At 33.4% G+C, this 72089-nt stretch overlaps 6 protein-coding genes across 7 annotated transcripts in view; 5 read left to right on the top strand and 1 right to left on the bottom strand.

Annotated features, from left to right (window-relative positions):
• Positions 1–12767: 12767 nt before the first annotated feature.
• On the top strand, positions 12768–21825 carry LOC128165604 (uncharacterized). The gene is made up of 15 exons (XM_052830312.1): positions 12768–12859; positions 13190–13420; positions 13722–13891; positions 14046–14151; positions 14555–14655; positions 14962–15123; positions 15826–15919; positions 16035–16098; positions 16444–16601; positions 17047–17300; positions 17737–17794; positions 18009–18223; positions 18421–18511; positions 20317–20434; positions 20770–21825. Exons 2-15 carry the CDS (start codon positions 13258–13260, stop codon positions 20969–20971), a joined length of 1956 nt encoding a protein of 651 aa, XP_052686272.1. The 5' UTR covers positions 12768–12859; positions 13190–13257; the 3' UTR covers positions 20972–21825.
• Positions 21826–30574: 8749 nt separating this feature from the next.
• LOC128155196 (uncharacterized) lies at positions 30575–44466 on the top strand. Of its 2 annotated transcripts, none has more exons than XM_052816806.1 (5): positions 30575–30766; positions 36366–36550; positions 36647–36800; positions 37238–37990; positions 43768–44466. In XM_052816806.1, exons 2-5 carry the CDS (start codon positions 36368–36370, stop codon positions 44241–44243), a joined length of 1566 nt encoding a protein of 521 aa, XP_052672766.1. In that variant the 5' UTR covers positions 30575–30766; positions 36366–36367; the 3' UTR covers positions 44244–44466. The 2 variants fall into 2 exon arrangements, with proteins under 2 accessions (XP_052672766.1, XP_052672757.1); XM_052816797.1 differs by lacking the exon at positions 43768–44466 and adding an exon at positions 38108–38864 and having other exon boundaries at positions 30581–30766.
• Positions 44467–44836: 370 nt separating this feature from the next.
• LOC128168279 (E3 ubiquitin ligase TRAF3IP2-like) lies at positions 44837–50119 on the top strand. Its single transcript, XM_052834483.1, has 4 exons — positions 44837–44933; positions 47172–47256; positions 47581–48117; positions 48233–50119. Exons 2-4 carry the CDS (start codon positions 47238–47240, stop codon positions 48718–48720), a joined length of 1044 nt encoding a protein of 347 aa, XP_052690443.1. The 5' UTR covers positions 44837–44933; positions 47172–47237; the 3' UTR covers positions 48721–50119.
• Positions 50120–51352: 1233 nt separating this feature from the next.
• LOC128188820 (uncharacterized) lies at positions 51353–52551 on the top strand. Its single transcript, XM_052860102.1, has 2 exons — positions 51353–51845; positions 51953–52551. Exons 1-2 carry the CDS (start codon positions 51473–51475, stop codon positions 52456–52458), a joined length of 879 nt encoding a protein of 292 aa, XP_052716062.1. The 5' UTR covers positions 51353–51472; the 3' UTR covers positions 52459–52551.
• Positions 52552–54512: 1961 nt separating this feature from the next.
• On the bottom strand, positions 54513–66835 carry LOC128188625 (uncharacterized). Its single transcript, XM_052859790.1, has 8 exons — positions 66749–66835; positions 64182–64386; positions 63680–64007; positions 63232–63368; positions 61236–61377; positions 60796–60974; positions 59430–59612; positions 54513–58769 (listed from the first exon to the last, which is right to left on the bottom strand). Exons 2-8 carry the CDS (start codon positions 64380–64382, stop codon positions 55026–55028), a joined length of 4914 nt encoding a protein of 1637 aa, XP_052715750.1. The 5' UTR covers positions 64383–64386; positions 66749–66835; the 3' UTR covers positions 54513–55025.
• A 4960-nt stretch (positions 66836–71795) lies between these two features.
• Positions 71796–72089, top strand: part of LOC128187709 (beta-1,3-glucan-binding protein-like) — a 5940-nt gene continuing 5646 nt past the window's right edge. The window contains exon 1 of the mRNA XM_052858198.1: positions 71796–71948. Within this exon, the coding sequence (XP_052714158.1) occupies positions 71837–71948 (112 nt within the window). The 5' untranslated portion in view covers positions 71796–71836. The remainder of the gene's footprint in view (positions 71949–72089) is intronic.

Raw genomic sequence — 72089 nt, 5'->3', positions numbered from 1 at the left:
AAACATGAGCAATAGCAAGTTATATTATATTCTGTGTAGAAAAAAAAGATTTGAAAAATAAACAATAATTTGTTGATGAAAGGATAACTGACTCCGAACTGCAGGATATGTTGCCTTTATTTGTCATGAAAGGATTTCAAATCACTTATACTTCCATAGAGCCCCCCAGATAATCCATTTATATCTGTAAGGGGCCCATTCGATGCTAATAAAATACTTCATAAATAAGGAACATCTGCTTACAATATCTTAATGCTTTAATCCATAAAGACCCTACAACATAATAAAATAGTGTTCAAATTGTTTACAAATATGACAGAAAACATCCAATTCTGATTTTTCTACTTACTTTGAAACGATCTCCCGCCTGGCAATATTTGGAGTCCGTTTCTATCATCTTTTTTGGCAGTAGGGTTCCAATCTTCAAATTTCTTTGAAAAGTTTAAGTATATCAAGTTTGAATTTATTTGAATGCTGAATCCGTATCATACGAAATCCAGGCTACCGGAAGATGTCAAAAGGGATTAAAATGAGAAACAAATGATGCGAACTAATGTTTGACGGAATGCTCTTTGATCACTCAGATCTATCATCTCCTGTAGAGTGAAAATTTAAGGGGGAAAAATCTAAAAGATGTTTAAGTCTATTAATTTTTTGTTGATCTCGTTTGACGAACAGTAAATTCGGTTTTTTAATAAACTCACAAGAATTGAAGGTAGGTAAGAAGAAAACAATCTCGGGGGGCTGCAAAGACCACCTCAAATTGTTTGTTGCTTGTTACTAGTTTACGTGAGAAAAGTGAGAGGACCATGGGGTTAATTGGAATGAACAGCATAGATATACACCTGGCAGGTGAAAAACACACACATAGATACTTCAAATACACATTAAAATGCCACCTTTTTCTGATATATATTTTCGGTAGGTTGTAAATAAACACCTTTCGCATGAAAACCTAAACCTTGCGACGCCTTTTTTATGGTCATTTGTATATTAATTAATCTTCAGGATAAAAAAGATACAAAGTTATGACAAAAGTAGCAGTAAATGGTCCCTGACTTTTAATGTATTTTTATAAGAATTTATATATACGAGTAATGCCTCAAACCAGGCGATGTTAATATCTGGTTTGCATACTATATGATATAAAAATGCAAGAAAAAGTAAATTGATGATCTTGCATAACGGCTATGTCATCATCACGCTTCTTTTTGAAATTTTATATTTCTCCGACATACGCTTAGCCTTTCGTTAACAAATTGTTGTTTTACTTTCTGTTGAAAGGTTCCTCCTAAGAACTGATTTAAGAGAACCGTAAACTATAATTCTTACTACGTTTGAAGACAAAAGTGATGACATAGTAGAATAATAATGCCCTGAAGCAGTTGTTTCCACAGATGGTCATCGAAGTCATGGAATTCATTTGTCTGCTTATGTTTTAAACCAATTTAGCACTGTCGTAATTAAAACAATAACAAATTTAAAATGGCAAAATACAAGATGTACATGTATCAGTCACGTGTTTATTTTTGTTGTTTACATCATAACGAAAGGTTTTTGCAATCTCGCTACAATTTTTTCATTGATTTTAAATACAGTTATACATTGTATATATATATAATATATATATATATATGTATATATTATTTTAAGTGGAAGACAATGCCAAAGAAAAAGATTTGTCAGCTATTTGTTGTTTGCTTATTAATTAATTCCACCTCTAGTTTACAGGTAAGGTTGTCGACGGTTTTCTTTCTAGGAAATTTCAAAAAAAGTAATGAGAAGAGGAAATAGTATATATTTGGTATTAAGTTTTCTCGAGACCTTCCAGCTACTGTTTATGCGAGTAATGCATATACAATACACGTTGAACCTAAAGAGAGCTGATAGTTTCTTTGCATACAGAGGGTAAAATTTCATTAACTTCCAGTGAAGTTTAGTTAGTTATTTTTAGATCATTAGACGAGATACTTTGCAGATCTAAGGTAAATCCAAATTCATTAAAAATATAGTTATAGTTGTTTATCTGAAAAGTTTATCAAAGAACTGACTCAAAGTCGTTCATAATTACATGTAAATTTACTACTACAGGGTTTGATTGAAAAATTTACATTTACTAAGTATTTTCTCCTCTACTTGTTAAAAAAAACAGTAATGTATAAACTAGTTGAATTACTTTTTAACCATTTTGATCAATGGTAATTCTAAGTGCAAATTTGAATATGCGTGACCACCAGACCCAACCACCAATAGATAAAATAACCTCCCAGTTTCGAGATAAACCTTTTCAACGATGTTTTCTTTTTTATTAGTTTTTTTGCTTCTTTAAATGTATGGAAAACATATTTATAAACTGCGGATCATGTAGTCTGTTCAATTTGCATTATTTCCCGCTCTTTTTCGTAATGCATTTGAATATTGTTGAAATGTTAAAGGGACTTGGTCACGATTTTAGAACAACATTTTTATTTTTATTGTTTATATATAAAATGGTTTACTTGCACATTTTGAATGATTGACCAAAATTTGAATGTTAGAATTTAAGTATAAGGGAGATACAGAGGTAAGAACTCATTGTTATGTAAACAAAGCTCGAGTCTTATATCTGTTTACAAATAATGTAAAGTATGGAATTACCATTTCTTTGACATAATAACTCTTGGGAAACAAGGTAAACCTATTCGATGTGTTTATAAGATATATTATCAATAGAAGAAGTAACATTTGAATGAAACTTATACCTATAAAACACATGTTTAAACAATAACAAGGCTCGAGCTTTGTTTACAAAACAAAGAATTCCAAACTCTGTATCTTGCTTATAACTCAATATCCAAGTCCCTTTAAGGTCAATATCTAGTAATTGAAAGGAGCCTACAAATTTCTGAAGTTTGAGATATGAATTTTTTCAATGATGTTTATTACCAATAGCTTTTTTTAATGGTGTACCGGGGCTTAATTTTAAAATAAACACGATGAAAAATCGTGTTTTAAAATGTCATTTTCAATGACATATGAAGAAAACTGGCTAAAAATCTCAGAGTTTTTTCCCCGTTTTTGACAAATGAAATATATCCAGAATACCTAGTCTCTTAAAGCTATACACGCTATAATTTGCGTCAATTTTGAATAAAGGGGAAAATGTATGTGTTTGATTACTAATAAAAGTTACCTTTATTCTGTTAATTATAATGCTCAATTCGATCACGTAACAAATATATCAAATATTAAACAATAAAAAATATTTATTTTCCTGCCAGGAAAGTAATGCCTCCTCGTGAATATCAATCTATCACGTGATATCGACAGCTAAATTTAGCCTATCATACCAAAACTGGTGAAGGGTCAACATCTTCATAATTGTGATAGTTTCACAAAGGAAAGGATATTTTCAGTAAAGCATAAATTTGTCAGATATACGAGTACAAACAAAAGAAAAAAATACAAGCCTGTGAGTAGATATGAATACTTCCTTTAAAAAAATGACGTAGACCTGTGTTTTTCCCCTATGTGCTATTTATAGATCCTATAAGTGTTAATGCAGAAGTAAGGGTATCGTAAATGGCAAGCGTATTTTACTCATTATACATGTATGTATTTCAAATTAACAACTGTTAAGCATATTAAAAATCAAGTTGGATATTTAATTAGGCAAACAATAACGACCACCTAGTTCTCCGCGGACATGCGCAATGAGGTCGGTTTGCTCTTCCTTCATCAATATTCATGAAAAAGGTATATTTTTCTGGCAGGAAAATAAACAATTAAAAATCTATATCTTTGTAACGAGATGGAATTCACCCTTGTAATTTACAGATTAAGGATAACTTTTATAAGTAGACAAACACATGCGTTTTCACTGTCATTCAAAATTGACGCAAATTATAGCGTGTATAGCTTTAAAAACGGCATATATTATATTTTTTTTAAATTTTCTTCATAGGTATCAGGATTACTTTTAATTGGATTTCAAATGGATAATCAAGACTAATATGGCTATTTTCTTCGTAATTCCCTCATAGTCATAAAGATATATTAAATCAATTATGGCGCCATAATGGTCATAATGGATCTATAGGCCAGCGCCAAAAAGACACTGTGAAATCATTTATTACATCTTTATTTCATGGAGGTAAATTATGTTAGAACACTTATAAATACAATATTCAGTGGTTAAAAAAAGAGGGAAAATTGATGATTGAATGGTTTCTGGCGGCTCGAGGTATAATCCCATTAGAGACTATTTCATCATGTCGTGACATAAGGTGGCAGGGGACAGTTTTTTGATAAAATTCATTGTAGCCAAGGGATGCATGTCTTCGGAACTCTGTAACTAGAATTTTCTCAGTTCCCATTCAGCACAAGTACCTTTAATTCACTCTTTATAAGGCCAATCACAAATTTTTGAAGAACATTATTAGTCAAAACCTGTAAAATTCTCTACATACTGGTTTTTATGAGATTTTGACCCTTTCATATTTTGCTAATTTTTCATGATTTTTCAGCTTTTTCGACCTCCCCCAGCTAATTCCCTGGAGAGGGTTGACCTTTCGTACCGCGTGCATGTTGCACTATCACATGTCAGAAACTTACCGGTGTATAGTTTACAAGGTCCCATTCACCTACTTTTCGTGTTATTCTACCTCCCGTCTGTAACTTGCAATTTCACTGTGTAAAGTCAGCACAACAGTCATAGCCGCTGGTTTCGCATTTTACTTCTGATTCTCATGTACCTAACATAAGGGGCCTACATATTGCATATCAATTTCAACAACAGACACCCTCTAACTAATGATAATCATTAAAAATCATTTCATGAATTTTAGCAACACTCATAAGCCTTCAAGTACCACAACTCTCAATTTTACAAAAATATTGACCGGATACTTTATTCGAAACTGTCCCTTGCCACCTAAGGTGCTGTAGAAGATCTTTGTCGTACCAACTCCAATTGTGATATCTAGAAAACGACCTCATTCGCAAGACCCACAACTTCATTTCTAAATCCAAGTTTTTTGTTTGTTTGTTTTTTTGTTTTTGTTTTTGTTACAGAAACAGTATTGCTATCCATTTGCTTTTCATTTCGGGTCAATCATGGTACAAAACTACATATAATTTTCAGATTTTGTTTTTCACTGAAATATTTTTGGTAGTACTGTAATATTCGAAGTTAAGATTTTATTTGTTAGTCAAAATAATTTTGCATATTTTATGTTGTTTTTATCTCACTTTTTCATTTAGATATTCGAATGGCACTCACTACAAAAAATTGAAAAATGCTTAAAAACGATAAAAGACACCATATCTCAAAATTTTGATCATTGACCTCATATAACTTTTATGCCTGCAGAGTAAGGTCAATATACCTAGTTTAATGCTATAAATGTTTTAGTATTATCATCATTCAGTTTTTTGTAAAAATGAATCAAAAAAGGGTAGGAATTTGAAAAGTGATAGAGGAAATTCGGACTGTAATATTTATAAAAATTGTGAATGAAAATTTAATGCTTTGTGTCTGTTTAGTGTCACTGCCATTCATAAACTGTATTTCGTTTTTAGAATAGCTTAGCGATTTGTATTATTTTCACAGTTAAGAAAATTTCAGTTGTAGTGTAAAATTTTTAGGGACTTTTCTTAAATTTTCAAAAAATATTCAATGGCCATTATCTCAAAAAGTAGGTCATTGACCATGATAGGTCTTTAACACACAATAGATGGTTTTTCATTATCATCAGTGGAATTCTTTTTTTATTCCGAGTAAACGTATGCCTTAAGCTTTCTTGAGCTTTGTCCGACTTCTTAAAAAACGTTATTTTATTCTTTCAAAGTGGCATTTACCTACTGTAAACTATACTAGTATACATTAATTCAGAAAAAAAGTTCAAGTGACCTACATTTAGGTAATAGGTCGAGGTGATGATCAGAAAATTAGAGGTTACGGGGCCATAATGGCCCCACATCAAGAAACGTCGATCTTCATCAAAACCTAAATAAGAGAGATTATGAAAATGTTGCTTAATGGCGTGGAAAGTGGATGTTTTACATATTAAAAACCAATGATCCTTGCGGGCAATCCGCAGGAAAACGAAACAAAATTAAATCAATTAGGGATTATATTTCCTTGTCCGGGGACTCCGGTCTCTAATCACGACCCCAGACGCAGAGAAAATCCCTTTCTAGTGGCGATGTCTGAGGCGTCATGTGCATGTAATACTCTCTAACTGATTAATAAAAATGTAAAGTTAATGCTTCCAAATGCAACATCAATACGCTCTGTAGCCAGCAGAAGTAGGGTCTGCCCGCTGGAAGCCCACGATCAAACGCAGATATAACTTCATACAGACGCAGTGGACCAGTGGATCAATCGTTGACATTTCAATTTAGCTTTTTGGGGATTTATGTTTGAAACACATTTTTCTCTTGGTTTGTGCCTTAAAAAGATGCAGAGTGATATTCTTGTACTGTTAAATCTGTAGAAAGACAACTTTAGGTTTTTTTAAGCATTTTGTATATATTGTGGTTTATTTAGAGCATTGTTATCCAAGCATGTGCAGCTTAACAGTATAAAGTTTACCAAATTTAAACAGTATAGAAAAATACCGCAGACATTGCCAAAATAAGTAATAAGTAAGGGCTTTTTTGTAGTTCCAGGAAAGTATTCGTACCGAACTTTTGTTGTATATAGTTCAGACTTGTAGGTTTTACGTTTACTTAGAAATATGTCGTTATTTCATGCTAATTTTGAATTTAGAATTAACACACTTGCTTATGATCTATGTAAACATTTATTTTTTCTTAGAGATCATGTCACCATTGCATTTTTTCTTAGAATTAGTGAAATTTACGTACCATTCCTCAGCTGAGAAAAGTGATCATTTGCGACCAACATATCCAAGCAGATTTTGGAACACATCAGATACGGGGCATTTTTTTTTTTGGCGGGGGGACATTTTTTAATATAAAACTGCATAAATGTGCAAATGCAAAGACGGTCGGAAATAGTCCAATTTGGATCATATCAATGAATTAATGTATATTTTACAGAAATACGTGTATACATATGTGTGACAAAATCCAGAGAACGATCGAACAGTTCATCAGCGTTAGTGTGAGTAGCTTTTAATCGTAAACGGAATTTGAGATGTTCTGTGTTGGAAATTCAAAATTGGCCAGTGATACATGTAGAAGATCTAGTTTAACCTGACATATTTCAGCGCGTAAACTTCAAACCGCCGCCGCAATCAACACTTACTTTTATTCGAGCCTTGCTCTGAAATTTTAAATTGGCGACAAGGATGCAGACATGTATATATTAAGGTCCCAGGCACGTAGCATCGTTTTTGAAAGTGGGGAGGGGGTAGCCTCATCCAAAAAAATCCTGACGAGCAAAAACAAAGAAAAATAAAAGTTTCTCTCTCAAAATCATGAAAATCTTACTGCTTGGAAGGGGGGGGGGGGGGGTATTTTCCCTTGTAACTTCAATTTCACTATTGAATTTATTCTTTTTACTTCCATTTATTACATTATTAACTCCATACTATTTCAATTTTAGTACATAAGTATTTATTTTAAAAAAGACTGGATTGTCGTGGGCATTTTTAGACAAAATTGATATTTTTGAGAAGAAGCGTTTCGTATGCAGATAAAGAAAATATACAAACTGTAAATCTCGCCATCTACATGTAGCTATAGCCTCTATAAGATGAAAAATATAGTTTTTTTTAATATAATTGATATGTGTTATCTTAATAAATTAAAGTACTATTAACAAAATGCACATACATGTATCGCTAATGACTATTAATTCATAAAAAGTTATTTGACAAAATATGATGATTTTGTTCTCTCTGCGGTACCCAATCATTCTTAAGTTGTAGAATTCAGCATTGACGCCTATCATGTACAGTACATACTAATATACAGTGTATAGCCGTAAGAAGATCTCAGTATTATGCAAGAATATATATCTGCGTTGTTAATTAATTGTAAATTTTCGAATTTACCAGGTTGCAGTAAATTCAAAATTTACAACATGACATATCTGCTAAAATCTGTATAGTTTCTTGCTACATGTATGTCAGAAGATCCCATTTGAAGACATGCACCGTGTATCGATTCTGCGATGAAAACCAGAGTTCATTTATAAGTGGGATACACTGTTGCCTTCATTGGAATTGTCAGCGGTTATATTCAGAAGCACAATATGCTCCTGTTGTATAAAAGATATAAACGCTTAAAAGGGGGGTGGAAAGTGGTATTCATTATGCGATTGATCCATGTTTTTTAGAAAAACAGATAAACTGAGTTATGAGAGGCAATAAGCCTAGTGGTATAGCAGTGATATAGAGTTAGTAAGCGTTATATCCTACAATCGGTATTGTATATAATACTAAAAAGGTTGGTAAGTCGAGCTTGGCTTTGACCTGTAAAGATTGGCCTTTGGTATTGGCGATGGTGCAGGTAGTTGCGAGAATCACGTGCATAGAAAGATTGATTTATCATTTAAGTAGACTTCTATATAACCATGTAGAACAATATTTAGCTCTTAACGTCGCATTAACAACAGAACGGGAAAAACATGGGTTTTTTTTTACTAGCATTATTATAGAAGTTTCAAAATGTTAATTATTAGAGTGGAGCAAGGAGTCTGTGTTTCATCCAAATCCGTTGATTGTGGGAAAAAGAATTTAGTATTTAAAATTAGACCTCAAATAGAAGATTTCTGCAGATATATCTGTACTGTATTGTACATAAATATATCGATATATTATGAGAATATGTGACTGCACGCATTACAGACTCGTAGCACGGTGTGGGGGAGGGGGGGGGGGCAGGAAAAATGAGTCTGGTGTCATGTAAATTTTTTGATTTACTGGGTGGGTGTTAATACAAAATTTACAACATAAGTTGCCATGTTGTAAATACAAATTTTATATCCTGAGTTGCCATGTTGTAAATTATGTATAAAAATTTACACCCACTCAGTAAATTCAAAATTTACGACATGACACTGACCCCCCCCCCCCCCTCTCCTTTTTTTTTCAAAAACGATGCTACGGGCCTGCATTGACAATATAACATCCATACAAAATATATTTACAGAATACAAGTAATGATCGATATGTGATTGTAAAAATCGCAAACGAAATGTGTTTGAGATACACGTACACATTCGTCAACAAAGTATTGCATATATAGGAAGGCTACATCTAACAATTCATGAATACGTTAAGTTTGGTTTATAGATATTGGAGTATAAAATTGCATATCATAATAGTTTATAATTATTTAATACAAAATTCACTTACATGAAAAGTGTACATCAAAACAATATAAGCACATACCAACTATATTGTGCAATATTTTGTGATCGTGAATAATTGGAGTTATGGAGACCTTTGATATTATTTCTTATATCGATTAAAATGTATTTAAATAAAATATTCTCCGCTAAAGAATTATTTCATATCAAGAAAATTTTGATCAAACAAGAATTATTACTAACGACCCGGTGATCCCGAATAAGAATTGCATGATTCATTAGCGTCCCTGCATAATCCGAACAGCGGATTCAGCCTTTGAACATTTGAAGCGAAAACCGAATATGAATTTTAACCATGTAGTGTTGTCATATCTGTTAAATGAATATCTGCAACAAGAAGGATGAAGATCTTGAGTTTTTTGTTCAATTGTACAGAGTTTGGTACTGAGAGCTCGGTGGGGCAAAGTTATGATGTCGGAACTATTCGTCAATTAGCATGTTCTTCCGGTCCGTTGGGTGGATTGCGGATCAAAGGAGACCGGAGCCGGTAAATCCCATGTAGTAGGAGGCAACAGGGACAGATGACCAGGAAAGATCCCCTTCGTCAATTGTGAAGAATTTATATAATTGTTTGTGTTAATTTTTTTCAGCAGATGGGCCTTCGATTTAAGTCCTGTGCGACTAGATCCCGCCAGCTTCTGCGCTGGTGAATTTCATACCGATATAATATATCTATTTCTAGACGAGTCTATTATTTACATAACGGTGGACAATTGAATTATTCTACTAATTTGGTTGACTACCTCTCTACATATGTTCTTGCCGCCTGAATAATTCACGCAGACGACAGCTGATAAAAAGACTTTAAAAAAGCGAGCAAGACCTGAAAATATTGAAGCACAAAATACAATCAAATACTTCATTTGGTTAGTAAATCACTCTAACATAAAGATGACATCAATTTCATTTGCTTAATAAAGCAATAGTTTTGTTTGATTAAGTGATTGACAGTTATTGCGTTGTCCATCAGTAGGTATATATCGCTGAGAGAGAGAGAGAGAGAGAGAGAGAGAGAGAGTTTTCAAGTGCAGTATTATTTAAATTAATTAGGTCACCCGAGAAAACTCAGGTGACCTATTGCTATCTGTTTTCGACCGTCGTCGTGCGTCGTGCGTTTACAATTTTTACTTTTTTAACTTCTTTTTAAAAACTACAAGGCTAATTGTTACCATTTTTGGTGTGAGGCATCTCTATGGTAGGAGGAATATAAATTGTGAAATTCGTGGCTCTACCCCCCCCCCCGGGGGCACCACAGGTGGGGCCAAATATGCCAAAAATAGTCAAATTTTCAAAAATCTTCTTCTCTACTCCCACACATGTGAGCAAATAAAATGGTTGCATGGTTATGATGTCCATGAACCCTCTACCAAAATTGTGAAATTCATGGCCCCTGGGTCAGTGGTTCTGCCTCTAGGGTGGGGCCAATATGGCAATATAGTAAAAATGTATTAAATCTTAGAACATCTTCTTCTCTACTCCCATATACATTTATTAAAAACTAAATGCATGGTTAGTATGTCCATGAAGCCCTCTACCAAAATTGTGAAATTCATGACCCCTGTCTCAGGGGTTTAGGCTCTATTGTTGGGCCAATATGGCCATATAGTAAAAATGTATTAAATCTTAGAACATCTTCTTCTCTACTGATCCCATATATATTTGTTAAAAACTAAATGCATGATTATGATGTCCATGAAGCCCATCTACCAAAATTGTGAAATTCATAACCCCTGTGTCAGGGGTTCGGGCTCTAGGGTTGGGCTAATATGACCATATAGTAAAAATGTAATAAATCTTAAAAAATCTTCTTTTTACTCCCAAACATGTGGGCAATAAACTGAATACATGGTTATGATGTCCACTTACTCCTCTACCAAAATTGTGAAATTCATGGCCCCTGGGTCAGGGGTTCAGGACATTGGAAGGGGGCAATATGGCAATATAGTGTTAATGTTTAATTATAATGTTTTAAAAATCTTCTCTATTCTCACACATCTGTATAAAAAAAACTGACTTCATAATTATGTTAACCAGGAAGTCTTCTACAAATAAAATTCTAAATATCATGTCCCCTGGAGTATTGGTTTTGACTCTAGGGCAGGGCCAAAATGGATGTATTGGTTTAATGTATATAATGTTTAAAAATTATCTTCTTTACTCCCACGCATCTGAAAGGAAAACTGAATTCATGTTTTGTAGACCAGATCTTTAATTTTTTCGCTAAAATTATAGGTTTCGTAGTTCTTTTTGAAAGATTTCAGGCAGGGAGGTGGTCGTCATTACAACTTTATAATTTTTCTAATCCAGAATGAAACCAAATTAAATGAATATATGAGACTCCTTGACAAGTTTGTGTATGGGTTATATGCTACTCAGGTGACCGTTAAGGCCTATTGGCCTCTTGTTTTAATATGAAAACAATAATCTGAAAAAATAATTTTGTTGTTGAATATTTCCAGATTTTGTCTTCCTTCTTATATCAATTGAAAACGGGAAGGTTCAGTACTTTGATTATGCAAAAGAGGAAAAAACTACTTGTATCTTTTAAACGATTTAATTTGATTCGGCATGATTCTGAATATTACTGATATATTGTTATACGTGTAATTATCTCTAGACTTAGATCTTGGCTTTGAATATTTTATGATAGATTCACTTACTGTATATACGCAATATTTTTGCATCGGTAAAGAATTTTTCGGATAACATTCGTGTACTTATGTGAGAAAATTCACCCCCCCCCCCCTAAAAAAGGGTCAAAACGTTGTAAACTAGCGTAACGCGCAGAACACGTCTCCCTTTGACAGGTACATAGTCGTACCTTGCTGCAAACGTGAAGGACATGTCACAAGTTACATGCTTTCACTTCAACAATTCCTTGTTCCAGATTTAAAGAAATCCCTGATTTGTGTTTACAAGAAGTTGTAATAATTGAGCTCTCTTGTAGATCATGTTGTACAATCACTTTTGTTTAAATTTAGTCGTAAAATCGTTGTTAGCAAACAGGTGTTGAACAGGTGGTGGAATGAAGGAAGTGAAATAGAAAGTATAAAATAATATTGTTTAATTTCTTTTTCACATTTGTGTTCCATGCATCTAACATGTCTTTTGATACAACATTTTTTATAAACATATTTAACATGATATGTTTTCATGAAATATCATCATGCAAAGTGCACATGTACAAATTAACATATTATCATTGGTATGTACATGTACACTGTATATGATGTATGTGTAATTTAGTGATACCAAATTAACAAATTATTTAGTGTCCAAATTTTGATCAACTTTTAATGAAACAAGGAATTATGACAAAAATAAAAATATCCTCTCTCTCTCTCTCTCTCTCTCTCTCTCTCTCTCTCTCTCTCTCTCTCTCTCTCTCTCTCTCTCTCTCTCTCTCTCTCTCGTTGAATTTCCACTGCGTCAAAAGAGAGATAACTCTTCCATGAATTGTGCTCGGGTTCGACATTTCGCACACAGCGAAAAAAATAGGACAGTCGTGCAGATTACCTGAAAATGTTGCAGGTGTAGGTAAGTGGTTATATGTAAATAATTAGAAGCAAAGAAGAGAATTCATCACAGTTACATTTAACATATGCAGCTTATTGATCTACATGCATCAAGGCATCGGTGTTATCAAAGTGTTTTATTCGGCCGCTTCTACATTTTAAACTACTTGATGAACTTATTGAATTGACCACAATGTTTATCAACTTTATGTTGTGAGCATGTCACTAACGTCACTATATGTAGGTGTAATTTGATCAGGTGAGTTTTTATTACATGTAGCTTATTAGGATGTGTTTATATAAACGCATGTACATTCATGTATATATCAAGCTAGACACTTTCCAATTTTAGCAAGATGGACCTGCATAGTAATAACAGAACAGGTCTACAGACTAACGCCCAGTAAACACCTGAGTAATATGGAGGGCAATGGTCAGGGAGAGGATATTGTAGCTGCAGCTTCTCCCAAATATGAACTGGTTTTTGAAGGCATCACTGTATCCATTGGGGAGAAGATCATACTCCAAAATGTCTCTGGGACGGCCCAGTCAGGAAAACTACTGGCAATCATGGGACAAAGCAGTAAATCAAATTAATAATTATATTAAAAAAAACACTGGCCCAAGATTAATTCTTGCCAAGAACCAGTGCTTGCCATTTCTTTGAAATGCACAATTTAACATAGAAAAATAATTGTAAATGTTGGCAAGAATACTAGGTATTTGGTGAGAGTTGGTCCTTTAGGTCACTTACAATTTAAATTTTTCTACATTTACATTCCACAGATTGTCATGTAAACTTCCTGTAATAAGATTGCATAACTCCATAGGTCTTCTTACAATGGCAGAATCAATGCTAGAAATTATTGCCTGTGAATTTGTAGGTGCTGGTAAATCAACATTACTGGACACTTTGGCTGGAAGAATGAGTCTTACTTCAGGGGCAATAACTCTGAACCAGCAGCCAGTTGGAAAGAAAGACAAACGACAAATATGTTATGTCCTTCAACAAGATATATTTTTCCCAAATCTGACTTTAAGAGAAACATTGAAGGTATATACATGTACATTATATGACCAATTTAATTTTTGTAAGTGAAGAAAATCTGAATAATTAAGTCACCTACTAATTAAACAGTAAATATTATATGCAAATTTTTTTGCAAAATTTTAGTTTCTTAATCATTAATTTCAATTGTTGCATCTAGTTTGCTGCCATGCTGCGAATATCAGACAAAGTTAGTTATGATGACAAAATGAAACAGCTGGATGAGGTCATTGATGCCTTGGGTCTGAAGAATTGTCTCGATACAAGTTGGTCACATTTTTTCTTCATTATGAACGCAATTTATTATCATAACTATCATTATCAAGTTCACTTTTACCTGAAAGGATACAATACATGACTAAATTTAAAACATGAGAAACATGGAAACATTGAAAGCTGCTTACCGGTATATCCTTTTTTGGCATTATTGTAGAAAAGTTATAAACTTTCCACAGAACCTGCACTTCAAAGATAGATATATTTGAAGTACTAGTGAATAAAGACAATATTTGTTACAGTACACTAAAATACAAAAAATAATTTATAATGAATTGTAGACATTTTTTCACAGAGGACAAAAATGAATACAAACATCAATGCAATATAAACCAAATTGAAAGAATTGACTGTTGTATATATTTATTGAGTTTTCTTGCTCTGATGTTGCAGTGATAGGTGGCGATATGATGCCCGGGCTGTCAGGGGGCGAGAGGAAGAGAGCTAACATTGCCTGTGAGATCCTCACTGACCCTGTCATCTTGTTACTTGATGTATGTACCGTATTAGAAAAAGAAAGTCTGAGAATGAAAACCAAGAGTGGAGAAGTTTTCATTTCTGATCTTGGTACATGTTCATTAAAGTTGATCTTAAAAGTTTTTTTTTTTAAATCTACGTCTTCTTTATCAATTCCCCCAACAAACATTTGTTTTTATGCACTTCTAAAATCATGTTGAAAAGAATTTTAAATTTCTTTTTTCTCCGAGTTTGCATTAGTTATAGTTGATATTTAAATTGACACAGGGTTATTTGTGATAAGCTAAACTCTGATGGAGAAATTTATGCTTTTTTATGTGCAGGAACCTCTGACAGGATTGGACGCCAGTACAGCGCAAACTTTTGTACAGCTTCTAAAATCTTACGCAGCTTCTCATGACAAGATTGTCATCCTGACAGTCCACCAACCCTCCTCTAAGCTGTTCTTCTCGTTTGACAGTCTTTTGTTGATGTGTGAAGGCCAGGTACATTCAATTCAAGTTCAACATCTAAGGATGGAACTAAATAATTCAGATCATACTCATAGGAATTTATTTACTTTAAGAAACTAAAAATGAACTGCATTAAAAAAAAATTCCATTGTTTTTGGTATGAACTGTATTTTGAAGCCATACAATTGATTCCAAATGCTGTAAATTCCTTATAATATGTGAGTACTTATTTCCGCGATCCTGTTGTTTTGTATCAAATAGCGAGAATATTTAAATTGCGAACTTGGAACATTTATCAACATTTCTTATTGTTCCCAACTCTCAGAAAATAATGGTGAGATATTAAAATGAGCGAGGGGTGCTTCTTGCGATTTTACGCGGATATAAAATCCTCGCATTTAGTAAGGAATTTATAGTACTGAAACATAGTACCGTACATCAGTTTTCAAAAAATAAAGTGATTTGTTCTCATAGGTGGAAACAAGTGTAAAACAGGCATAAATTTGAATGGAATTGATATGTTTTGAATGAAGTTGAATTGTGATATATAGCAAGGAAGCTCATGCATGTACTGATACTTTTGTCTGTCACTTAGTTACAAACAGAATTCAATTATACATGTTGTAAAATTTTCAATTGTAGTTACTGAAATTATTTGAAATTCAATATGCATATCAATTACATGTAGAGCAACCCATACTCATAATTTTTTAAAACTTTTTGTTTCATTTATAGAATGCTTACTATGGTGCTACCAACAATATGGTGGAATATTTTGATGCAATAGGAATCACAATAGCAGAAGGTTTCAATCCAGCTGATTTTATTTGTAAGTTATTCCTCTAGAAATTAAATATTCTAACATTTTGATGAGTTTTGACTGAAAAACCTTTGAATATATTTCTCAGTTCTCATTGCAATTTCTAAGTACACCTGTATTTCAGTGGAGAAGATGAAAAGCTGTACAGATACTCAACAGAAGATATTGGAAGCTGCGAGGGAAGTCAGGTCAGTGAAGGGCACTGGGAGTTGTAAGATTTAAGAAATTTTTAAAAACTAAATTTCATATTCAGGAGGATGAATACCGTGTGGTCCTACACCCAAAACTAGATTGACATGGAAATATTGTTTACAGAGTTATTTTTGCTTAATGTAATTTTTGCCCTTTTACACTTGCAAACAATTTTGCCACGTCTTGAATTCACCCAGACACAGTTGTGTTTATAAAAAGATGATTTGAGACAGTGGAATTCGCCCAGTCTTAAATTCGCCAACTGACAATAATGGCAAAAGGGGCGAAAATAAACAAGGATGAATATTTCCCAATATACAGTATACCTTGTTTTCCTGCAGATCAAGAGAAGACTGGCCACTCAAAGATCGCTCTAGCTCTGTGGTGTATGATGATCCAGCATCTCCAACGATGTTAAAAACAATACAGTTTAGGGATAAAAGTTCCTCATTCTTTGTCAAATTTTCCAAAAAGAAGAAGGCAAAGTCAGATGAAGAAGGTACTTGTAAAAGAAGCAATTGATAATTTTTTTTGGTCATTTTACATCAATGAGGTATTCAATGCGTAAATAGATATCACATCATTCAATGGCCTTGGTTTTAAGCAAAATCAATCAGATTATAAGTCTCTGATGCAAACACTACTGGCAATGTGTACATTACAGTTTACACTGTAAACCATCTTTTATTCGCGTGTGAGAATATTTCGTAGGATCATCATCGTCGCAATTATTTCTCACCGCAAACCATTTTTTGTCATATAGTTGTTATAGCAGGACTGGTCTTGAGAAGACTTGGTCGCGAACATTAGTCATCGCGAACCAGTTTAATTAAAATGTGAAATAAAGTCGTTGCGAACAAAAGTTGGTATCAGTGATGTATAATTTCTGATTTGTTGTATATACATGTAGTATGACTGTTTTATTTTGAGATTTTTTCCCTTAGAACCAGGAAGCATTCATGCCAGTTTAATGGATCTTGATGAGATATCACAACAACCAGATATCAGGACCAAAAAGTGGCCCACAGGGTTCTTTGTTCAGTATAAATACCTCACAATTCGTACATTCCAATTGGCCAAATCCCGACACTTGGACCCGACTAAGCTTGTGGAGAATGCTGTGGTGTGCTTGTTGTTCACACTGATCTGGTTCCAGCTTCCACGTGTGGAGGAAACTGTGAGGGATAGGATGGGTGCTGTAAGTATCCTATTATCATTTTGTCATAAGGAAGACATTAAATACTTTTAATGATATAAGGCTTCCACAAAATGGTAGTTCAGTACCATAAATTCCTTACTTTACGGGAGTACTTTATTCCGTGATTCCGCTGTTTTGTATCAGATCGCTAGAATACATAATAGTGAGCACCATTTTTTTTGTAATTTCCTATATTTCAAAACTGTCTGAAATACAAAAGCGAGATTTTAAAATCTGCAAGGATTGCTTCTCGCAATTTTACGTTGATATAATTTCCTCTAATTTAATTAGGAATTTACAGTAACCAAAAATACAAATCACTTGGTTTTGTTAAATATTGCCCCAAGAATTTTGGTTTATTTTTCATGTAAATTCATGTTTTTTTAAACTACTGATTTTTTTCTACTTTAAGTAATGTTTTTTCCATATTTTGCAGATATTTTTCATTGCTATTCACTGGGGATTCATCCCACTGTTTGATGCTGTTGCATCATGTAAGTTGATATTTTATTGTCTGTCTGAAACAAAATGCAAACAAACTTAGTTGAATTGCTGTCATGTCATTGATGAATATATACATGTACATGTAATACTGCAAATTCATTAGTGTGTAGAGTTTTACTTTTCTGATCATAGATGTTAAAAATTGTAGTTAGAAGATTTTCCTTGTCCACTTAGTAAACATTGCTTTGCTGTTGACATATGTAGTTCCAATGGAGAGAGTGGTTATCAACAAAGAGCGAGCGGCGGGCTGGTACCGACTCTCCGCCTACTACTGTGCCAAGATGACCAGTGAGCTCCCTCTGACCCTGCTTCAGCCATTGTTCTTTGTTGTGGTCACTTACTGGGCAATAGGACTCAATGGAATCACATCATTCTTTGCCACCATTGGGACAGTTTTCATCAACAGCATTGCGGGGCAGGTATAAGTGTGGCATTATTTAATTTATCTTACATGTTCGGTTCACTTACAGCTGGAATTTTGAGCAAGATTTTTTTATCATGTTTCGTCTAGAGTCTGTTGATTTTGAAACTACAAATACCTCATAAAGTTGGTTAATTCTATTCAGTGCACAAATGTTATAACATTATACTTGAACATGTATTTCTTACCTTTCAGAGTATAGGCCTTTTCCTGGGGATTGTGAATACTGAAATGAGACAGGCGATTACAGTGACTATCCTGATAGAGATGATCATCATGTTACTAGGTAATATCTCTAGTCCACTCCTGTCTTAGACAGTTCAGACATTGAAATTCGCTACAAATGACAAATCCTCAAAATTTTTCCAAACTGCAATCTATAAATACATGTGTATTACACCCCTGCGAATGTGTTCGAAATGTTTTCTTTATCGTTGCTAAGTTTGTAATAAATCCAGAGGTGCTCGAATGAAAGTTCACGGGACTTCACCGAGATTTGTTCAGTTCCTGTGAAATTTCGAGCGGAAGTTTAAGTGTTCGGATAATACTCTCAAAATACGTAAGTCCTGGTTGTTTTTCATATCATATCCTACTTGATATTATGTTACAACATGGAAATCTTTTAAGATGTATGTTTTGTTTCACCATTTAGCGGTTATTTATATTAAACGATAATATTCAGAACAGAGTTATCGTTCGTGTTCAACCACGTGTAGAGTGGTTGAAATTTAAACATTGGGTTGCTTAATAAAATCATAGCCATAATTGATGCTTGTGGTGTGTAATACCATGTTTTTAGAAAAATAATGGGTTTCTGATTTGCATAAAAACTTCGTATATCGAGCCATTTTCAAGGTACATTCTGCATAAAATAGTATAGTCGGTTTCACTATTGATGCTTTTACTAGGTCAGGCGCGGATCGAAAATTAATCTTTAGGGGGATCTCTACAAACATGTTAATTGTTGCAACAGCAGACAAAATTTTCTTTTTGTAGTGTCGCATTTATTTCTAGAACACATTTTATCCACCAATTAATGAATATGAAGTTTAAAATCAATAAACCTTTAGATTTTATATTTGACTACAAGTATCTACATGTAGATTCTTTGAAAAAGACTTTAAACACGAGGCATGATTTTTACTGCGAAACTGAAAGGGTCAAATAAAATCACGTGGTCTAAAATTTAAATGACAATAACATTCGCAGGGGTGTATTACTTTTGAGATATTTGCATAAATTTTTCTTTGAATTACTTTATTTTGGTGAAAGATGAAATACAATGTAAATTGTATCAAAAGATCCTAAATTTCCACGAAAATATTTTCTTTGATTGAACTGTAATTCTGTCAAAAATATGGTACTTAATTTTAAAGTAGTGGTTTTCATATACACATGTATGTATAAGCATGCAATGCCATGTAGTTTTATCATTGTACTATGTGTGTGTTTAGTATGAATTAATTCTGTAAATAAGTTCTTGTAAATAAGTTCTATGTGTAAAACTGACCAAAGTTACTTCTATGTTTAACTTTCAAAACTACAATCCTATGAGGGAGGGCGATAAAATTAAAACAAACAAAATTTTCAAACCAATGACTTATTCGATTACAATAACACAAAAAAAAAAATCAGTATTCAAGCTTCATTTAGTCTAGCTATTAAATAATCTTTCCTGTCTGTTATAAAGAAAATCCCATTGGGTATTCCATGTATAATGTGCCCATAACATTTTGTACTTCAACAGATTGCAGTATTATACTTTCAAAAATTAAAATCAAACTGGAAAAAAAATCAAATTGAAAAAATTGGAGTTTGTTTGTTTTTTAAAAACAATGTTTTCCCCTAAACCTATGTGCATGGGTGACATTAAATATAGAGTTAACGTTGGACAGCCAACAAAAAATTAGTAATTTTCTAATGTCTTTTTGAAATAATATTGTTGTTTACACATACACGTACTGTACTAGTACATGTATTTCTAATTGTTGAAAATTTGTTATTTATACACGCCCAGTGCACTTTGAAGGAGTTTACACCCTATATATCTTTACATGTATTTGAAAATATTTGATCTCTTTATTGTTTTAGGGGGATTATTTACAAGAAATCTGCCATTCTGGTTGGACTGGATGAAATATCTCTCCTTTCTATTTTATTCCTACAACTGTCTCGTGTATCTCGAGTTCAAAGATGGACCTCCTCTACTGTAAGAACAATATGTTGTTATTATTTAATGAATTTCAATTCCTCATGTTTACCTCAAATTGTGTCTGTTCATCTAATCTTTTGTGATAAAAAATGACTTGAATGCGAAATATTAACATATAACTGTATGACATGTTTGTAATATACATGGATGTGAACATTATATAAATTCATTGAATGAGCTGAACATAACTTATTAATCATGAGTCTTAAAAAGGCATGTAATATTTCACATTATTTGAAAATGTGTTTTTCATGATTTCAGCTGAAAATTGTCAAATTTAATTTTCCCCAAGATCCTGAATTTAAGTTTGAATGATTTTAATTTATACACAGGTGTAGGGGTCAAAATGGGAGTAGGTCGGCGTACCCTGTCTGCCATGTGGACAACAACACCATGATCCCCTCCCCCCAGGTCTTGGAGCACCACCAGATCTCCTGGGAGTTCTGGCAGTACATGCTACCATTGTTTGGCTACATCGTGGTGTTTCGCTGTCTGGGCTACATCTGGCTCCGATTTGTACAGAAACCTCACTAAGTCCTATACTGTAAAAGTGGTTATTTACGCTGGTGGTTAAGTCAAGTTTTAAATACAATTAAATACATGTTTGTGTTATTTTCCACTCAAAAATTGGATTATTTAAGTCATACGCACAGAGTTTTTTTAAGGCGGTTTTAAGCTTATTGTGTAACTAGTGTATACATGTATTTCCCCCATGCGAAAGTAAACATTTTTACAGTAGATCAATGTAATCATTCACAAAGTGGTGCAATTTCCATATTTTAGTAAAATTTATTCATGGTTTATGTTATACAGAGAACATACTTCAGATATTGTGATATATAGAGATTTTAAAGTTTGTTATGTTTTGGGGTTTTTTTAATTATTTTAATATTTTTTTTAGAATTTTTGTACAATTTCTGATTATTTTTTTTTGTCAATTCTTAACTGTTCAACCAAATGTACATGTATTAATCACTAGATTTAATATGTGAATACATGTATCAGCTTGATTATAAAAAAATATCATTTTTTGTGAATGATGTAAGTACATGATTTTTTTTATCAATAACTGTTAAAATTATTACATGTACATGTACTTGTAAGCTCTTACCATACACTGTTCTTTACTATCTGTTGATGAGTGCTCTTAAAGTTATGAATGTTTATGCATACATACTAGTATATATAAACCTATTGTTATTCTTACATATTATATTTTATATATAGGAATTGAGAGTTGTTAAGAAACTATATTTTGAATCTCATTGAATATGTAAAATGATATTTTCAGTTCATTTTATTCTTATACATTGTAATTCTATATGTTGTTTATATTGGACATTTAAGCATATTATTGTTATACTAGTAATAAAGATGTAAGAAACTGTTTTGTCTATATAATTTTTTATTAGTTCAACAGAGTTACCTAGTTCCAATTATCAATCATTAGACATCATCATGTGGTTAAAATGTGGAAAAATTATTCCTTTACCAAATGATTGCTTCTTGCCAAAAAAAGAATAAAATAAATAAACTTGTAAAAAGCTGACAGAGTGGTTACACTAGTTGTGTTGCAGAATCCCACTGCATTTTGCAATATGACCTCCGCTTTGACTCTTCCCTGCAAAAAAAAAATAGGGGTTAGAGTAAGGGGAAAATGGATACTGTATCACGGAAATAAATTAGTCATTTGCTCTGGTGACTTTAATGGCTCATAAGCCTCTTGTGTCTAAGCAGCCGCTAAAATCAACGGTCTTTTTCTTTTTGTGACGATTTTTTTACCTCGCCGAGACGGTTATAGTTAGTTACATTATGAAAGTACCAATTTGAAATTTCGGTGGACGATGTAGTCCGTGGGCCTTAAATGCATCCGAAAGTACAAAGAAGTTAAGTGATACTCAGTTTTAAGCGCAGCTAGATCAAAAAAGTGTGCTTCACAAAGACGGTTGGGAGCCAAATAATGATGAGAATTAATGTATATATTATACATGTACTCACTTGAAATGGTTGAATGACTACATGTAAGTGATAGATGTAAAAAATACCAGTAACAGTTACAACGATAAAAATCCTCAACCTCAGTATCTATTTATAGAATAAGGAATCATTTTTTGTAGTATTATGAGATGATCAAATACGGTCGGGGAGATCAAATTCAATAAAGACAGAAGATTTATGAGAGATTTTATCACGCATCATCAGATTGTATTTACAGTGTATATAGTTTTCAGCTTTTGTACGATTAAATATTAAATAATCATTGATGAACTGTATTGGACTTTACATTACAAAATCGATTCGTACATGTACATGTAGTACTAGTGTAATCAAAGACCAACACATCGGAAAATGTAAATATTTATAATTTATACATAAATTTCTTGAATAAAAACAAAATCCATCTTGGTCCACAGTTGGCTTACCCTCAACAGCATCCATTTGTTTTGGGGGTTTTTTAATGCAAATTTCAGAGACTTTGTCATGCATTTGTATTCTGGTAGATGTATTTTACATGATTGTGTATAATTTTTTGCTGCATGTGTCTCGGTTTTTGGTTTTTTTTATCCATTTTTTTTTTATTGCATTCGATCAAAAAAGGAGGCAAAGCTCTGGAAACTGTTTTGAAAAGAACACATATACAGGTATAGAGTAGGGTGTAAATTAAATATAATTGGGGGTCAATAAGATGATATGCAAAACTCATATCATCTTATTGACCTTCTCTGAAACTAAAACTGATTCATTCAATTAAATCCTTATTTTTTACATAATTTTAAACGTATTCAATGGCGTTGTACAAATAGAAGCAAAAAAAGAAAGAATATAAGGGTTGATCCAAAAGTAATGTCACACTATGCGCCGCGTTTCACACTGGTGCTGTATTGTATAAAATGATACATCAAAATTTTCCTTATCAAAATTCTAATTTGAAGTAAAATTTTGAAAAAAAATCGTTGAACACTTAACAAGAAACTGATGTTTATAGCATGATATACCGGTTTGCATTTATGTAAAATAACATAATTTTAAAATCTGAAAAAGACCCAAACAGCACAATATTTTGAAATAGATGTATCATAGACTTTTTCTAACTGTTTTAAAAAATTAAGGAACGTTACCGTCCATTTTGGATATCTACTCTCTAGACCAAGGAATAAAAAGATAGGAAATGCGAATAGTGATATGAGGTATATTTTGCTTCCGTGGATAGAAATCACCAGAAAATGTGCTGGAATTGATACATCAACCTAAAATTGAGAGCGAGTGAATAGGGTACCCTTAACGTGGTTCCAATATCTAATGAAAGCTTATGTTATGTTAATAAATAAACTAAATAGACAGAAAATATTTCTCTGAAGGAGAGTTAAAACTAGGTTCTTACGCCATGAGCTATATCATAAAAGCTACGCCCATGACTTCTTAAAAAGACCTCGACAAACTGATTGCACATTAAATAATATCAAATATACTACCCCATCAATTACAGAAAGACTAAATAGTTACTTTACGAAAAAAAAGTAAAATAGAGCACCGTGGCCAATTTTTTATAGAGTACTAAAATTACGATTTCTACCAGAACACCAAAGATCTAGAAATGACGTAGCTAGCGTGCGGCGACTATCCTTGCTTCACGCTCTACAAAATATTTTATCTTCAGAAATATATATTTATCCTAATGCATTAATATTTTCAGATCTGAATTGAAATAGATAGATATCTAAATGCACAATTTTTTGTCCTTTTAAGCGGATTTTTCACAATTTTTTCGCATTTCGGTCAACCGTCGTATTTACGTAATTATATTCAAATATGTACACGAAGGTTAGAATTAAGATAACGCGTAAAATTCTCTTAAGATGAATTTTTAATTTGCTTATAAAATTGTCAGTTGATATTGACTGCTTAATATGAGTAGGTAGTTCATTCCATATATTTGGTCCAATTGTACTAAAGCTTCTGGCATTAAAAGTCTTTTTTGTTTGTTTGTTTTTTTTAATAGAAGGACCAGTGCAATAGCTTTCAGAATTTAGGGAAGAACGTAATTTATGATTTGTTGTTTGTTTCGACAAAGTTCTCTTGTAATCGAAACTCCGGTGCTTGACCCACAGAACAGTTGTAAATGACGTGAGAAATAACTAAGGACAAGACTAAAATTTCCGTTGCTTCTTTCGTTAAATACTATCGAATACATTTGATCCTTTGATAGTTTAGCATAGCTGTACGGCATATTTGTTGATATTCTTTGAAATTTATGTTTTCATGCACCCAAGTATCGTATGCATTTCAGTTTTGATATCATTTTCGTAAGTGTTTATTGCCCTCGTTGTACATTTTTCTAAGTGCATTTTACTTCCAAGAAGAATGAATTCTGTTTTTGATGAATTCTTTAAAGCTTGGCGTTCATCCAGTTGTCGATAATTACTGCACAGACCTCAAAATCGCGAATAGCATTGGTTTCACCGTATTTCGACGATGGATTGAATGGTTTATTTGCGGTAAGGTCATCGTAAACCGATATGGACGTAGGGGTAACGTCGACTAAGGTGCCAGCATACGTTAAATATAGTCATGGTCCTAAGGAGCTACCCTGAGGAACGCTGCATTGCAGCTGATGAACAAAAGATGAAACGGCATTTACACACACTCTCGGGGTCGCAAGTATGATTCGAACGCGGCGCTAAGATCGATTGCAATGACAACTTTCTTCTTCATACACCTACTCCATATCGCAAAATAAAATAATGCGTGAAAACTGACAAAACTTCCTTGAAATTGATCGGCAGTAAATTCTAAAAAGGCCCAAAGTACAAAAATGCAGTTTGGTTGTACAGAGCGAAAATTAGTTAAACTGGTTCCAAGAGCAACCAACACTTAGGACGTATCGGTAGAGATGGAGTTATGACTTATGCTTTTTGTTAATCTTTTGCACTCATATCATCAAAAGTTATCAGTCTGTTGCATTACCGATATCAATCAAACAGCCTTGTTTAATCAACAATTAACTATTAGAATAAAATCTAAAGGCAATCATTTATTAAGTTCTATGATTTTATTGGGCCTCTAAAAAAAACCCTGATATTTTTTCATACAGACATAAAAGAGAAGGCCTTTTAGCTAGCCTGATCTTATGATAGCGTACATGTGCATTTGATACGGTATCTTGAAAGGTGGTATCCCAGATATCCGAGATATTGGGTCCTGGTATTTGTTTAACCTCTGTGAATACACTGTTCCAGACTAAGTATCAATCATATTTTCACTGTAATGAGATCATGTGTTCAATCCCTTTTTACTTTTACTGAAAAAATATCAGTAACAGTTACTAGTACAATGATAAAAATAATCAACCTCAGTATCTATTTAAGGAATAAGGAATCATTTTTTGAGTATTATAAGATGATCAAATACGGTCGGGGGAGATCAAATTCAATAAAGCCAGAATTTTATGAGAGATTTTATCACGCATCACCAGATTATATTTATATACGGTAGTTTTCAGCTTTTGTACGATTAAATATTAAATAATCATTGATGAACTGTATTGGACTTTACATTGCAAAATCGATTTGTTGTGTAATCAATGACAAAGACACTGGAAAACGTAAATATTTATAATTTACACAGAGATTTCTTGAATAACAAGAGGCCCAGGGGCCACATCGCTCACCTGAGCAACAATTGCCTTAATTCTGATAAAATTAGCATTACAGTATCAAAATATCTTGACAACTAAGTACAGTAGATCTTGCTAAAAAAATAGAAAATCTGCCAATTTTTATCCACCTCTTTTTTGGGGTAAATACCAAGCCCCTTTTGTTGTTGTACCTGTAAGAAGATTTTTCTCTATTCCAATTTACCCCCCCCCCCCCCCTCCTCCATTTCGTGGCCCCCCTTTTCTCTAGGGAATCATGGTTTCATCAAACTTAAATCTGCATAACCTGTGCTTTCACACTAAGTACTGAGTTTTGGACCGAAAACTTTCCCAGAATATTTTTAAAGATTTTTCTCTATATATTCCTATGTAAAAATTCAAACCGCCATCACGGCCCAGCCCTATCACTAGGGACTGTGATTTTGCAAACTTGAATTTACACTATCCGAGGATGCCTCTACACAAGTTTAGGCTTTTCTGGCCAAATAGTCTTTAAAAAGAAGATATTAAAGATTTTCTCAATATATTCCTATGTAAAAATTCATCCCCCATTGTGGCCTCACCATACCCCATGACTATTATTTAAACAAACTTGAATCTTTACGATCTTGGGATGCTTCCACTTAAATTTGGGCTTTCCTGGCCTTATAGTTTTGAGAAGAAGATTTTTAAAGATTTTCTCTATATATAAAAATTTATCCCCCATTGTGGCCCGCCCTACCCCCAGGGACCATGATTTGAACAAACTTGAATCTACATTATCTGAGGATGGTTACAATATGAGCTTTCTTGGCCATAAAGTTTTGAAAAGAAATTTTTTTAAAGATTTTCTCTATATATTCCTGTATAAAAATTTATCCCCTAATTGTGGCCCCACCCTACCCCTGGGGACCATGATTTGAACAAACTTGAATCTACACTATCTGAGGATGCTTCCACTCAAATTTAAGCTTTTCTGACCTTATAGTTTTTGAGAAGAAGATTTTTTAAAAAAATTTCGATATATTCCTATGTAAAACATGACCCCCCTCTTGTGGCCCCACCCTACCCCCGGGGACCATAATTTGAACAAACTTGAATTTACACTACCTGAGGATGCTTCCATTTTAATTTGAGCTTCTCTGGCCAGATAGTTTTTTAGAAGAAGATTTTTAAAGATTTTGTCTATATATTTCTATGTAAAACTTGATCCCCTAATTGTGGCCCCACCCTAGCCCCGGAGACCATGATTTGAACAAACTTGAATCTACACTACCTGAGGAAGCTTCCACTTTTATTTGAGCTTTTCTGGCCTAATAATTTTTTAGAAGAAGATTTTAAAAGATTTTCTCTATATATTCCTATGTAAAACTTGATCCCCCCATTGTGGCCCCACCCTACCCCCGGGGACCATGATTTGAACAAACTTGAATCTACACTATCTGAGGAGGCTCCCATTTTTATTTGAGCTTTTCTGGCCTGATAGTTTTTTAGAAGAAGATTTTTAAGGAATTTGTCTATATATTTCTATGTAAAACTTGATCCCCCCATTGTGGCCCCTCCCTACCCCTGGGGACCATGATTTGAACAAACTTGAATCTACACTACCTGAGGATGCCTCCACACAAGTTTGAGCTTTTCAGGCCGAATAGTTTTTGAGAAGAAGATTTTTGAAAAATACCAACAAATTTTCAAAAATTCTCAATTATCTCCCCTTTAAAGAGGGCGTGGCCCTTCATTTGAACAAACTTGAATCCCCTTCACCTAGTGGTGCTTTGTGCCAAATTTGGTTGAAATCTGCCCAGTGGTTCTTGAGAAGAAGATGAAAATTTGAAAAGTTTACAACGCCGACGACAACGACAACGACGACAGACAACGGACAAATTGTGATCAGAAAAGCCCACTTGAGCCTTTGGCTCAGGTGAGCTAAAAACTAGCCTCGGGTACTAGGTTAGAATAAAAACAACATCCATCTTGGTCCAGATTTTGGCTTGCCCTCAACAACAACCATTTGTTTAAAAAAATTTCAGAGACTGCGATAGGAAACTTTGTCATGCATGTGTCTCAGGTTTTTTTTATCCATTGCATTCGGTCAAAAAAAGAGGCAAATCTCTAGAAACTGTTTTGAAAAAAAACCACATATACCGGTATGGAGTAGGGTGTGAATTGAAATACATTTGGGGTCAATAAGATGAAATACAAAACTCATATCATATTACTGACCTTCGCTAAAAGTAAAACTGGTTTATTCAATTAAACACTTATCTATTTTTTTTTTTACATAAACGTATTCAATGGCGTTGTACAAATAGAAGCAAAAAAGAAAGAATATTTACATATAACAAATAAACACGAAGATTAGAATTAGAATAAAGCGTAAAAGTCTCTAAAGATGTATTTGTTTTAATTTGCTTATAAAATTGAAAATTGATTTTGACTGCTTAATATGAATAGGTAGTTCATTCCATATATTTGGTCCAATAGTACTAAAGCTTCTGTCATTAAAAGTTTTTTTTTAATAGAAGGACCAGTGTAACAGCTTTCAGAATTTCGGGAACAACGTGATTTATGATTTGTTGTTTGTTTTGTCAAAAGTTCTTTTGTAATCAATACATACTCCGGTGCTTGACCCACAGAACAGTTGTAAATGACGTTGTGAGAAATGACTAAGGATAAGACTTAAAATTTCCGTTGCTTCTTTCGTGAAATAATGTCGAATACATTTGATCCTTTAGTTTAGCATAGCTACACGGCATATTTGTTGATATTCTTTTCATATATAAAAAAAAAGGCACCCAAGTATCGTATGCATTTCAGTTTTCATCATTTTCGTAAGTGTTTATTGCCCTCGTTGTACATTTTTCTAAGTGCATTTTACTTCCAAGAAGAATGAGTTCTGTTCTTGATAAATTCTTTAAACCTTGTTGGCGTTCATCAAGTTGTCGATAATTACTGCACAGTCCTCAAGCTCGCAATTAGCATTTGTTTCACATTATTTCGACAATGGATTGAATGGTTTGTTTGCAGTGTGGTCATCGTAAACCGATATGGACGGAGGAGAAACGTCGAATAAGATACCAGCGTACGTTAAATATAGTCATGATCCTAAGAAGCTATCCTGAGGAATGCTACATTGCAGCTGATGAACAGAAGATGAAACGGCATTTACACACACTTTCGGGGTCGCAAGTATGATTCGAACGCGGCGCTAAGATCGATTGCAATGACAACTTTCTCCCTCATACACCTACTCCATATCGCGAAATAAAATAATGCGTGAAAACTGACAAAACTTCCTTGAAATTGATCGGCAGTAAATTCTAAAAAGGCCCAAAGTACAGAAATGCAGTTTGGTTGTACAGAGCGAAAATTAGTTAAACTGGTTCCAAGAGCAACCAACACTTAGGACGTATCGGTAGAGATGGAGTTATGACTTATGCTTTTTGTTAATCTTTTGCACTCATATCATCAAAAGTTATCAGTCTGTTGCATTACCGATATCAATCAAACAGCCTTGTTTAATCAACAATTAACTATTACAATAAAATCTAAAGGCAATCATTTATAAAGTTCTATGATTTTATTGGGCCTCTAAAAAAACCTGATATTTTTTCATACAGAACTAAAAGAAAAGGCCTTTTAGCTAGCCTGATCTTCTGATAGCGTACATGTGCATTTAATACGGTATCTTGAAAGGTGGTATCCCAGATATCCGAGATATTGGGTCCTGGTATTTGTTTAACCTCTGTGTATACATTGTTCCAGACTAAGTATCAATCATATTTTCACTGTAATGAGATCATGTGTTCAATAAACTGGATATTTAATAGCTTATTAAAAAAAATTTCCAAGTTATATGTATGTACCGTTTCCATCCCTTTTTGGCAATTTCTAAGAAAATAAACTTACATGTCACTGAAATAGATAAAAGGGTAAATAATTTCTTTTTTACAAGTAATCTCTGTTTACCTGGAGAAATTTACAGAAACGAAAAGAGATTTCTTACGGATATTTCTTCAAACTGACAAGAGGTAGGGAGTGATTCATAGAAGAATACTTTATATTTTCATGCATAAACTATTGAATAAATATTGTTTGAACCATAAAATTTATATTTTTAACGTATCTACGAATATTTTTCGAATAATTATACATGCTAACACTAGCTTATTGTACAGTTAACGCCAGGATGATAAATATTATACATACACGACGTGTAGTACGCTTTGAGTTTACTTTATTATCTCTCCTTTGCCAGACTTTTTTCGGGGGGGGGGGGGGGGGTAATGGAAGGGGCAGAATTGTTTCTAATGTAAAAAAAAATCTCAATGGATCAATACTTTACTTGAATTACTTTTAGCTGCACTTAACTATAACACAACTTTTTGCTTTTAAAATGTCAAAACAATATAAAATAGTTCATATGTGCACATTTATTGATTTTTTTTTTCTTCGTAAAACTATTTTACTTTCGTTTTGGGAACATACGGGTACTTGATATGTCACGTGGTCGGTAAGTACCAAACACAGATTACGGGTGCGCATTACAGGTGTATGATGTATCAAAATGTCGATAGGCGACCCTAAACATTGAAAACAAAGTCAGTTTTGGGGGATAAGAGACACATTGTGACTTCACTTGTGCTGTGCTGAAACTTCCATGCCTATAGGATCTTAAGCAGTTGATAAAATATAAGGTGGGTGTCTTTTTATAACTTCTCTGTAAGTTAAAAAAGTTTGCTAGACATTATGTCGGCCATTGAAGATAATGCATACCTCCCCGGCCTTTTAAATTCAGAAGGCATGAAAATAATTATGCCAGCGTAGACGAGCACTGTATGAAATTTGCAAACATACCTGTATAGATATATATGTATGAACACCAAGTTAGAAACACATGGCAATTTATATTTGTTGATGTAAAAAAGAAAAAAGAAAAAAGAATTTACATTAAAAAAATATGCAGTCTAAATTTAGATTAATTAAAATGATAAAACAATATACAAAAATGTATCATTATATATTACTTTTACGCATCCATACTCTCTCTCTCTTTTTCTTTCTCCCTATTCCTTTTTTTCTCTCTCTCTTTCTCTTGACAACAGCTGGAAAATATTTCCCTGTTTATTATCAGATTTTGTATCGATTTAATTCGGACAAAGTAATAAAAAGTCGGTTACTGAGGTTTTAACCTACTTGTATTATTTACATTTAAATCTACTCTCAAAAGACTTGTAAACTGGATTTTTGTTTACGTCAGAGGTTGAGGAGAAAAAAACCCATGATTTTATATTTTACTTTTAAGGAGTCTGGATGTTGAACAAATTGCCCATCAGATCTACCTTAAAATTCTGATTACGTTTTTTTGCCGTAAACTTTATTAATTGGGGGGATCCAAATATTTTAGGTTTCAAATTTTAATTCTTTTTTTCTTAATATGCAGATTTTAGTCCATAGGATATTAATTTATTCTAAAATGTCAACGACCCTCCAGCCCCCATAAAAATGTGTTTAAACCACGTGTAAAAATTTTGTATGTGTTTACTTGTAGGTAAAAAGTCTATATACCTATACCTACATGTATCATCTGGTCATTATCTACATACATGTGTATGTTGTTTACTCATCGTAGAATTATTCATGGTAATAATGCACGAGTTCAATACGTGTTTTTACATACATGTATAGCTATTGCATACTCTGTGTTAGATAAACTTATCAATACATCGCTCTTGGCTTTGATTGAACTACCGAAAGACTCGGACGGAAATCTAAATCGTGTGATAAAAGGGAAGAGAAAGGTAGAGATTTACTTTAATCACTCGAATGTTTACTTCAATACATCTAATAGATTAATACCAGCTGTTATAAAGAATTGACATGCTTATACATATGTCAACGAAAGCATCTGCAATTTTTTTTATTTTTTTTTTGGGGGGGGGGGGGTTCCGTCGCTTTCACTAAAAGTGTTGGAATGGGTTGGGTTTTTGTTGTTGTTGTTAATCCTTTCAGCCAGGGCGATATTCCCAATGAATAATCAATACTGTTATAGATAATGAACAAGTTTAGGTGTACACTTTTCATCTAGATAGTCAAAGCCAATAACATTTTTACAAAATTGAGATTGTCATTTCCATGTGAACGATTTGTCCGATCCTATAAACGTTTAAATAATAGATACATGTACTTTGAGTACACTTTAAGTACACTTGTACTTTAGTACACTTGTTCAACGTGTGTTATTGTCATAATGATGTTTTTTTATTCATCAAATTTTACTGGTTTTTTTTTTAACATATTTTACCCAAATATTGTGCAGTATAAAGGAAAGTAATATTCATGTCGCAGCCACGTACATTATTTCCCTTGCTATTCCATGTTCAAAGAGTTCTCTAGTGAAAAGAAAACCTTTTACGATATTAAATGAAAAAAAAAGAGAAAAACTATGATTCATTGCATAGATTTTGATAAACAAACCCTTTAAAATACAATTAAAGGAGTCCAACAAATAAAATATTCATGGACTTTTCAACAATATAGATATTCATGGAATGCTCAACAATTAAGATATTCATGGTCTTTCAAAGACATAATGCCGTTGGAATCTTTTAACTTTTTAAAATATCAGAATGATAATTCGCACTTAAATACATTAATTACTTTGACAAAACACACTTTGAAAATTGATGTTGGACTGAAAACAAGCACATTTCCGATATATTAAAAAAAACTGCCGAGGAATACCGTTTGTTCAATTTATTAATATTAAGCGAATATTTGTTTGATTTCTGAGTACACAATTAATATCACATATTCACAAAGTAACAAACAAAAATACGCGTAGCGTACACCCCACAGATAATTTTGATCTGTTTGAACATAATTCATTGTTAAGAAAATATATACAACAGGATAGGGCACAATTACTGTAAACTTCAAATGAAGGATAAGTAAACTCGATTCCAATATACTCTTTGCACGTAGCGGTTTGAAATTCTATAGAGTATGTCTGGGGGTTTTTTTCACTATCTGCTTTAAAAAGCTCGGATAAAAAACTGAAATCCTTGATTTCAATTAGACACACTGTGTAACATTTTTAGGTTGCCAGAAACATATATAACTTCTCATTATTCATTTACTCATTCGCAAGTTAAACTTAGGTGTCTTTCCTAAAAATTAAGCGATAATCAAATATGTACGTCTCTGTGTTGCGCATCGATTTACAATGTACCAATTGACAATTCTTTAAAAATTTAGACAAATTAACTAGGGTAAGAGTTGACGTCATTTAACTTTGAATCAGTTTAAAAGGCAGTCAAGCATAAGAAAAAAATGCCCCTAAAAAAATTCCGCAGCAGGAGTCAAATCACATGCTTAGGCACTTAAAGCGAGTGCCAATCCTTTAATGGCGGATCTGCCGTCTGTTGTCTAACGTGCTCTCGTATATATTCTTTATGACCATTTGTGTTTATACATTTAGTTCCATATTGGGCAACTTCTTCCAAGTCTTCAGTTTGCCTCCAGGCCGACAAGAAGCTGGAATGGTTTATTAGAAAAAAGAGCAACAGAGTCTGTTGTAATGTTGTAAATTTTGAATTTGTCATGTTGTAAATTTTGTATTTACACCCACCCAGTAAATTCAAAATTTACAACATGACACTGTATTCAAAAGTTAGGCATGTGTTATTACAGCACATTTCTGTTTAGTTCCAAAGAAGGACGGAGACCTTCGTCCAATCTTGAATTTAAAAGAGAAACCTAAATGTTCTGACTTCACTTACATTTTTTCATTCCAAGATGGCCGTATAATATAAAATCCTGATTCTATATTGTTAGAAAAAGTTAAAGAAAAATACATTTAGCATTTAGTGGAATTCACTTGCTATGAGGTCGCTATATATTCTTCCATATCAGTACGTGTTGTAAACTGCTTAAATATTTATAGGGGTGAGAACAATTTTCCCCCTAAAAGCCATTTGTAGTTTAATTAAGGTTGTATTGAACACCTGTCGATATCAGTGTGGATAAAAGTATATTCTAATCAAAATACTTTCACCGGTTTAGAATTTTCAAATTTTGCAATATTTGAAGAAAAAGTATATTTTAAAAATGTTTGGAATGGTAAAAATTATTAAAGTCCCAGTAGGATTCGATCTCATGACCTACAGAATCGTAGTTAACGTACTAATATCCATATCTATATAATGACCAACTGACAAGCCGATGCAGATCCATATCGCTATATTGGAAAACGTTTTTTTTTTTAAACTCAGCATGGTTTGAATACATATTTAAACGTAGACTGACTATTTCTTATGGGGATTACTCTGCTGCTTTTCCGATTTGGAAATAACACATAATGTGTACATCAGTAAGGCCCATTGTGCAATACTAAATTTAGACGAAATTCCAGGTAAAAAGTTATGGTTTCTTCGAATAAATGGCTCGACGACAAACCCTACCTCATATCTATTTATATACACATACAGTCATTGAAATCGCCGAGCGGAACTTTTCCGGAGTTTCCCCCTCTAAGCTTATTCAAATTGGACTTTAATCTTCAGACAACAACTGAGGCTTAAAGTTCTTTATTGAAAAAACACGACCATGTACATGGGCTAAATATTCTTGTCTTGTAAAGTACTGCAGTCATCGATTTGTGCAATATTTCCTTTCATTCACACAGAAAATAAATTCATTTCATAGATCTGTTTATCCCCGGGCTTCTCTCTGTATATATATTCAAACCGATTTAAAAATGTTGACAATGATTATTGTGCATTTTATTGAATACATAAGCAAACACGTTTATGAGCATGCTCAGAAACCTACTAGTACATATGTATTTACAAACCAAATTTCAAACATAAATATTCACCCTTGTACAGAAATATCTTTAAATTCTCCAAGCACCTTGAATACATTCATATTGTGCATGCTCTCAGACAAGCTTTTTCTCTTCTTCAAAAGTCGAGAAAGAAAATGGGAGAATATAAAGTGGATAACACCCTCATAGTTGACTGAAAAAGAGAATAAAAAGTAAATATACGTATCAATACACAACTAATATTTTACAAGCAAATAAGGACTTGTGTCTTCATACCATCTTCTAATAGTGTAATTTTGTTTAGAATCGTGTTATTGATTTTTTTAAGGGTGGCCTGCGCTCCATATTTATTTCAATTTGAATGTTTGATCAAGGAACCAATTTTAACAAACATCGGCCTGGGGTGATGACCCTAAATAAATTAGAAATAATAATTTTGTTACACAAAACTTACACGTTCCAGGAAAATTAAAAACAGAATTCCTTGGACAAAAATATACGTACCGTTTCAATGCTCCCAAATGTTGTGACATTGATAACTATATGAATGATATGAGCACTAGAAATAATATACAGACTCAAAGGAATGAAGCTTAATGTGTCTGTCGATTCCCCAAATATAACGTTAATTTTCCTTCGTTTTTGACAAATAAAGTTATCTGACAATTGTAAAAGTCATAGGTTTTAGGTACAATTTTGAAATTTAATATTAAAAAAGAATTTTACACTGAACCGAATATATTCTTAAACTGAAAACAGCAACAAAAAATCGAATGAATGAATCCTTTCAGGGCAATGGACAGCCGGAAGGGATTATATCCTGTATCAGTAAAAACTATGGCGTGATTAAGTAAATCAATAGAAGCTCATCAGTAAGGGCTTCTCGTGGAATCTCTTGTTTACGTTTCCGTGTATCCTGGTTTGTTTACAATCACAGTAAAAAAGCTTTTAACAACCTCTTTGTACGGAAAATCCTTTTTATGCATTTTGGGTGCTTTGTCAGTATAGGAACGTTTTCAAAAGCATACGAGAAAAGAAAAAGATAATTATTTTAAATTCCAATAGATGGATGAAAATGGAAACTATTCATTACACGAATGTTTTTAGAACCATGTCAGTTAGGGGAAACGCAATATGTGTTTATAGTTAAAATGAAATCTTTTTTGGCGATCTCTTTACGAATAAGATATCATTTAAGTCTCTTTAACCGAAAGCTGAAAAGAAGACGAAGAAAACAAGTATATTTATGTAAATTCTAGCTCGTTCTGCATCGCCATAGAGGAATGTAAATGTTTATGTGCACAGCCCTTTGTAAGGTAACAACGGATTGCATGCAGATCCTAGTGACCGAGAATATGGGTCTTGTTACCTGCAACACATGGTCGCCATTTGTCGGGACTGTGATCATAAAAAGGGATAATTTAGTTGAATAAACGCTTATTAAGATGGTGATTTGGATTATCTTGTAGGGATGGCTCAAAACCGTTATGTTCCTAAACTTCCAATCCATTGTATCCCATACAAAGCTCGTTATGAACTTGCTGAGGTGTTTGATTCTCCGTCTGTGGATGGGCGGCGGACACTGGAAGGTCTTGCTGATGCCATCTTTGAACACAGCGGCTACAGAGTACCATTCGACCACAACACAATAGCGGTATTTATATTGGGACATTTAAATGTTGACGATGATTCGGTTTTGAAAAATTCCGTCTCGAACTTATGAATGATTATTAAACTGTAAATATTTCAGGCAATCAGGTCTCGTTGTAATTCTGGAGAGAGTCCAACAGTTAGGTTTATCTATGATCTGTCCAAATCTAAACTGGCCGACCTTCAACTTCTACAGCAAGCTATATGCTCCCTTGATACACGTGCTGAAGATATTTTACCAAAGTACATGACAGGTATGTTTAGATAAAAGATTGTTATTTGGGAAATTTCATGTCGGACTTGAGGTGGAATAACACATCATTACATAATGGCTGACCGCTGATCGAAACGACATTTTGTTTTGTTAAAAGGATTTTATGGACTGAAACAAGTAACTTACTCCATAGCCGAGTGGATAAAGTGTCGGACATGTGATCCGTACATCCCGAGTTCGAATCCCGCAGGGGCTTTTTGTTCTTACTTACTGGAATAATTATTTTAGATATTCATTTTTTATCCCCAAACTGCAAATTTTTCGCTTATTTGACATTTGTACAGTTTATTTATCATGATATTCATTATCCAAAAAATTCCTGTTAACTTTTTCCAGGTGTGTTATTCCACCTTAATCGTTAAAAAAACTGTGCCTTTACGAATACATGTACTTCATAAAAATTACATATTCTTTTAGAAATCATTAAGAGATATGAAGCTGAAAACGGCCGAAACATATGCACCTATGATGACAAAAGTTCGCAACATGCATGTAATTGCAACGACTGCTCCGTCTCTTACAATAGGTCAGAACGGTTAAATCGGGTACCTTCGGGGGTCACCAGACACCCTAAAAAACAATACCATAAACATCGCTGTGACCAATCAGGATGTGTCCACAATCACGAAACTACACCAGGAGGCCGACAACAACCACCGTACCGTAACAACATAAGTCAGGATGGTTTCTTACCCAATAATGTGGAGGTCGCTATGAGTCGTTCTTTGAATATCTCTGATCACAGTGACATTCAGAATAACATAGCATCACCGCATGCAGACGACTATATGTCAGAGAGCCATAGCATGCATTTGTTTGGTAATGGTCTTGGCCTGTTTCCTCCTGACGATTTCAACCCCTGTCCTCCAAGTGACTGTGGAGAGGACGACGAAGATGACGAAACCTGGACCAAAACCACATCCATGGAAGCCAGCCAGAGTGAAGGGCTACTCAGACCAAGACGAGGTGCGCATCCAAGGCGAATCAGATCGGAGCCGATATACGAGGGTTCAAATGCTGAAAATACCGACAACACACGGAGACATTCGCATCCCATCTACCAACGACAAAATGAAAATGGCCCGAGAAAGAGGGACTGTGAGAGTGACGGGGATATTCCTAACATTCCGGACGCATGCACATGCTACAGGAGTCCAGTTATAAACATAGGTAAACTATAAACCTCTCTCTCTCTCTCTCGCTCTCTCTCTCTCTCTCTCTCTCTCTCTCTCTCTCTCTCTCTCCCATATGTACGATAATTAAGCTACTGTGTATTTTTCTTTACAGGACCCAGGACGGTGTTTGTCTCACTAGCTGATGATTCTAAATATCATATCAAGGAGGTGCTCACCATGTGTAACAAGCTCAAAAAATACGGCTTCGAGGTCAAATGTGATATGATGGAATCCTTGTTTTTAGAACAGAATATTAACGTGAACGAATGGCTGGACCAGTGCTTCACAAGAGCAGCTTTTGTGATTTTCTGCATATCCCCCAAATATTACCAAAATATCGGGGCAGACAATCCTCTGGAAGCTCATCCAAACGATAATAGATTTCACACGAGATACATTTTCGACCGTGCTCGAACCGAATTTATCCAAAATAATAGCATCAATAGACGATTTTTACCAGTATTATTTCGAAACTCAAATGCAAGAAACAGCCATATTCCCGAATTCCTGAGGTCCACTTTGAAGTATGTATTCCCAGACACGTTTGGTCATCTTACAGAGTTCATTGGAAAGTCCATCACCAATTAATCAACGAACTCTGTTATTGTTTGAACAAAACAAGTGGTGCTCTGTTTCGAATTAAAGCTAGATTTGAAACAGATTGTTAAAACATATACCCAATATGTTACCAGATATATAAACTCGCTAGATAAACATACAGTTATAAATGTATTATATACAAAATATTTTGCAGGCACTTTCCATATCATTATTGTTGCAAGATGAGTAAGATATTTGTTATCGGTTTATTATTCTTATGTACATATGTTATGAGTATGTTATTCACAATAAATAATCTATAGGATAAATGGTTGTTGTCATTTAGGATAAACTCTAAATACTTTTAAGTCGATAGCAATGAGAAAAGCACATAAAGATTCTTTTAAAAGTTTTTCTACGGACATTTTTTAATAAGTCGTTTAAGGAATTGGAGAGAGATATTTACACAGTAACAGGCGATTGCATAGTCAAACTGGTTTAGAGTTTCTCAGTTTCGGGTATTCAGTTTACATGTCCCCGATAGGCGTTCACGCAATCTTCTTTGCCTTGATATCCTGAGACAGGGTACACTTCAGACCAGCATGACATTTGCTTTATCTTATAAAGACTCATCCGAGAATGAAAACTACACACCTGAAATACTTCTTATAACCGAGTAACAGGAGCACGTGAAGATCGACTGATTTGATATACAGGTGCATGCGACCGTTTTGCATCTACCTTGCATATACAGGTGCGGCAAAAGTGGTTAGCTGTACAAAATGATCGACTCGAGAAAAATTCAGTATTGTATTTTGAGAAATATATGGCCCTTTTTGTGCCATCTGTGGAGAGTTTATGACTTATAATATTTGTCATGGATTCAAAAAGGATATCGATTCGGTAAATGCAGAATAAAACGCCAATTTTCAAGAGCAATAATATATTTAAAGGGACATGATCACGATTTTGGTCAAAAATTATTTTTCCGATTTTAATGTTTACAATGCTTCAGAAAGTCATGTTAAATAGGCAACCAAAACTTGAATGTCATTCGTTGAGTTATAAGCAAGTTACAGAGCTTGCAATCCTTTGCTATGTAAACAAAGCTTTTGTTTACATTTTGAATGTTGAAGTGAAAATTCCAATTTTAAACATTAAAGGAATGTGTTAAACGTTAGGAACTGTTTATTTATGCTTAAAACGAATAAGAAAATACACAAATCAGCTTGAAAAGGATTTTTACTGGTATATTAAACCTATGTAAACAAAAACAGGGCACGGGCTTTGTTTACATGACAAAAATTTGTGAGCCCTGAGTCTTGCTTATGACTGACTCTCAAATTTAATATGATCAAAAATGCTTTCCTAAAGCATTGTAAATAATGAAAACAGAAAAATAGAATTTGACCAAATCGTGACCATGCCCCTTTAAGACTGGGTTCTTTGATTTTTTATATATATATATATATTTTTTTAATAAAATTTTATCTTCACACCCCCCTCCCCCTCGAAAGACCCAGGATATTGAATTAATATTATTTTTAAAAAACTTTGACAATTTTTGTAAATTGTTAATTATTGAATCATATACATACAGCATTTAGACAAGAATTCAGAATTCTAAATCGTTTTCCTTTTCAAGGCTATTTCTTACGGAAGCATATTGCTAATCCATAGCTTTATAGAAACTGGCCGGATTGGTCGAAACCTTCAGCGACCAAAGAAAAATCGCGGAGTGTAAACCATTTGGCTGTTTCTTTTCCTAACGTACTAATGTACATTAACAGTTAATAAGTTAATTTATTATACTTTCATGTTACTGAAATCTGATTGGGTTAGACGCAGTTGGTAATCCATTCTATTACCCTCAGCGTTAGCAACAAACTTGGCAACGGGTAACACAACAAATTGTTACATGCGCGTAAATTATGCGCGTACGGTTCGCCGTAGAATTAACTTCATTTCTATATAGAAGCAGTAAAATTTTCTTTAAAATTAAGACATTCAGTATAATAAAATAAATAGTGCCTGTTTGAGGGGGGGGGGGGTAACTGTTGAAATTGACACCCTTCCCGTCGGTTGACAATGGTTTTCTCGGGGTGTCAATTTCAACAGTTACCCTCCCAAACAGGCACTATTTATTTTATTATACTGAATAGTCAATTTATTAAAAGAAAGATGTAAATGCATACAATAAAATGCTTTCTTTGATGATTCATGTGGGTTATGAAGGTTGCGATCATTGCAGAAAAAATTTACATATTTACATAACATGCTAACGCTGGTTATCAAATATATGATCCCAGTTTATGTGCATAGTACAGTGTCACGCCATGCAGTCTCCCTTTTTTTGGCAGCGTTGCTTTCGCTATCTGAGTGTCCTTCCATTGTTCTGTCAGATAAAGAGTATACACCAGAGTGTACGTGAGATAAAGACATGCCACAATGGCGACCAGAATAGACTGTTCAATAACTGGGACACTGTCAGTGCTTGTTATTGAGAAGGTGACATGCATGCAAATTATATACAACATATATTTTTTTTTCAAAACAACGATGTATTTTTAAAGGTACGTATACTTGAAATGAAATAATGAGACAAAACTTAAAATCAGTATTTACTAAATGAAAAATGATTCATGTCAAATAAGCTGCTCTGATGAGTTCTGTTTTTAACGTTTTTAATTTTTTTGTTATCAGCAATCAAAATCAAATTACAGTCACGTGAAAATTACATTTGTGATTAATGTTTACATTGCTCAAACCATAACTTTCATTATACATGTATACTTTAAAAGACATCCGGATTAAGTTATAATTATATTTCAAAGCTTCAATTTTTTTTGAGTTTTTTTTATAAACATTAACAGAATTCTAGATGTCATGACTTGAGAACAAGTCTTTAGATATGTAAATGCACTGCATGGATATTAAAGGGACTTGGACACGATTTGACTTAAAATTTTCAAATTTTATTTTTCCATTTTTAATGTTTATACTGATAAATATAGAAGTTTATAATGTTATGTCAAAATTTGAAAATCAAAGATCAAGTTATGAGCAAGGTACAGAGTTCATATTTTTTTGTTTTGTAAACAAAGCTCGAATATTGTCATTTTTTACATATGTGTTGTATTGTTGTAAGTTTCAATCAAATCTATCTTTCTTTTGTTGATAATAATATTCATGAAGATATTGAAATAGTTAAAATTTGTTTTTACATATCCTTTTGTCTAAGAAATGGTAATTTTCTACATTACATTTTTGTAAACAACTATAAGACTCGAGCTTTGTTTACATAACAATCAATTCTTACGTCTGTATCTCGCTTGTAACTTGACTTTAACATTCAATATTTTGATTAATCATTTAAAATGCACCAGTAAACCATTTGAAACATAAAAATTGAAAATAAAATTTTTGATCTCAAATCGTGTCCAAGTCCCTTTCACACAGTTTGGGTGTCAGTGGTACTCTAATATCGCGTTATTAAATTACATCATGTATATGTGTCGCGTAAGCAATTTCGATCGCATTGGGGCGAGAAATACATGTAATTCATTACAAGCAAGTGGAAAATTGTATAATAAAGAAAATATATTCTTATGCTTTAAACGAATTTAAAGGCAACCAAAGTATCGGTTTTGTCGTAAACATTTCTTTACGTTAAGGGCACCCCTTTATTTTAATGATACAACTTTTTTCTTTATGGTTCAACAATCACAAATCGTTTAGAAAATTGCTAGTATAAAAGAAATAACTTAGTTATAGGAGCATTTGCCTAACAAGATTCAAACTTTATCAAATAAAATCTTATTGCTTCATGCAAAAAAAGCATGTTGCTATAAATGTATATGCATATCATTGACTAAAGATTTAACAAGGCAAGGAGCAAAGTTTCATAACAAAATGCTTAGAAACCTTTAACAAAATTAAGTTCTTTTTATTAAGTACACAAATCATGTGTTATACGGATAGAAAAAGCACTCATTTACAAATGAGCTTAAATTGAAATTCCAAAATACAAGTGGCTTTTAGTGACATTTCACCCAACGATCTTTTCCCCATCCAATGTTTCCCCTTTGTAAACTAACTTAATTAGGTATCCTTAATCGGACCCCCCCCCCCCCACCCCAAGTTAATATGCGTCATGGACAGCTATTTATTTCTCTTAATTGCACTCTAATCGGTTAACATTAATTCTATTACATTATTACTGCTTACACAGAAGAAATTTCATCATTCCGAACCCCTGTATTATAATCATTGATAATGTATACAGTCATGAATATGCATAATGGACATATTTATTATCACCTTTAAAAATTTATGCACCATGCTTTATTATTTAGTTTAAAACCCATTCACCTAACAAGTGGTAGTATTGTTGAAAACCGGTTTAAGTGGAGAGCAAATAGAAATAAGAAAATTAAAAACGATTTCCGTTGGAGAGAACTTTTGGGCAAATGCTTATAGTATTAATACATGGCGCCGGTAATTTCTTCATATTCTAAATATTAACCTTCCCTCATGTCGTTTATTCTCTGCCATTTGCTAAAACATTATATAATAATCATATATATATATATATATATATATATATATATATATATATATATATATATATATATATACACACACACACACACACACACACACACACACACACACACACACACACGCGCGCGCGCGATTTGATTAAAATTCGCACGTAAATGTCAATCTAAAGTTTAAAAAACCATCATTTTCATTGTTTTACTTCATTTCAATACATAATGACAGTGATACAGAGTGTGGTGTTTATTAAGAAATCTAACATTTATATACAACACGTAAGTTTAAATTTGAATCTAAAAAAAGACGACAGTCCCTACCTGTAGTTGGATGACGAAACATGTGCGGTAGCAGACAAATTTTTGGGAAAACATGGAATCTCGGTACTCAGGTAAGAACACGTGATATTAGTCAATTATTATTTTTGAATGCATTCATTTAAAGATAAAAAAAAATGTAAAAATAAAAGTAACATTGAAAATATGTCTTGTTTTTGTCCATCGGGTGTATGTGGACTTTGGACCTTTCAGCAACTACTGGTATTATCCAATTGAAAACGAAACCAAGACAATTTTTGCATGTTCTTTATGAAACTCTCTCTCTCTCTCTCTCTCTCTCTCTCTCTCATTATGTCTTATGTACGATAATTAAGCTATTGTGCATTATTCCTTACAGGACCCAGGACGGTGTTTGTCTCACTAGCTGATGATTCCAAACGTCATATCAAGGAGGTGCTCACCATGTGTAACGAGCTCAGAAAATACGGCTTCAAGGTCAAATGTGACATGATGGAATCCCTGTTTTCAGAACAGAATATTAACGTGAACGAATGGCTGGACCAGTGCTTCACAAGAGCAGCTTTTGTGATTTTCTGCATATCCCCCAAATATTACCAAAATATCGGGGCAGACAATCCTCTGGAAGCTCATCCAAACGATAATAGATTTCACACGAGATACATTTTCGACCGTGCTCGAACCGAATTTATCCAAAATAATAGCATCAATAGACGATTTTTACCAGTATTATTTCGAAACTCAAATGCAAGAAACAACCATATTCCCGAATTCTTGAGGTCCACTCCGAAGTATGTATTCCCAGACACGTTTGGTCATCTTACAGAGTTTATTGGAAAGTCCATCACCAATTAATCAACGAACTCTGTTATTGTTTGAACAAAACAAGTGGTGCTCCGTTTCGAATTAAAGCTAGATTTGAAACAGATTGTTAAAACATATACCCAATATGTTACCAGATATATAAACTCGCTAGATAAACATACAGTTGTAAATGTATTATATACTAAATATTTTGCAGGCACTTTCCATATCATTATTGTTGCAAGATGAGTAAGATATTTGTTATCGGTTTATTATTCTTATATGTTATGAGTATTTTATTCACAATAAATAATCTATAGGATAAATGGGTGTTGTCATTTGGGTCTTAAAAGAAAGATGTAAATGCAAACAAAAAAATGCTTTCTTTGATGATTCATGCAGGTTATGAAGGTTGCGATCATTGCAGAAAAAATTTACATAACATGCTAACGCTGGTTATCAAATATATGATCCCAGTTTATGTGCACAGTACAGTGTTACGCCATGCAGTCTCCCTTTTTTTGGCAGCGTTGCTTTCGCTATCTGAGTGTCCTTCCATTGTTCTGTTAGATAAAGAGTATACACCAGAGTGTACGTGAGATATAGACATGCCACAATGGCGACGAGAATAGACTGTTCAATAACTGGGACACTGTCAGTGCTTGTTATTGAGAAGGTGACATGCATGCAAATTATATACAACATATATTTTTTTTTCAAAACAACGATGTATTTTTAAAGGTACGTGTACTTGAAATGAAATAATGAGACAAAACTTAAAATCAGTATTTACTAAATGAAAAATGATTCAAGTCAAATAAGCTGCTCTGATGAGTTCTGTTTTTAACGTTTTTAATTTTTTTGTTATCAGCAATCAAAATCAAATTACAGTCACGTGAAAATTACATTTGTGATTAATGTTTACATTGCTCAAACCATAACTTTCATTATACATGTATACTTTAAAAGACATCCGGATTAAGTTATAATTATATTTCAAAGCTTCAATTTTTTTTGAGTTTTTTTTATAAACATTAACAGAATTCTAGATGTCATGACTTGAGAACAAGTCTTTAGATATGTAAATGCACTGCATGGATATTAAAGGGACTTGGACACGATTTGACTTAAAATTTTCAAATTTTATTTTTCCATTTTTAATGTTTATACTGATAAATATAGAAGTTTATAATGCTATGTCAAAATTTGAAAGTCAAAGATCAAGTTATGAGCAAGGTACAGAGTTCATATTTTTTTGTTTTGTAAACAAAGCTCGAATATTGTCATTTTTTACATATGTGTTGTATTGTTGTAAGTTTCAATCAAATCTATCTTTCTTTTGTTGATAATAATATTCATGAAGATATTGAAATAGTTAAAATTTGTTTTTACATATCCTTTTGTCTAAGAAATGGTAATTTTCTACATTACATTTTTGTAAACAACTATAAGACTCGAGCTTTGTTTACATAACAATCAATTCTTACGTCTGTATCTCGCTTGTAACTTGACTTTAACATTCAATATTTTGATTAATCATTTAAAATGCACCAGTAAACCATTTGAAACATAAAAATTGAAAATAAAATTTTTGATCTCAAATCGTGTCCAAGTCCCTTTCACACAGTTTGGGTGTCAGTGGTACTCTAATATCGCGTTATTAAATTACATCATGTATATGTGTCGCGTAAGCAATTTCGATCGCATTGGGGCGAGAAATACATGTAATTCATTACAAGCAAGTGGAAAATTGTATAATAAAGAAAATATATTCTTATGCTTTAAACGAATTTAAAGGCAACCAAAGTATCGGTTTTGTCGTAAACATTTCTTTACGTTAAGGGCACCCCTTTATTTTAATGATACAACTTTTTTCTTTATGGTTCAACAATCACAAATCGTTTAGAAAATTGCTAGTATAAAAGAAATAACTTAGTTATAGGAGCATTTGCCTAACAAGATTCAAACTTCATCAAATAAAATCTTATTGCTTCATGCAAAAACAGCATGTTGCTATAAATGTATATGCATATCATTGACTAAAGATTTAACAAGACAAGGAGCAAAGTTTCATAACAAAATGCTTAGAAACCTTTAGAAAAAATTAAGTTCTATCTATTAAGTACACAAATCATGTGTTATACAGATAGAAAAAGCACTCATTTACAAATGATATCAAATTGAAATCCCAAAATACAAGTGGCTTTTAGTGACATTTCACCCAACGATCTTTTCCCCATCCAACGTTTCCCCTTTGTAAACTAACTTCATTAGGTATCCTTAATCGGAACCCCCCCCCCCACCCCAAGTTAATATGAGTCATAGACAGCTGTTTATTTCTCTTAATTGCACTCTAATCGGTTAACATTAATTCTATTACATTATTACTGCTTACACAGAAGAAATTTCATCATTCCGAACCCCTGTATTATAATCATTGATAATGTATACATGAATATGCATTAATGGACATATTTATTATCACCTTTAAAAATTCATGCACCATGCTTTATTATTTAGTTTAAAACCCATTCACCTAACAAGTGGTAGTATTGTTGAAAACCGGTTTTAGTGGAGAGCAAATAGAAATAAGAAAATTAAAAACGATTTCCGTTGGAGAGAACTTTTGGGCAAATGCTTATAAAATTAATACATGACGCCGGGAATTTCTTCATATTCTAAATATTAACCTTCCCTCATGTCGTTTACTCTCTGCCAGTTGCTAAAACATTATATAATAATCAGATATATATATATATATATATATATATATATATATATATATATATATATATATATATATATATATATATATATATATAATTCGCATGTAAATGTCAATTTAAAGTTTAAAAACCCATCATTTTCATTGTTTTACTTCATTTCAATACATAATGACAGTGATACAGAGTGTGATGTTTATTAAGAAATCTAACATTTATATACAACACGTAAGTTTAAATTTGAATCTAAAAAAAGACGACAGTCCCTACCTGTAGTTGGATGACGAAACATGTGCGGTAGCAGACAAATTTTTGGGAAAACATGGAATCTTGGTACCCAGGTTAGAACACGTGATATTAGTTAATTATCATTTTTGAATGCATTCATTCAAAGATTAAAAAAACTGTAAAAATAAAAGTAACATTGAAAATATGTCTTGTTTTTGTCTATCGGGTGTATGTGGACTTTGAACCTTTCGGCAACTACTGGTATTCTCCAATTGAAAACGAAACCAACACAATTTTTGCATGTTCTTTATGAAAGTCGTGAATATCTATGTCCAAAATATTCTATTTAATCAAATTAACATCAACATAAATCATAAACTTTGAACTGAGTACATGTATTATACACAAATAAAAATATTTTATGCGACACATTGCAGCGGTGCATTCCCATGAAAGCACCAAACGTGAAATAGAAAACAGATGTCCTTGCCCAGAGTGCTACCAGTACCATTCCTCTTCAAGCTCCGTTCATTCGAGCAATACAACGAAAAGCAATGATCTTTTCGGCGATACATCCCCTATTTCGCCTTCTGATGCATTTCTATCACCAAGTCCCCAGAGTCCACGTTCTGGACACGGTGTACACCCCTCGATAACAAGACAATCTACGAATCCACTCTTTGGACAAAATAGAAACCTTTCTTCCAATGTGAACGCCAAGGGTGGATGGTCATCTGCGAAACCTTTTTCTGAACCTTCCAATATAGGACGTGAGTGTAACTCTTCGAATCAACTTACTGAACAAAATAGGATCCGTTCTTTAAGCCAATATAATGCGAACGGTTTCCCTGGAAGGTGTGAATGCACATGTGGCATACCTGGCTCACCTGAAGAGTACACAGACCACGGTAGTTCAGCACAGTCCGTGTCACTTACCTGTCTCTGTCCATCTTCCATCATAAGTGATAACACACGTAAGTTGATTTATCGGTTTATAAATTCATCATTTTTTTCTGTCAATCTGTCGTAGGTACAATGTACAAGTTTAATGCATAGTAACTAATTTATACTTTCTATTTTTTTTTTAAGCAAATACAGAAAAGCCGATCGTTTATCTGACGTTTTCGGGGAAAAGCAAAAGACATTTTCGTGAAATTAAACAGTTGTGTGATGAACTTAGAGATTGTCTAAATTTTTCGGCGAAGTGTGACAATTATGATGTCATCAGACAATCTGGAGAACTCAACATTGTTCAGTGGAGAGACACGAACTTTTCAAAGGCTCTGTGGATACTATTCTGTATATCACCCGAATACAGTAACACTTTACGTTGTGTGAGAAAAAACAATTGTCTCTCTGATATTAGTGAAAACGAAAAGGGGATACTTTACATACACAGTATTTCAACGGCTGAGTTTTTGGACAATGGAAGTCGTAACTTTCGGATGATTCCTGTAGTTTTTACCAAGAGCAATGCAAGTGTACAAGATATTCCATGTTTTCTGAGATCTTCTCCATTCTATAAATATCCGATGGAAAAAGAAAACTTATTCGAACGATTAATACAATATAAGTAGTTTGAAACGAAGGAATGCACAGAAAAAAAAATCTTAGTTCTAAACTATTAAAGAGATTTGTAATATATAGCAAGTGCAACAGTAACATGTAAACAGATTTAAACTTGATTAAACCCCTGTTTCCTGTATCAAGGTCTACAGAGCTTCAAAATGTGGCTTGTAAAAACCGATATGTGAATGCAGTTTAACTGCGACTTCCAGAAACTAGATTCGGAAGATATGCACAACTGAAAAATGTATTAGACATTTTTATCTCAAGAACTATACAAGAAATTTTAGCTGTAAATTTCAGTATTCATTTTGCTGCAAAAAATGTGGTATTATGTATTTATGATATTAATTTAACATAACCTTGAAAATTGACATGATTGAGCCAAATTTTATATACCTAAATGACAGATTTGTGCACTAAAGCAATTTTGATAACTACATACACATACAAGTACTTTTAAATGATAACTTTAATGTCTTAGTTATGGCACCCTGAAGCAGGAATGTAGTAATAGAGGTCCAGAAAGGGATACAAAGTGGTATCCAAGAAATAATTGTCTATAAACATTCATATAATATAAAGGTAAGTCTGTTTTAGAATTGAAATATATAACAATTTTTAAAAAAAAAAAAGACTGGGGAGGAAAAACCAGGGGATATTGGTTCAGTCTGCTGAATTGACTTTCAATATAATACATGTACCAACTCTCGAAAAGCCGGGTTTTGATTAAGTTTTCTGTATATAAAAGTCCACAAATATACTTTTAACAAGAAATTGCTTGTTACTACATGCAAGATATGTCTTTACAACTAAAAGCCTTAGGATGAACACAAAGTGATCGTTGGTAAATGGAGAGATATCAAAGCGCAAAGTTTCCAACCTTCTGTCCCATATTGTTCAGCTTCTCTACATCACGAATCATTAGAATTTTTTCTTAATACATGTAATCACAAGTAGCAAATCTTGATTGGCATTTACAACTCTTATATTACACGATGGTGACAAAAATTGATTCATTTGATTTCGCGGTAAAAGGTAGTATTTAAAACCTTAATGTCATACCTTTGGACTTGTTAATAATTTTTCTTTTTAAAATATTTTTAACAAGTGCATAATTTGTTATCTCTTGGTCATCTCTCATTCTTTTAAAAACTCTATCCACATATGCTATCTCGAAATAGTAAGTAAGTAAATATTTTATTAAAGTAACATATGTGTATGTCAAAAGTATACTATAGTGCAATACAATGTTGTATATCATTAAATTAGACCGGGCCCCTTTCACCTTTATGTCAATTTGAAATCATTGAATATACAAAGTAGATACAGTATTTGAGCGCATTAATGTACCCTGGTTTGTACAGATAATTTTGTATTACTGAGTAAATTAAATTGAGGTATTTGGCAGTCTTTGATTTTTTTTTCTCCATTATATTCAAGTTGACTATCTCATCTAAATTTACACGATGAAAGAAAGAGTTTTTATTGGTTTCGTAAAATTTGGAATTTTAAAGAAATTGTTTTTCATTCACAATCGATCAGTCTTTACACAAAACACAATAACTTTCTTGTACAGGTTCACTGCGATAACGACCAGTTTTGACCATGAGAGGAAGGATTCCACGTCCGAATTGTGTCATCAAAGACCGCCATGTTCAGTTTTGTTCATTTTTACTTACATGTAGGATTTGAACGTCACATATGTCCTGAGCTTAGGTAGAGACTTCGTTTTCAATTTCCATACATCTTCATAATATTTAAATAATTTAGATTTAAATTCCTTTATGTCACAGATAGAAATAAAATCAAAATAGGAATACATATCTAATTTATATAAAGATTTTTTTTTACTTGTGAGTGAGTACCATGTGCTGTTGTTACGATAACTCCACAAGAAGACTTTTTTGGTAAGACGGTCATCATCCATTCGTATTACTCTATTCCATCTTCTTAAGATATATGTACATATTCAGCGCCTCTGTGTTAGTGCTAACTATGAAACTTCACTATTTAATGAACTGACGGCGCGTAGATCTGTGTAAACCCAAGAAATATCGGATAACATAGTTTTGAACCATTATGGTATGTTTTAATCCCCAGACTCTGGAACAAAATTCTAAAGTAGGTAGTACACAAGAATGAAATAGCTTTTCAAGGTATTTTAACCGACATGAATATATCTTGACGCCTTCAAGGTAAATAAGTGGGATTTTGCATCAACTGCGTCGTGTAGCTATATTCTGACCCATATTATGACAAAACCTTTGCAGTTTGTCCATCAGTTCCCCTTTCCAAAGAAACCAAATAACGATTACAATTCGAAAAATGTGCTCAAATGATCGGCAAAGTAACACTCTTTCTCTCTCAATATCCCTGCTGAATCTACATCTAAAATCTTAAGCACCCACGTTCTTTTTATAAAAACACTTATAATGTACAAGGTTTGATTTAGAAACGGATTCAATTTGATTAACTCTATACGGTACTAGAGTATAAAAAACAAGGACATAAAATTCAACAAATGTACAAAGCATGTAAACATGTGACCCTATTGTTTGCAACATGTAAATGGTTACCCATAGCTCAATCTTATAAATGGAGCAAACCATGTGACGTATTTTTTTTAAATACCCGTTTACGATAAGAGGTATATACCGGTTCACCATGCAGTTACTGATATGAAAATGTCTGGGGCGTACAGCCATTTTAAAGAGGCTTTGTTTATGTTTTGATTATTAGCATATTTATATTCTTGTAAATATGGATATGAGGAGTAAAAGATTGGCTTTCTTTCCTCCTTCATTTAAAAAATGCAAGTGCAAAGACTGCTATGGATATGAGAAGTATGTAAAAGAGGGGTCCCAAGTGAATCATAGTGTTTTACAAACAAAAAGTGGATGTAAAAACGATTTGTTTCACCAGACTCTGGTTTTGGGAGAGACAGCATTAGTGTCTAGTGACTATGAATCAAATTCTTCGCTAGCTGATATGTCGGAGTTTAATTATTCGTTAGAGACAATTAACCCAGCACAACGTTGGTCCAGTACTGGAAATATTCCAAGCATTGGTAATAGAAATGGAGCATTTGGCAAATCAAAGAGTGCCAGTGGATTTCCTGCAAACTACTCAGAATGTACGTACAAATTTACTAACCACTAATGACGTCATTTATAAAAACTTTAAATGCATGTAAAGCATGAAAATAAACATATACTAATTTAGATAGCGTTTCGTTTTCAGGTTCCTGCCATGACAAAAAGACCCGTCCCATTGTTTATGTAACATTTGCAAGTGGCAGCAAAAGACACGAGGACGAAGTTGCATCCCTTTGTGACATGTGTGACAAGGCCGGCTTTGCCGTCAAGTGTGACAATTACAGAGCTTTGCAAGAAAAGGGTGAACTAAACGTTCACCAATGGAGAGACGAAAACTTCCAACGTGCTGACTGTGTCTTGTTTTGCATCTCTCCTGGATACATTGACATTGTTAATTCAATAGAAGACGATTTGGCCTCGGCAGGAGAGAACGACCATGAAAAGGGAGCAATTTACATCTATAATCTCGCGCGCAGTGAATTGGTGGAGTGTTGTTCCATTGACAAGAGATTTCTGTTCGTATTGTTTACAAATTCAGGGAAAGAACTGAACGTCCCACAGTGTTTTTCGCCGTATACAAAATTTAAATTCCCTGGTCAGTCCGAAACATTGGTGATGGCAATGCAAAACCGCTACCAAGGCAGCAGATGACTGGCTTGTGATTTCAAATGATGAAATACTTGACAAAATTATGTGCTTTCTACCTTGCAATATTAGGATTGCATTGTCAAATCAAATTGTAAAATAAAACAGATTTGCATTTTCAATTGCTCAGTTACTATAACTTTTGTATGTTGTGCACGTTTCATAGTTTAGGGCACCAAAGCTTTATTGCAGTCACGTGTCTTACCGCATTCACGAACTTTCTACTGGTCACCCAGGGTGGATTGTAAAGTATATGTATTTTACATTGAAACACCTGGATGATTTTCATAATATTACTCTTTTACAAGAACATTTGTCAATAAATAAGACTTTAAAATAAACTGAATTGGTAAAATATCGTTGTCTCTAAGCTTTAAATATCCATAAAACCTGAATCGTGATTCACAAGTTCATGGCAGCCAAATAGAGGTCAAATTCTTATTTCACAATATGTACTCGGAAATCCCAAATTCTAATTTTAAATCCTTGTCACATTTTCTTAGGGGAGAACCTTCAGGAGATTTGCGTCAGAAATTGAGCATTAACACAATTTCAACGGTTACAAATGAGTGAGTGGGAACAAAATTCCAATGTAGCTCATACACTGATATTGGTTACACTTCGTTCGGCTTGTATATCTGGATCGCTTCAAGGCCTCGGGATCAAGAAGCTTTACAAACTTTAGTCCAAATTTCAATCATTTATAAAATTAAAATACATAAAATTACGATTAAAAGAATGTGGGCGCTTAAGATGTAGATTCGGCAGGAATCTGGGCGCACAAGGAGAGTGAAAATTTCATCAATTAATTTTGAATATTTTTTTGAATTATAACCGTTATTTGGTTTCTGTTGGATGTGGAATGAGTGGAAAAATATTTGAAATGCAAAAGGTTTTATTATAATATTGGTCGAAATATAGCAACACGATGCAATTCATGCAAAATCCTACTTATTTACAACTGTTTTAAAATGATTTTGTTGTCTCTGGGTCTTCTCTCCACAAATTCGAAACGTGTAAAGATAACATATTTTAACATTAAAAATGTTGCTTTTTAAAAAAAAGATGGAGAGATGACCCAGAGATGACTAATTATGTACTTTTTCAAATTATTTTTTTAAAGGATAAAAAACTAAGTCCATTGATATGACAGTGTTGTTTCAAACAGCACTTTATAGAGCGTATATTTTTATGTCTCGCATGGCTCAGTGGTTTCGTTCTGGATTAGTGAATATATACATTCAGTGTTTTGGGTTCAAATCCAATTGGTGGTCTTTTTAAAAAAAAAAAATAAACTTTTTTGTTTTAAATGTTTGTTTTTATGACATGATGTTGAATTATAATATACCGGTATATTTTAATTTGTTGTTATTGATTTCTAGATCTGCTGTATGAACGCTATAAAAAAAATTCTTTTCTTATTACTAGTTTTTTAGGATATATACAATATAACTTCATTAAAATATGTTTGCATTAACATTTCCAACTAGTTATCGGTTTACCTCTCATTGCCATTTTTGAAAGCTTTGTGAGTTTTTTAATAACCGGAATAGCCATGTACTTCGACTCTCAACATAATATATTATATTTTTGTTGAAACTGTACATAGCCTTTCGAGGTTACAGACATTTAAATCCCAATTGATTCGTGTCGAGGATTCCTGCAAACTTACAATCTTGTGCGCTCACTTTCTTTGTAACTTTTCACGTATTAAATATAGAGTCAAATTTTAAATATTTTCTCTGTTTTCAATCACGGCAATAAGTTTTGACTTAAATCAAAAGACTGCTTCATGATCAGCATATATATGTTACCTGACCACTAACTCTACCCAAGTCTCAGCAAGATATGGTTTAAGGGAAATAAACATATTTCTCTAAAATTCCTATGGATTACAAGAAACGAGCAAGTTATTGTGATCTCACAGTGCATTTGAAAATTTGAAAAATTCTCGAGAAAGCCTATAAATTTATAACATGTACTGGTAGATATTTAAAATTACACATTACACGATAAGTCTTTGTCAACATTTCATTTAGGGTTAAAATAAAACAAGGCAGTGAATCTGAATCTTTGTATTAACAATATTATGGTGAATACACACATAGAAATAAACTCAAAATGAATTTTAAAAAACCCTCAAGGTGAGCAGATGGATCGCAATCACAAGTGAACAACACATTAAACAAGAGTCTTTTGTTACAAATTATTACACAAGAAAACTCAATTTTATTCCATAGTCAGACATAAATCAGCTGGAATTTCATTTAGTGAATTGTGTATAAGATTTCATAGTATTTAATAAATTAACTTGTTTTTAAATCAGTAGTGCCTATCTGTTCTGAGATCTAACAACACGTTTATACCTAAAATTTTGGTACACGTTAATATATGTATATATGAAAAACTTTAAAATTTGCGACAAACACGATTCGTAAAATGTTTAAAAATTTGACATGCATAATATCACAGACAGAGAGGAGAAAAAATGCGTTAACGTTCAATGAAATATGGAGAGTTTCAAAAAATAGTTATTTTTCCCAATAAAGCAAACTCTACAATAAAATAAAATTCTACGTAACGGCATCTTGTGATTCTACATCTTGGCCAGATATCCAGTCTTCTTCCTCTGAAAGGTCCTCCTCTTCATCCTCGTGAGTGCCTAGCGCCTTCCTACAAATCTCTACCCCCGTGTCCACAATCATATATGGCAAAGACTCTTCTTCATCGTCATCGGTGGCTCCTACATCTTCTAGTGAGGGTTCGGAATCTGCCGTGGACAGGTTTGTCCCCCTTAACGGATCTCTTATGTTCACAGTTTGGGAACTACATATACGTTCCTCAGAACTAGCATTGGCTGACTGATTTTCTTCCTTTGGTGATCTCTCTTTCCTGAATATCATTTTTAGAGAATTACTGCTGTTTGTGGGTGAAAACGAACAAGACATGAACACTTTCTCTGAATTATCATCGTGTTGCAGAGTTTGGTTTGAAGCATTACTTAACGTTGATGTCGCACTAGTACTGTAGCTTCTTGTAAAGACGGGTTTTGAAATGAATGAATCTGTATTTTCTTCTTTATAACTCAATGTTCTAGGTTTTTGTTGCTTGGCTGAATGGGACAAGGGGCTTTCTTCTGAACGATTATTGTGATTAAGCATGCGTTCCGCTTTGTACTCCTCCAAAATGCGGCTCCAGACTTGATCAGACTCTGGAATACTTTCTGAAACCTTTGGAATAGATTGCTGAACACCTGGTTCCTGTGTATTTTCTGATTTGAACACATTGGAATGTGAAAAGACTGGATCCGCATCTGACTTTTCTGAAGACATTTGTGGAGGAATTGAGATGCTGAGTTCCTTCAATGGACGAGGTAATATAGAGGGTGTTTGATTGCATGCTGTATCATTGTCCTGGCTAAGAGGATGAGGAGTGGAGACAGTAGGATGGTTTTCTGTGCAGCAGGTAGAATCACTACTGGTTTGACAATTTTCAGATACATAACCAACTGGAATGGCGTAAAGAGGCAAGTCTTCATTGCTTTGAAGATGTTTGGTTTGTAACACATCATCCTTAATGTTAACTGAGGGTCCAAAAGGTGTTTCTTGTTCATTATTTTGTAATGGCTTTAGATCTGCAACGGGATTTACATTATGGGTATTTGATGATGCAAGTCTACAAGACTTTAGTTGCTCGCAACGAGGAGTTTCCTTTGAACAAAAATTGAAATGAATATCAACAACTTCACTGGTATTCAGCTTCGGTCCTGGGACCATGTGTATATCCCTGGTAGGTTGAAGGATTTGAGCATCATGGCTTGGTTCTGGTGCTTTGGGACTAATGGTATTGTAATCTTCCAGGAATTCATAAACTTCCTTTGGTATAGAAATGTCCCCAGGATCACTCTTGGCCCTTTCATATGTTGATTGTGCCTTCTTTTCAGATGATGTATCTTCAACTGGGTAGGCAAGACCTTGAGGATTATCCTCTTCAAACACACAATTGTTCTCCAGTTCTGAAGCAGCTTTCTTCAAGTCCTCATTTATACTCTTTGGAACATTAATAACATCAATACCCATTGTGTATTCATTAGACTCGGCTGTATTGTTCATAACAATAATCTGCATTCCATTTTCATCATCTACTGCATCTTTATTCTCAGTTTCTTTATACTTTTTTGGAGTTTCACTCAGAGAAGTTTCAAGGGGTTTTGTTTTTGTAGATGGAAATATTCCTAATGTCTTTGCAAGGATCTGAAGCAGTTCCCGTCCATTTTCTGGACTAACAGAATCTAGCTCTGGTTGTTTTCTAACTACAGTGTCATCTGTGTAATTTAAAATTTCTTCATCAGTAGGAATAATGAATGTTGGTTTCCTGTATTCTAAATTTTTGGGATCAACTGGCTTTGGGTATACCACCACTTCTTCTACTGGTTTTGTTAGCACATTTTTTTCACTTTGGGTTTGATCAACATTTTTGGTGTATTTTTCATCTTTGCACTGAGAAATATTGCATGACTTTGAATCTTCAGAAACATTTTCAAGGCTTTCAAATAAATTTTTTCTACCACATGGTTTACTATCGGGGATATTTTTGTGTTTGTTTTCTAACCTTTTAAGACATTTTAAAATAAAAGACGATCTAGGATACATGATTTTGTCAGTCACAGAAGGTATATCTGTTTGCAATCCAAGTGTAACACTGTAAGAGGGTTTGGTGTCATCGTCTTCCTTCAACTTTGTTTTGGTGAATTCCGATTCATCTGAAAATGTATCACTTGACACATCAATTGCATCCATGAAGTGCCTCTCGCATAGAGTTTTATTTGGTGATTTGAGAGGCGAAGCTTTATCTGCACCAGTCAAGAGCTCTGATGGTATTTTTTGTTCTTCTATTGAATTTTGTTCGGAGGCTTTGTTAGCTGAAAGATTTTCATGATGAAAACTGTTCTCTTTATTGGGTTCATTATTTTCAAGTTTTTCTTTGTTACACGATTCAGAGTTTGGTAGTTTATAATTCTCTGTTAACTCATCATCTAATGTTGGACACATCACGTCTGTTGATGCTTCAAATCTTTCTTCCAATGAACAACCAGCATCCAGCTTTTCAACTGTCATTAAAACTGGTGGCTCAATATCATGGTGATATTCATCCCTCAAAATATATATATCCTCTTGTATTCGTCCAGATGCATCAACTACTTTTTCTAAAACTGGAGGCCCATCTTCCAACGGTTCTTCCCTTTCCAAAACTTTTTCCATGCTATTAGATCCATTTTGCTTCAAAACTCGTTTGATTAGAGATTTTGGTGTTCTATAATGTGATGGCAGATGATTTGTACCCACAAGACCTAAATGAAAGAAATGTTGCTCCTGCTCATTCAATGAGTCATATTGCACTAAAACATCTAGATTGGCATTCCTATAATCTGTACTTCTTGTAATGCAAAAGTTGTAATCATACAGTGATTTCCTTCTGGTCTTGAACTTTCCTTTCTTTTCCTTATTCAAATCTAAACTCGTATCTGCAAATCGTCTATTAATGAGCGTTATCATTTTAGGCTTTGCTGGCACCGGTTTCTGTTTCTTCTTTTTCTTAACAATTGGTAAAGGCACTGATTTTTCAAGTCTCTTTGGCCTTAGCACTTTTTGAGTTAAATTTCTGGTCAGCCTAACTTTACAAGGGACTTTATTATGTTTTCGTAATTGTTCTTTTGTTTTAAATTCCTTGTCACAAACTCTACATTTAGGTATCTTAACATTCTTATGTTTCTTTTTCACTACCTTGACTTGATCAGGACTGTCTACTTTCTCTTTGTGGATACCTCCTTGGGCCTTGTCACCGAGTTCAATTATACGAGAATTTTTCTGATTTTTTTCAATGCCTTCAGTGTTTTTATCATCATTATTTGTTTGTTGATTGCAGGATACTTCTATATCAGCACTTGTTAAATTATCTGATTCAGAGTTTGTGTTCACCAATGGCTCATTTGTTGTAGATTGCAAAGAGTTCTTTTTTTCTTTAAAAGGACTTTGCTCAGTATCAATTTCATCACTACATTTTGTTTTTTCTGACCTGTTGAACTGTTTATCTTTTACACATTCATCAGCAGTTGTATTTAAATTGTCACGTTCACATGCGATTGCTTCACCACTCTGTTCAGTTTGAGAAAGAACAGAAACACTAGAACTATTTAACTCTGGGACTTCCTCATGGAATCCACATTTCTCCTTTGTGTCAATGTTACAAATAATCTTTGAATCCTGACTGTCTTGTTTCTCTATTGAGCCTTGTTGAGTCAACTCCTCTCCAATTACCTACTCATAGAGAAAATAAAACTTTACCACAACATATATTTCAGAACAAGGCAAGTTGATAATGATTATCTCAATAATTTAAAATTTTAATTAAGATATTTCTTTTTATGGTACAAATGAAGTGAAGCTCATAATACACTTGGCAGGTGTGCAGAAATTAAGATCTTTTGTCATACCACAATGTGTCAAATGGTAGCCAAGATGTAAAAGAAGCTAATTTCAGTTTTAGGGTGCACAAAAATGGTATAATAGGTGTGTTGCTTTTAGCGGACCCTACTCTGGCTACAAGTTATTACAAATAAACACTCTATGCTAATTGTAAAAAATTAATTTTCTCAAAAATATGTCAACCAGACGCTACAAAAGTGTAAACTTGATCTGTAGTTTGACATTTTGAAGCTGTTCAGCAAATTTCATATTATTCCTCAAACGCAGAAAGAAAACAAGTGTGGAAAACTGAAGTGGGACAGACAGATGGACATACAGACGGACGGACGGACGGACGGACGGACTGACGGACGCAGAGGAAAGCTATAGTCCCCTCCGGTGAAAACCGGTAGGGGACTAATAATGGCAACAAGGTATGTATGCCCACTTAAGGTGTATTTTCCAAATGCACATGAACAGTAATTTAGACTGTTTATCCGTGCTAACAGATACCTGAGATATAAAGTCAAACTCGTCCCCCGGATTTCCAGACTTCTGTAATGCGTCAGTAGAAGCGTTCGGAGACAGCACCAGGGTAACAGTAACGCCGTCACTTCCCACTAATTTTACCTCACTCGGTAAAACACTGGGATGTGCAGAAATACTGTACAAATCCTGGGTACCCGTAGTTGGAGTCTGCAAAAAATAATTAAGCATTGAATCATTATTTTTTTAAAGATATATAGTCTCATAACAGCAGCGGTGTGTGCATACAAATTGAGTATGGTAATGTGCATTAAATTTACTTATATTTACATGTTTTTTTACTTCTTGTCTTGTCTGCAAATGTGATTTACACCTTAAAAATCTTATTTATCCCAAGGAATAAGTTCACATAAATGGAAGAGGCACTGTATTAGCTACAAGCGTGAACATTCATTTTCGCTTGTGACGTTGCATTTTACAGCGTTCAATGTTTGTGACGTCATAATAAAACTCATTTTGACCTTTCAGCACCCTGTGTGTATTACAGTGTTATAACCTCAGTAGCTTTCCTTACACTTTACATCCAAAAAATATGGGGAATTTAAATGTAAGATTTAAGATTTTATCTTTAAAATGCAACACAAAATGTCTCTGACAGCCAATCTAATGTAAATTGAACACATGCATTACATTTACACTGTGTAGCTTATACAGTGTACTTCTATAAGAAAAAACCCATTTTAATTCAAACGATCAAAGATAAGAAAAGCAACTTTTAAAGCATAAAATACTGCTTATAAAAATATTGATAAAATGTTTGATAAAAGTATTATAGCAAAGAATTCAAGATTTGATTCTGATTGGGTTCTTACCAAACTAATATACAGTTGAACTTCATGCAGTATCTCAAACACCGATATCTCAAATACAATGGATATCTCAAAGTGATTTGTAAGTCCCAACCACTCAAACTTAAAGTATTTTATCCTTGATATCTTAAATACTCGGACATCTCGAAGTTTTTAACCAGTTCCATCTACTCAAGATGATGAGGTTTAACTGTATGATTTTATTTTCAAAAAATGGGCAAAGATTAGTTATCATTAAAACTATAAGCTGATGAAATACACGTAATATCATTTAGCAAAAATAAGTGCCAAATTTTAACCTTGGTTGAAGTATAATGATCATGAAACCGTATGTTATTCATATCAGTCCTCAATTTCATTACAACTACATTTATGGTCTATGTTTTATAGTCAAAAGATAGAAGATTACAAGACCAGTTGTACACAAAATATAGTCATTAAAAACACACTATAAATAAATGTAAACTTTACCTAATGGAAATAACTTTACTTTCTATCGGTATTAACAAATAAAATGACAATACCTGTGATTCTATGCTTTCAACAAGTCCAACAGATGAAAATATAAACTTTTCATCAGACAATGCCCCTTGTATATTACTACTGCCCTCTTTCAGCAGAACCTCTTGAGTGCCGTTTCCTTGTTTCATATCAAGTATTTGCTGTTCACTGTATGAACTTTGGGCACTTTTGGCATGTACATCTATAATGAATATAAGAATGGCATCTAATAAACTTTGATTTAAAATTTGAAAGTTATTCTATATCTTTATACAAAGCTCGATCTCCTTCTAATTTTCCAAAGGAGGTTAATAAAGTACATGTATAAAAAAAGCCACGACCATCCTGCCTTCTTATTTAAAGAAATAACGTCTTCAAGAACATTCAAAAGATGAACAATTCAAGAAAATTGGTTTAAAGCAAATGAATTCCAGAGATTCCAAAGTGCATAGCTAATACTGACCATGCCCTGAGGTTACTGTGATTTCCTGAGGGGTGACTGGATCGTACTCTTCAGCGGTCAGCTTTATTGGAGGGGTATGAAGGCTGCGCTCCTCCTCTATTGCGGGGGTGGAGGACACCTGTTCTACCTGCACCACAGGCAGCTACAGATACGAAAAAACCCAACTGTCATTTCTTACTAGAAATAATATATCCAATTCTAGTTATAATGCCTTATACATGTACTGCCTAAACAATTTTATCTGTATTGTGTAACATATGTTGCCTTAGTACATCACAAAGCATTGAATGAGGCATGTCTAAAATGTGTTAATCTGCTTGACATCACACTTAAATTCCTACAAATATTAACCTTCGATGCAAAATATAAATGTGGGTTTTAAAACATAAACTACCCCAAGATATGTTACATCATTTAACATAGGTATTGATCAGGTTCATTCCTTAATGGTATCAAACTTTTCAATTACGACACTGTGTAAGTTGTTATGTGTCAATATCCATGACATTATGACATGTAGCACAATCACACCATGTGAGTATTGATATTTATAAATTGTAACATGTGGAAAAAGTCATTACATGTGAGTATTCAAGAAGTATAGTTATCACGACATATTTTCAACTACTATTTTCAAATCACTTTTCAAATCTAATAAAACAGAGAATGAACATTCAACAGAATGAAAAAAGAAGCCAAAAAGCTTGTATAAAAACAAATAAAATCATTACAGCAATCTGCCTTTCCTCTGATATCTAAATGATATAAACAAAACATGAAAGTGGAAATTTTTTATGTGTTATATCTACATGTGTCTGTCATTATTTCCTAATCTACATGAGGCTTCAACTTTACAAAAACAATGTTCATATTTGTACATGTACTATTTATTGTTTACCAGTGTAGCCTACCAATTCCATCATTTACACAAAAATTAATTATCATAATGTGAATAATTAAAAGGGGTCAATTCGTCCCTGTCAAAGCAGAATAAACATCAGAAAAAAATATTTAAAAGTCCGACGGTAACACAATGTACAGTGATCATATGAACTATTGTGGATAACTCAAACTTGACTACAGCTATGCCTTTCATTGCAGAAAAGAAGAAAAATTCAACCAATAGATGAATAGAGTCCACCCTTTCTAGGGATAGACATTTACTGAACTCGATCCTCTTTGGACAAGCGAAAACCAAATAATTCAAAACTTTAAAACAGTAACATGAAAACTAGCTGACATGCATATTTTAGGTTAATCATTAGGCAAAAAAAAAAAATTATGTGTTTGGTTCTAAGGTCAAAAATTTTAAAATACAATGAAGCATCCCACATGTATTTTATTTTTACTCCAAGATCTGCAAAGGGGAATAACTCAAATTTAATATTCTAATGTCAAAAGAATTAACATGGTAACAAAACAAATTAACCAATATTGTATAATGGGATTGTGCTTCAAACAATAGCAAAACAATCAATACTTTTCTGGTTACCATGCTGTAATTTGCATAATATCAATAATTTAGAAAACTGAAATGTAAACAATCTAATTTTCATAAGATTGCATAACTAAGAAACACCAAAAATAGAATACATTTCGATAAACAAAGTTATTTGTCTGCAATGTCTGTTGTTTTACATATATGGCATTTTCTTCCGAGACAAGATTTGTAATGACATTTACTTTTGCTACTAAAAATAAAATTAAAACTTACATGGTTTTCAGGCATATATATGCACATATGTTTTATGGTGGCTGCATTGCTAATTCTTTTGCATTTTCAACCGTAGCTAAATTTTGAGCCACATTATTTCTTCAAAAAGCCATATTAAGCTTTTTTGGTCATTGTCCAAATAACCGCAGTATGTGGTTTTTAAGAGTAATTTTTAAGCACTAACTATCATTGATATCATTATAGAGAACATCTATACTAGCTAGCTAAAATTAAGAAAGCATTTTATAATCATACTAGTAACAACACAAAAGTTCTACTTACACCGTCTGATCCTTGGATTGAGGAATAATTAGGAAACCCTGGTTCCCCATATTCTTCTACACTACATAAGACCGGTTCACCCTGGTTGTACAACCAGTCTGGATTTCCTCCATCTGGTATCACCTCAGTTTCAACATCTAAAAATCAATCACAACCTTTAAATATTGTTACTAGTATTTTATTCATACAAGCAAATACAACCATAACATTAAAACCAAACTGATACATAATTTTTATTGAATAAATACTTTTAAATAAAATGAAAAATAATTCCTGTTCAATAAATCTTTGATACTTTTTACACAAAATCAATCTTAATTAAGGTAACAAATTTTCACTGTATAATGAAAAATGTGATAGTACATATAAAATAACAATTGAAATTTGCTCTTTTATTTCTGCACTCGGAAAACATTGACTCAGCGTGCTAAAGTGAACATGCACTTACTCTGAAGCTGCTCTGCTTGTTGCCGCTGCTGCTCCTGTTGTTGCTGGTGCAGTGCCTGAGCTGCTCTGAGCAACGATTCTATCTGATTGGTCGCCATGTCTTCACCCTTGGCCTCCTGTAACTGTTGAAGCTGCTGCTCAAAGTTTTCTAGTTCTGGATTAGGTGGCGCCAATGCCTGAGCCTTTGGCTCAGGTGGTGGCTTGCTACATGGATTTCTTACATGTTCCTTCATTTCCTCCAAAGACGTGAATACCGATGTACATATCACGCAATTGAGAGGGTTTTCTTTTTTCTGTCGCTTTTTGCCTAACCCTCCCCTTTCTGCAATCTGTAATGAAAGTGAGCACTGATTTAAAAGAAGTTAACAAATCAATAAACTGACATCAAAACATTATGCTAACAGTATCATTTGATATTTAAAATATGAACATCTATAAATAAATATATAGATAAATAGAATAGAATATAGATAAATGCTTTCATGATCCATATATAAACGTACCTCCACAGGCAGGTCCCTTTTGCCGTTTGATAGAGGGATACCTTCTCTACTCTTGGTAGGAGCATCTTTCTTGCAGCTTTTACTATGTCGCCATCTTTGAATAGGGTCGTAAAACTTGGCCATGCAATGTCGACATGTAAAAATCTGTTTGTCTGTATTGCTCAGATTGTGGCAAGGATGTTCTGACATGTTGCTCATCATGTGACTGAAAAAATGGATACCTTGAATAAATTGTTAATTACATGTGCTGCATTTTGTTTTCATTCATGATTATTTGAGTGAGCAGTAAATCAGTTGCACTATTTTAAAATACTTTATGATTAAAGGTTCTGACTGAACCTTGAAAAATGCTACAATCTATTATCACTATTGAATGAAAATCACTTGAAACCTGAGGTATTAATAGCGAGCGCAGCTCTCCGGCGCACAGCGCCGGCGCGAAGCGAGCTCTACCGGCAAGGCGTGTGTGAATAGAAAATTCGGACTATTTGCACATTCATTCAACGGATTTTTTTGGCGTCAGTAAATCGGACCAGTAATGCATCGTTTTAATCGTCCCAGTAGTTCCCTGTAATCATGGCAATTTTTATCACTTCACACTCTCACGAGAAACAGCAAGACAAATTTAGACAGTAAAAACAATAACGATGTAAGCGACATACAGTCAATGTTACCTCTAAAGTTCACCTCAGTACACTTTCAATCAAAAATAATCGTGTGACGTCACAAACGTTTACACATTGATCCGATATATTTTTTCGGAGTCAGTAAATTTTGACCCACAATTCATAGTACCAATGGTTTCCAACCTCACGTTCCAACATCACGTTCTCCCGAGAATCAAAGTAAAACCTTTGAAAAGCTTATAAGATGTGTAATTTTAAGAACATCATGCTTTTTAAGTAAATAAAACAGTATACTTCGCATACTTTTATTTCTCAAGGGAATTTTAAAGAGTAAGACGACACTTAACCAACGTCAGCTTTGACGTCACAATAAGCACTGATAAGGGGAAATTACTCTAATTGAAGTTATTGTAAATCTGCTGAAATGACCAAAATCCTCTCAAAATCTTGCAAAGGCTAAGATAAAGAACAGCTGACGAATAAGGACATTTCTTCAGATACAGGAAACAGTTGTAAATTGCACTTATTTGGATGAATGCTCACAAATATTTTATTCACTATAATTACGGTAATTTCCTGAAACGTTATACGTAGCAGCGCCTTTTTTTAAAGGGGTGGGTGGGTGGATGGCAGCCTCATCCAAAAAATCTTTGCAAGCAAAAAGAAAAATAAATCATGAAAATTCTAATCCTTCAGCTCTTTAGCAGTTCAATGGTTTCTTTATTTTCACTTCCATTTATTACATGCGGGGGGGGGGGGGGGACAACACCATGTTCTTTTAACATGATAAGCAAATATTTTAAAGCGTAAACTAAAAATAAAATTAAACATTATTTTTTTTAAGTGGAGGGGCAAATCCATGGTAAGTCGATTTTCTATGTATAAATTGACAAAAATGAAAAAAATTTTAGCATGGGGGGAGCTCTATGATGAGTCAAGTTTTATATGTAAGTTTAAGAAAAAATGTCTACTGCAAAAAAAAAAGGGGGAAATCAATCATAACCACAATCACTTTAAAAGAGGAGATGCAGTGCAATGAATATTTATATATTAAAATCTTTATTATTTAACAACATTGTATCTGAGATTAAACTATTGTTCTACATATAAATAAATAAATTATAACAAATCTTATAAACTATGAATAATGAAAATTTACTGAAAAATAGGTATGTTTTATTTTTTGGCATTCAAATTTCACGTTGTTAATTTTATTTTATTAATTTATTATAATTCATTGTTTGATCACATGCTGTGCTCGCCCCAACGGTCGCACCGTAAAACATATTAAATATCGAGTATTTAAGTAAAATGTGATGCACGGATATCTTTGGACAAAGTATAGTGTAAATAATGCCTCCCACTGTTATTAGCATTCATTGTAATCATAATATATTTTGAGCATGTTGTAACTGTTTAGGTCGACTGTTATAGATGATCCATGATTGTCCAGATGCTCACATTTCCTTTTATGATGCAATCTACCGATTATTATACTAATAGCTATTTATCTAATTGACAGTACGAACAGATCAGAAAAGATAAGGAAAACCATACCCTATAAATGACATACATGTAGATTTAGCCATTCATGCAATGCAGTCTGCAGATTATTGATTTGCCCCCCCCCCCCCCCTTTCCAAATAAAAAAAGAAAAGAATGAAAGTTGCTGCACGAAAAAGTTCATTTTATTAAATAATATTTATGCGTTTGGTGACATGGGGAGGTTAGAATAATATGAACAAACACTCATTGTCTAAAATGGTTCCAAAATATCGTACACTTCGATCAAAAACATGAACGAGGCTAAAATTTAGAGTTATCCCCCTTGATGACAAAAAATGCGTGAATTCCTTCTTACCTAATTAACAAACGTGTTAAGGGAACATAAACATACGTTCTGTCTACGACAATTATGGTTAACCTAAGGAAAATACTTACATTTATCAATTCTTTTGCATATTCAAGCGGGATTCCTTCTTTCGACATTCACCCATATTGAAATCTCGGAACCGCTCGCGACTATTCTGCAAGTCCGCGTAAATTTCTGCATTCGCAATCCTCGGTCGTTTTTATCTTATCAACAGGCGAGTTTTACATGGCGGATCCAAATCTCTTATATTTTATGTCCAATGAAGTTCTTGCAATAAACCATGTACTGGGTTCATGCTCGTAGTATATTATGCATGTTTGGGGGAGGAGTGTCACTTATATTGTCAGAGAATTTTTTTTTACCAGCAAGTCCCCTCAATTTTTATTTGTAAAAAAAAAAATCAATATATAGCAGAGTCTCTGATCTATAGCTAATTACACATCAACCGACAAACCCCACATCTTTTAATATTAAAACCAAACATATATACTTACAGACCCTGAAACGTACTACTACACCAAAAAAGCGTGCGACTTTCGTGCGAGAAACGTTTCGTGTAAACCGTTTAGCGTTTCGTGTAAACCGTTTAGCGTTTCGTGTAAACCATTTAGCGTTTCGTGTGAATCGTGAAGCGTTTCATGTAAACCGTTTAGCGTTTCGGGCAAAGCAGCAGCGTTTTGGGCAAAGCGTGTAAATCGTTTCAGGCAAAGCGTGCGAGAACCGTGTGAAACGCTCATCAGATTTCATTCGGAACTCTCTGACAATTTAACTGTTTCAAATAAGGCAAACGTTTTTTTATTAGTTGGATTACGGATCCGCCGACCGAATTTTTTTGACTTTTAGAAAAAAAATAAAATGCACTTTTCCAAATTTTTTTTTACTGACCGACATAAATTTAAAGAAATATAAAAAATAAAATAAAATGGCTGGTGAAAAATATCAATAAAAACCACATAAATTGGTTTCATTCACGAAAAAATTACCTTAACTTATTCACTTTCAGTTTTTTTCAGTTAATTTCAAGCCTCTCGATTCTCTTTAATTGGGGGCGATATTCGGCCCCATTCCCAATGTGAAAAGGCATATTTTCCCCCAAAATTGAGTGTTTTCCCCAATTTGAGATCGCCCAAAATTAATAACGTAACTTAAAAGAAAACTATACTTATTCTAAATATATATTGTATATTCAGCAGTCATAAAGGCACTGTGAATATGTGCAACACTACCGCATTGTAAACTGTTTCTTGTGATCGGTAACTTAGCCAGAATTTCCTTAGACAGAGATGGTGTAATTTTAAAAACGATGTTTATTAATTTACTTTTTTTTCTGATATTACAGTCAGTTGATAAGCTGTTAGTAGTTTATAATTCTGCAGTAAATGTTAAAATTATTATAAATTTTTTTGTCTAAACAGATCTAGATCCTCTACAAAACGGTAGTAAGTGGATCAATGGGTTGGACTAATACCCCAAATACACAGAAGTACAGAGACTGATTTAATAAATATTGTCAATAGGCTAACACAATCAGGAAACATTTATCTGTAAAATGTATAAATACAAATATAGATTAAATTTTACATTAATAAAAATAAGATTACTTTTTTTTTAAATTCTAAAAATTTTTTTTTTTATTATTTTCTATGCCATTTGACATGTAGCAGGCTACTAAACACAAAAAACCTTTTGGGAAATTTTACATCTTCAGTCAGTAACAAACTTGTATCACACACTGTGAATACACTTTTTTCCTTCTCCTTATTATACACACATGTTCCCAGTTTTAAAAATAATTTTAAAAAAAAAATAACTTTTAAAAAACCCAATCAATATACCCTGGTTTTTGTTCAGGGGACTGTACATTAAGCAAGGAAAAAAATTCCCAATTTCTATCAAAACGTTGCATTTTTCCCAATCCATTGGCCCCGGCCCCAGTACCAAAAATAGGTGTGAGAGGCCTGAATTTGTAAATCGTGTGGCAATAGAGGTGTGAGACCTGCGGTTCGGAATGCCCTAAAAGTGGCCCAAAGACACACTTAAGCATGTGTACATGGAATAGTAAATAAAAAATCAAACAAAACATAAGACTTATTTTATTTGTTTGAAGTTTGCCATGTTTTTTTTTCTTTTTTTTTTCGACCTACCGACCCAATTTTTAAAATAAAAAATCCGTAATCCAATTAAAAAAAAAATGTTCGCCTAAGCGCTCGTGTTAAACATTACTTTAAACTGTTTGTGATCGGCAAAACTCCTTTGAGATATTCTCGTGAAAAAAATCTACATGTATAAGAAATGATATACTTATCTCTTTACAACATTGAATTACATGTAATTTTTAACAAACAAAAGAAGAGTATGCGTATTAAAAGAAGACTGAGACTATTCGGCTGTGTACAACCAGTACACATGATCTCGGACATCGGGTAGACCTGCACCTGGCTGAACCTGTCAATCAAACTCTGTGTATTCGTTTTCATTGGATGGTCACGCGTCTCTTTTTTTGTCAATAGCCAATAGAAATTTAATGACTTCAAGGTAGTCGGAATCAGTATTTGATGATGCACACAATTTCAATGATAGATTATTTAACATTAATTTGAACAAAATTAAATGCAAACATAGAAAGAAAATATACTGTTCATTTCTATGAAATGCGGGAAGTAAATTCTTCTGAATCTCGATTAAAAATAGTTCTACAAGTTATTATTCTAATTATTTAAACACTGATAACGGAAAACAACAAGTAATTGACACACTGAAATTTTCCTAAAATTTACACATGCAATTAATTATAATGGGAATCTATATGCATGGTACTTAATTCAAATAAATTATGATAGATATATTGTACGCCGTTATGCGGGGCGCCGGTTATGTATACGAATATTGAGACAAAAATCTAAATCATTTTTTATTTTTTGTTCTTTCCGAAATGCGAAATAGTAATGACAACTTTCTTTATTGTTTAATTCATTGATTTTTTTCTGTGATATTATGTACGGAACATTTATTTACGCGAATGACTCGACATAAAAAAAATAATCGGTTGTTTTATAGCATTTTCTAACTTATGTGACTAATTTCATTTTACATAACTTTCAAAGTTATCAATGTAAATAATTACAGGTTTATTTACAGTTAGTATTTTTACATCGTATTCTCTGAAACCAATAAAAATAATAACGTGAGAAGAAAAAACAAATCCCGCCGAATACTGAAAAACCGATTTCAGTTTGTAATCATACGGATTTTATTTTTGGTATTGAATATTGTGTTACGGTAACTTTTTTCTCTGAAATTTTTATTATTTATGACATTTATAAGAATCATGGATATTTCTTTTAAGCAATAAATATATTTATAGAAGTAATGTTTTTGGCGAATTCTGTGAATAAAAAATTTTTTGCTTTAAATATAAGTACCAAATCAATTTAATTAATAAATTCAATACTTCTGTACATATATGTTTCTAATATCAGTATTTCTATTATTTCGTGTTTTCTTAAAATTAATTCTTACTAACAGAGTCAGGGTAAAAATCCGAGAGGACCCGAATCGATCAGGATAAAAGCGTGTCCAAAGCGTGTGAAAAGCGAGCAAATCGTTTCGTGCGAGAATCGTTTCGTGTAAATCGTTCAGCGTTTCGTGTAAATCGTTTAGCGTTTCGGGCAAAGCGTGCAGCGTTTCGTGTAAACCGTTCAGCGTTTCGTGTGAACCGTTTAGCGAGCGGCTAGCGAGCGTGCAGCGAGCGTGTGGTGTAGTAGTACGTTTCAGGGTCTGTACAATGTACCAAAACACTTCCACATAACGTTAATCCTCTATACCAATGTGAAACAACTTCCAAGTCCTTAAACATCTTTTAAATCTGACCATTGCCTTTATACCTTTCGAAATGTGAAACCAAATTTATTACCTCCTGTCTGTGGAATTACTAGTACCCCTGTTTCTAAGTTTTCCATCGTAGTATGAATAATTACTTGTTGAGATTGTGCTGATGTCTTTCAGACTTGTTACATTGTACATCCACTGCTTGCAGATGGTCGAGGGTTATATATAATATACATGTACAGCTGCTTATTTTTTTTCTCTCATCACATGCAGCTTTGCAGCAAATGTCACTGAATAAGTTTCTGTTAGACTGTTATAATACATTATATACAACGAACTAACAGTCTATACAACGAATCATGATTAGGTTTAATCTGCAATTATTTTCAATTTCAGACTGGCGAGTTCCAAGTTTAGACCTCGGAATACAACAATCGGCACAGAATGGTTACCTTTACTTGAAACCCGTAAAACTCATTCAAAGTTAAAAGTTGATTGTTTCCATCACATGCTAAAAGTTTACATTGATACCAAAAGTTAGTACTAATCCATGTGACAAATTTTTTTTAGTACTTATGAAGTTATCCGTGAGAAAGCGTATCCACTGACTTTTTTCTTACGTTCTCAGTCATTTGATAATGCAAAATTCTACAACGACAGGATGGATTTTAACAGGCACGTAGCATCGTTTTTGAAACTGGGGGGAGGGGGGGGGTGTCCAGACTAATCGAAAAAGGTAACTTTGCAAAACCCTGAAATTCCTAATCCGTAGGGGGGTGTAACTTTAACTTCAATTTCACTGTTTATTATCTTATTTTTCAATTCAATCTTTTACACGGTCCCATAAAAGTGTTCTTCAAATATGACGAAGATTTGTGGGGAACTTGCACGAATTGAACAAATTGGGGCTGTTACAGGACATCATCCGGACAAGAAATTCTTCCATCAATAATGTCAGGAAATGTGACGTCACATGCTTCCATCAAATATTGACGTGTCAATTGGGATCAAGAATTCAAAAAGGAGACTGGGTTTGGCCAGGTCTGTAAAAATCGAATCATAACGCCAAGCGGAAAAAAGAAACTTTGTAATAATAACTTAACACTCCTTTTTGTCATTTCAACATTTCTTGACAGCTATATTGGATGCTTTCGAGGGAAAAAATTAATTACGATACTTGGTCAATATCTGGTGAAATTTATATAATAGAATCCAAAGGTACATGTACATGTTTCTATTTCATGTTTGTTCCTCATAGTTTATGTAATATATAGCTGATAAGGGAGTCCTACGAAGACAGCTATCATTTTGACAGACAGGGTTTAACAATGAGGGCAATAGGCTGCCTACTGCTGTTGCTGTCTGTGGTGACCGCCTCTACACACTTCTACCCCGAGCTCTCCATTGTTAAGGGGACAGCACTGAGACTAGGACTCGTTGGTAATAGGATTTTGTATTGTTCTACTGTCGTATCCGTGAAGTTTTTTCTAAGATTATCTTACAAAAACTTTTTTTTCACGGATAGAATAGAATATATCTCAGCTATTTAAAATAAAAATTTATACCACGTAAGCCTGGGAT

The sequence above is a fragment of the Crassostrea angulata genome, chromosome 1 (genome assembly GCF_025612915.1).
Source record: "Crassostrea angulata isolate pt1a10 chromosome 1, ASM2561291v2, whole genome shotgun sequence".
Taxonomy (NCBI): Eukaryota; Metazoa; Mollusca; class Bivalvia; order Ostreida; family Ostreidae; genus Magallana; species Magallana angulata.
This window is presented reverse-complemented; position numbering and strand designations above follow the sequence as displayed.

What these genes read in the sequence shown, in the direction of transcription:
- LOC128165604 (XM_052830312.1), top strand. Translation starts at nt 13,258, where the DNA reads ATGGAGGGCAATGGTCAGGGAGAGGATATTGTAGCTGCAGCTTCTCCC. An exon ending in CTTTAAGAGAAACATTGAAG is followed by an intron (nt 13,892 to 14,045) that starts GTATATACATGT and finishes TGTTGCATCTAG; the next exon opens with TTTGCTGCCATGCTGCGAAT. An exon ending in TGTTGATGTGTGAAGGCCAG is followed by an intron (nt 15,124 to 15,825) that starts GTACATTCAATT and finishes TTTCATTTATAG; the next exon opens with AATGCTTACTATGGTGCTAC.
- LOC128155196 (XM_052816806.1), top strand. Translation starts at nt 36,368, where the DNA reads ATGGCTCAAAACCGTTATGTTCCTAAACTTCCAATCCATTGTATCCCA. An exon ending in TCGACCACAACACAATAGCG is followed by an intron (nt 36,551 to 36,646) that starts GTATTTATATTG and finishes TAAATATTTCAG; the next exon opens with GCAATCAGGTCTCGTTGTAA. An exon ending in GAGTCCAGTTATAAACATAG is followed by an intron (nt 37,991 to 43,767) that starts GTAAACTATAAA and finishes TATTCCTTACAG; the next exon opens with GACCCAGGACGGTGTTTGTC.
- LOC128168279 (XM_052834483.1), top strand. An exon ending in CATCATAAGTGATAACACAC is followed by an intron (nt 48,118 to 48,232) that starts GTAAGTTGATTT and finishes TTTTTTTTTAAG; the next exon opens with CAAATACAGAAAAGCCGATC.
- LOC128188820 (XM_052860102.1), top strand. Translation starts at nt 51,473, where the DNA reads ATGGATATGAGGAGTAAAAGATTGGCTTTCTTTCCTCCTTCATTTAAA. An exon ending in TCCTGCAAACTACTCAGAAT is followed by an intron (nt 51,846 to 51,952) that starts GTACGTACAAAT and finishes TTTCGTTTTCAG; the next exon opens with GTTCCTGCCATGACAAAAAG.
- LOC128188625 (XM_052859790.1), bottom strand. Translation starts at nt 64,382, where the DNA reads ATGATGAGCAACATGTCAGAACATCCTTGCCACAATCTGAGCAATACA. An exon ending in ACAAGCAGAGCAGCTTCAGA is followed by an intron (nt 63,369 to 63,679) that starts GTAAGTGCATGT and finishes ATTGATTTTTAG; the next exon opens with ATGTTGAAACTGAGGTGATA. An exon ending in TTGAAAGCATAGAATCACAG is followed by an intron (nt 59,613 to 60,795) that starts GTATTGTCATTT and finishes TATTTTTTGCAG; the next exon opens with ACTCCAACTACGGGTACCCA.